We start from the raw sequence: 72,089 nt of genomic DNA on the forward strand, positions 1-72,089 counted from the left end.
CCTGTAGGGCCATTGTGATGGCTTTATCATGAATCCAGAAAAACATACCATGCCACCATAAGAGAACACATCCATATTGCCTGTACCACAATTTTAGCCAGCATAAATATATAAGAACATGTATTGTGTTGGCTTTTCCAAAATATCATCAAAATACGCCATGACACTGTAATACCACTCTGAGGGGGTCATTTTGGGTTTAGCTACAATTACCACCACTTTTACTACTCTGACAAATTAGAGCTCTGAGAAAATGGGTGCTATTTCCACTGACAGAAATACCTCCAGTGAAATTACAGCAGGAAATTGGTGGAATTAGCCCCAGTGGCAAAACCACTGTCAGAATTACAGCCATAATCCAAAGTGGTATTTCTGCCACAATACATGTGGAAATACTGCTGAAATATCACCAAAAATGGGCAGTAATTCCACCAAAAACACAGTGCTGTTACTTCCACCTGTTAGCATCTAGGTAAGGGAAATGAATACACAGGTGCCAATAATTGCCACCAAAAGGGTATTTAAGGCACACGCCTTCCCCAAACTCACCACCAAGCAACATGCAGCCACAATCAGACATGAAATACAGCATCCACAATCTGCTACTGTTAATTGAGCTCCTGCGGCATGCAGGGCTACATCAGGGAAGGATACAAGCACCAAAAGGGCAGAGAGGACCTGTGTTGTGGAGGCCACCGATACCACATTTCTGTCTGACTCTCTTGACACTGACTAACAAACAATTAGTCTCAGTGGATCTCTTGGTCCGTCACACCATTACAGATCTGCTGATCCGAATTGAGGCTGATGTTCAGAGCGCCATCACCATCAGAACTGCCATCCCACCTCTGCTCAAGTGGGTGTCCATCCTACACTTCTGTGCCACATTCCATCAAACTGTCAGGATGCTGCATGGCATGTCCCAGCCAACATTCTCCAAATGCTGGAGAAAGTGTTGGATGTCCATCAGCACATCTCCTTTTCCACCCCCAGGCCCAGGTGCATTGTGCAAAGTTACAGTTCTATGCCACCGCCCAATTCCCCAATGTCATAGCAGCATTGAACTAAACACATATGTGCCACTAGTGCCACTAGTGCACCCTAAGCAGTGGAGCCGGCATATCGGAATCGCAAACAGTATATTTCCATGAACATCCAGATGACAGGTGATGCAGATCTCACCACTAGCCACTCGTGCGCCCCATTTCCAGGTTCCACACATGATGGCATGGTCTTGAGGAACAGCACTCTCCCTTCAAGTATGAACACACACAAAAAATAGCGTACATGTGTTTTGAGTAAGTAGTCAATCTGACAATGTTTTGGCACAGAGGCACACATGGAGACAGGCATGAGGACAAAGGTGAGGAAACTACTGGTCCCATAATCCCTAGACAATGATTCATGAAATAGCCCATGGCTCATCACCCACCTGCGGCTGGCCACACACTTACCTGAGAATACTCTGTAGGTGATCCTGACATGCATGAAAGTAGGCACACGATTCCTGGCAACATTAAATGCCCCAGTCAAATCCAACAAGCCATTCCCAGTCAATGCACAGGAATAGGCCAGAAGAATTCCCTAGCCATATTGCCATAGTATCACCTTCAGGGGTGATGCTCAACAGACAGAAACACATGATCAATGATGCGAGACACACTGCACTCTCCTGCTTGTGCCCATTGAATGTCCCAGCCCCCCTAGTGAAGTGCATACACTAACACATATGAGCATAAAAAGGTCACCAGCACACTAGTAATTGTAATGAGCAATTTGAAAACCAACAGTCAAGTTCAACTCTGTCCTTTCCTGTTGTAGGTGACTCAGGATATCCATTGATACTGTGGTTGATGACACCTGTGAAGAACCCTGGGAGAAAGCCTATGAAGAGGCATGCACACAAGGGGACCAGAAAATGCATGGAGCGCACATTTGGACTGCAAAGAAAAGATTCAGATGCCTCCACCAGACAGGTGGGGCACTCGTGTAAAGGCCAGCAACAGTAAGAAAAATCATCATCACTTGCACAATGCTGCACAACATGTGCATACTGCAAAATATCCCTATAACTGCAGATGGGTATCGTACCCCCTAACTCAGATAATGCTTAAGTTGTGGGGGACAACAGTGCACCTCAAAATAGACCTGATGAAGTGAGAGATGGATGCACTGTCCGTCAGTACCTACTATTTCAGAATCCTGACATGTGCACCTGACACTGTGCTGTGACCTTTCACTGAATTCACATGTATCACTGTAATTAAATGATCACTGGATCCATTGCCTGTAGACCAAAGTGGTCAATTTTCCATGTCCACATCCTTATCCCCAACACCAATGCCCTCCCATCACTCTCATCCCCAACACCAAAATCCTCCGACCACCCACATCACCAAACACACTGACAGAGATATGTCAACGGCTACTATTGTCTGCGCTCGCCATGCCCTGGCGTCGGTGGCTGGAGAAAGTCAGTGTCCTCTATAATCTCTGTATCAGAGGGTTGGGGACAGAACTCTCAGTGGGCGTTGCAAAGATGGAGCTGCCAGTACCGCCCCCCCCCTGATGTGCTGCAGTGTGATGGTGATGGCGCTCAAGACTTTCTCATTGCTGGCAGACATGGTCTCTGTCAGATCCTGCACCCTCTACCAAACCAGGCCGATAGCAGCTGTGCCATCATCTATGTTCCTGCTCTGCCTATCTATGCCACTGGTCACCCACATTGATACGGCTTGCATGGCATCCCTCATGGCCTGCGAATGGCCCAGTTGTTCTTTGGCTATCCTCTCCATACGCTCCTGCTTCTGCTCCATCAGATTCATCGTCACCCATATTGTGGGATATAAGTGTGATCTGGGGCACCAGGGATGATGGATTGGGGTTCTGCTCGCTCCATAATGAATGTGCAACATGCACAGGTATGCCATTGCCATCAGTGCTGGCGTCTCCTCAGGATGCCATAGCAGAGCACAGTCACTGGATACAGGTGAGGGAGCGTTGGGGAAAGGGGACGGGATGGGAAGGGGAGAGGCGTCCTTCAGGTGAAGGCCCCTACTGACTTGGAATCGTGGCAGTGACAGGTGCAGGCTGTGTCGAGGTGGAGTTTGCAGTGGTTTCGCCATTCGTGCCACTCATGTGTATGGTGGGGAGGGGGGCGCTGGTGGTCTATGCCCCAGGTTCTCTTGATGGGACTGGGGTGGACACTGGCAGGGGAATAGCTCTGCATGACTTGCCTGCAGATTTACACCGAATTGCAGATGCGCGCCTTGAGTCCTTCGCTGTGTGCTCAGTGGATGTACTGGGCCCCTCATCTCCTTCAGGGCTGCCTTCAGTGTCGGTTGGGAGAGAGGGTGTGCGCTGATAATAGCAACCCAATCAGCGTTATAGCACAATGTTCTCCAAAATAAAAGAACATCCGATCACGAGTCTACAACAACAGGGCTTCATATCACTCAGCAGCAAAGTGTTGCCATCTTTTTTATCTAGCAATGCCCTGCTAATGGGAAGCAGTTTAATGTAATGGGAGCATCCGCGCTATCCCATTGTGGGCCGTTACTGAAGACACGTGCTCACCTTCACAGCTGTCACGAGCAGGAACGCAATGCATATGGCAAAAGGCACCTTAACAACGGCCTTGCAATTACTGCTGGAAAACATTCCTTTTCCCCAGCAGCGCCTTTCTTGAGGCATGTGTGGGCAGTCACGTGGCAGCGATGCAGCATTTCCAAATGAAAGGCTCCCGCTCTCCTCAAGGCACCTACCAAATCTGTGTCTGCTACCAGGAGAATTAAAGGGTGTAACACAGTAACACTTTTAAATACTCATTTATATCCCTGATGACTGAGCCTGACATGGGAAAAATGGGCTTGCTTTTATGTGAAATGTCCAATGTTCTTAACATCATGCATACCACAAGCTGGAAGTTTGTGACAAACACTAGCTTTTCCCAGGCGGCCTTACCACTCAATTTCCTATGTTATAGGAGTTTTATACAGCCCAGCAATCACCAGAAAAGTATCTCAGCGCTGTAGAAGTGATGAGCAGTCTGCTAACATAGTGAGCTAAGTCGGGTTAAAAAGAAACATGTTGTGGTTTTTTAGAAAGGCCAGAAGATTGGACTCTCTACAAAGGGCAGGAGGCAGAGTGTTCCAGATTTTGATTGTGTGGACTAGGACGGAGCAGACACCGAATTGTTCCTTCCTATATTTGGGAGTAGCTAGATGTCTATCCAGTTCTGATCTTGAGGATCGTTAAGATGTAAGGGAACACAGATTAAAAAAGAGGATTAGAGTTAGGATATTGAAAACCTTTACAAAACAAACACTTTAAAAAAATTATCTAATTCTTCACCAGGAACCATTGAAATAAGTGAAGAAGGAAGTGTTTGGGTTCCCTACATTCCCTGTTCCCTGCATTTCATTAGGAGCCTTGCTGCAGTGTGTTGCACTCCCTATAGCCTTGGAATCATACATTTTGGGAGACCTGAATAAATACATGTGTTACAATCCAAACAGGAAGAGACTGAAGAGTTCATTACGAGGACCTGGTGTGGGAATGATAGATAAGGAAGACATTTTTTATTTTCTTAATCATTGAGAAGCAAGATGTTGTGACCGCCGCCACTTCATTATTTAATGTTAACTTGCTATTTAGAAAAATAACTAGGTTCTGGACCTCTTGGGTTATGACACTGTCCAAAGATACTTGGCCAGCACAATGTGTATCTTAAAGTCCTAAAAACAAAGTATTGTAAAATAGGATATATTTAGACTTGCATTTTTTGTATTCAGTGAACTGTAGTTTTCCATTCAGAATGTGCAAATGAAACCCTAATTATAGACTTTTGAATTAACATGTTTCTATAAGGAAATACATATTGCCAGGTTGCTTAATTATGTGATTTTTCTATATTGCAAATAATCCCTTTACGACAGCATTATTGTAGTCCTTGAAATCCAAAACATAAATATTGGTATTCTCGTATAACTCGGAAAGTATTTGGTCATGTGTCTAAATTGCAGAGTTGGTTAAAATCCTGACTTCATCCTTCATCCATGGCTAATAAATTAACATCACTGTGAATTAACTGCAAGTCTTGGAGTCCATAGAATTGATTGATTAAGTTCACTGCAAGGGGGAAAAACCTTTATAATATAGCAGATGCAATGATTTGAGAGGAAAATGCTTGCACTCCTCTGTTTGTGGGCCCTGAGAACAACACCTACAATTGCATTAATGTTGCGCTTGCTGTCCTTTCCCTCTTACTGTCAAATTACGAAATTGCCCCTTAGGTGAATGCATGAAACTCTTTCATATGCCCTGTTATGTGATTTTATTTAGTCTTGCATCACACACCCTGTTCTGTTTTCACAGATTCTTTGAGCTTTATGATTTGTAAGAGGTGGGGTAGGAGACTAAGGTAGACGCGGGGGCCAAGGTTGCTCTGTTGCAATGTTGATGTGTGCAGATTTGAAAAGATAGGGTTTTCTGTACTGCATACATTTTAGATGTTTTGTGAGCTGTCGGGAGCAGTGGTTAATGGTGACCTAGGTTGCTAATGTAAATGGTTTGTGCAGGTGTCTGTGGTGCCGGTCAGAATGTTGATTAAGGAATGTGGAGAGTTGTGTAGGTCTATCTGTAGGGAGTTAGTGTGGTGTATATGGAAGTTTAGTGTCGACACGTGTCTTCAGGCGGCATACACAACATTGAGTAACCTGTGTTGTTTTGGTGCTGGAGTTTTGCAATGAGATGTGTTATCTCTTAGGGAGGGATGTAGATTGATTTTCAGATGGTTATTGTTACAATGCCTTGCCCAACAAACCAACCAATAATTGGGGACAGCCTTTGTTACTTTGGAAAAATCACAGCTGGTCACATTTATTTGTATATCCATGCAAAATATTCTTTCTCCAGCAATTGTGTCTTAATATTCCATATTACTTGATGTCAGGCTAAGTTATGCTATGTCAAGTGTCACTTTGTCAGTGCACACATTTAGGGCCCACAGGTTCTATTCAGTTACCCAGGACCTCCCTTCAGACTGTCCAGTGACACCTCAAAGGCACTCCAACTGTAGTGTTACTCATTCTTACATGGGATTATAGTAAAATGTAGATGGACATGGACCATACACTAGCAATTAACCAAACTGACATTTGAAGCGTTTGTCTAGCCCCACCCCTAAGTCTCAGTGCAGTTGCGTCCCTGGAAGAAGATATGGCAATCAATGCAGAGGTAGCCCTTTCCTCTCCAGCTCCCCTAAACTGTTACAGATAATTGTTTGATGTGCAGAAGTTATGAATAAGATGCATACCTTTGTCAAACAATGACTACAAGAAGATGGGTTTATCACAGAGGCTCCTTTGGAGGTGTATAAATCTTGAACTTACTAAGTTATATTGGACAGTAACTCTAAGGAGAGCTTAAGTTTTTCAATGTTAGGTATAAATAGTTAACCATACCTGGCAATAAGGCTCATAAAAAAAGAAAAGAGATCTCTTTGCATTCATATTTGTGTGAATGTGCTTAAATGAATCGCTGTGGGTGTGTGTCTTGGGCAAAGGAGCAGTTGTGGGCACTGTGACAAATCTAAGGCATTTGCCACTTCTCCCCAAGGAGGAGCTTATCCCGTTGAGGCTAGGGAGGTGAGCGTGCTCCGCAAGGCCCTCCCTAGGAGTATGGGCAAGTGGGACCTCACTGGGAGAGACTCCCCCTTAGAGGTCAAGGACTCCTGTTCCTGCGAGGAACTCACTAAGCCACACAACCGTGTAGAATACATGGGACAGGTTGCTACTAAGACTACTGTACCATGTATTTGTTTGGCTGAAGGTAATGCCGGAACCTACCATCATGAAGATGGAAATGAGACTATCTGTTTAAGAGAACATTCATATTTAACTGGGACGAGTGGAGGAATCTGGGGAGGCAGAGAGCATCCTACACCGGGGAAGCCCCCCTGACGTGAGTACGCCTGAAGGAGAGGGACCAGAGAACAGTTGTGGAGCCTGTGACTTTTGAAGAGTGGCTAAATGCCAGACTGAGACTTTGGAGGCCCAGTGTATCTGGCAACAGGAGAACCGTTGTGCTGCAGGAAAGCTGTGTCCTGCTTCAGGTGGAGGTGAGACCACATCTCTACCATAGTGGGTATGGCACCCAACCAAACACACTGAGACCACCCAAGAAGCCAAGCTGCCAAGCATTGAAGCCCACAGACGGCGTAAGGGAAGCCGAAAACGGGAAACCGATAATCACAAAGAACAAGAGAGTCATTGAAAACGCGAGCAGCTTCCCAACCACCTGCTCTGTACATGACAGAAGGACAGCCGAGGACAAGGGCAGTCGAGGACAAGGGCCCGATGAAGAGAAGGAAGGAGAAACCCAGTACTGGAGAAAAGTACCTGAGTAAATGCAAGAGCCTGCCCATCGGAAGATGAGAAGAGGAACTCGTCCCGGTACTCACAAGGATTTATCTATCTATACCTATGTAATTGTAACTGTATAAAGCTGAGAAGGAAGTGATTGAATAACCCTGACTGGGAAGACTGTGGGCCTCATTACACGATATGCGGTAAACCATGGTGCTATTAGCACCATGGTTGCCGCCAGTACCATACCGGTACCACCATGGAGGAAAGGGGAATTATCACCCCATTCCAAGGTTGGCGGGGCGGTAATTTCCCCTTTCTCCATGGCCCTTCCCCATTCCCATTATTGCCCCATAGGGCTCAATGGGAATGGAGAAGGAGCTAATTACGGTACCGCAATTAGCACCAAGGTCCCTTTGCGGGTCCCAACTTTAACGGCTGGTCTACACCAGCCGTTAAGGTCGGGTCCCGCAAAGGGACCTCGTAGTAAGGTGGTAAGGGTTTACCGGTACCGGTGCCCTTACCGGTACCGGTAAACCCTTACCACCTACCGTGTAATGAGGCCCTATGAAGTGTCCAAACCAGAACCTGATGATAAAGGGAAAATACTATTTGAGCAACAAGCTGCTAAGAGAAGAAACTGTGACATAAAGTCTTGTAAGAGGACAGACAAACTTGTCAAGTACAAAAAGTGGTGACAAAGATAGAATCCATAAGTGGAGAAATATAAAGTGGGCAGAAAGCACAGCCAAGCTGAGAGCGCCTGGATCAATAGACTGTGGGAGCTCTAAAACCTCCAACCAACAAGGGAGGAAGTAGCACGAGGAAGGCTGGCATGAATACTTCACTAAACAGAATATGAAACCCAAGAATGTGGTAGAGGAATTACAAGAACTAATGCAAGAGATAAGAAGAGACTATTCCTAAAGATCCTGGTACACAAATAGCAACAAGATTAAAGACTGTGATGCAAAGAGGCCATCGGAAAAGATTGGTACATCAGGAGAATCAAGCCAATCTCCTGGGATTGTTTAGGTTTAGTTTCTTAGTGGTAGGGTCAGTGTAGAATTAGATTTGGACGGAGAACTTTTTTTTCTTTGGGACTTCCTGACAACAGAATGAGCACCTTTAGTTCCGTTACATAGGTAGGGAACCCTTTAGAATAAGGAAAGGTAGGCCATTCTCTTATTTAAATAAAAGTAATATGGAAATGTCCTCAAAGAGTATGATTCCTTCTTCTGACCCACCACAGCACTGGGAGCAACATGATGCAGAACTGTGGTTAGCATGCAAATCTATTGAGCTAGAATGCACAATGTGATTTGGGCACCAGCAGCATGACAGGTGTGCGTCCCATATATATATATATTATTGAGACAGGCCGTTTTTGGACACTAGCAGCATGAACATGTGTTTTAAATGGGAATTCTTGCATGTATTGTTGAGAACCCCCTCATTACTTTCTTTGGACACAAAAAGCATGAAAGGGGGACAGACTTCATGACCTGGTTTGGGTAGAACCTGCTTGAGAGGGAGGCAAAGTTGGCATATATCATTGAATGAGGCCTCCTTCTTTGGGGACAGACAACATCAGCACATGTTACAAAATGTTCCTGTGTGGTGACGGTGACCTGGCATCTGTTGGAGTGTTTTATGTGTGCCCTGCAAAGCAGAGTGTAAATTCTATATTGATGCCCAATGTTTCTCAAATGTTTGTTTTGAAATGCATGATTTGAACTTATTATTTTTTAAAAAAATGTTTAATGGAAGCATCGGCCAAAACCTTACTGGAGTAGTTCAGGAGCACCTTCTTGATTTAATTCAGGGAAAACATTTGCAACCCTCAATTTTATAAACTCACCAGCTGCAGCTACTAAACTGTAATGGTATTGTCGAGTAGGTCATGGAAGTCCCTGAAGCTGGGTAGTTAGGTCTCACTACCTTCTTTGACCACAAATTGGCAGATCCTGATTTCACCCATAAAAAACCAGGACCTTTTCCATATTTTTTCACCCACTCCTGCCACGCTCGACAAGTATGGGAGGGAGTTGGGGAGCGGCTCCAGAGCACTAGGTTCTGCATTTGATGAATGAGCATTGTGGAATAGTGTGGTTCATAAGGCAGGCCACAAGAGGGGTGCATGGTTTCAAAAGAATGGCAGTGAGATCAGAGGTATGCACTGGTGTGCTGAAGTGAGTTGCAGGGAAGTGTGGTCTCAGAGCAAAGGAGAGGTTTTGATTTTATTTTATTTTATTTATATAGTGCACAAATTCAGCCGGAGGCAAAAGCAAGACACAAAACATAATTCAAAACCATTCCATTCTAAATAAAAACAAATATTGCCCGGACTAATTCTACCAATGGAGGTAGAAGAACAGTTCCCCAGAGTTTTACAGCGACTCAGGAACGAGGGTAGATTACTCTGTCCGCATCCAACTATGACACAGTCAACATTGTTATCTGTAGACCCCTCCTTTGTTTGTGCCCTGCGTAGGAATCGGAGATCCTGCATTCTGATACATCCTTAGTTCTTACTTGTGACCAGTGGAGAACCTTATTTCTTAAAGATTGTTTTGATTCCCAATCTACAGGTCTGTTACCACAAGTCAATATAAAATTGCTATGGTCCAGGATAGACTCCCTTTGGTTAGAGTCTTGAAACAGCGGTATACTCAACTTCTTGTTATAAATTACCTTCTCTGCTGATGTAGCCTTGATGTTCCTGCTATGAGTATAAGTATCCCTGGTTATTAAAAGTTTTGATTTACCAGTAGGCACTACTTTAACTAATACCTTTGACAGACCCTTTTTCACTGGGATCAACTGGGTATTATCGCTCCCGCCAGCCACCACCCCCACCCAATCAGGGTCTTCAAACTCTGTATTATCAGTTTTACAGACTATACTCCTCCTAGGCGGAAGACTCTGGACAATATTCTCATATGTTTGGCACTGATTGTCCATTTTGGTGGGGGGGGTACTTGTACCATAACATTATCAAAAGATTCAACCCATCGATCGGGTAAAGCCAGATCTATTTTGAGATTGGTTAAGGTCAGCAATAATCCCTTCCTTAATATATTGCCAACCAAACTTATTGCTTTCCCCATTAGCCAACATCTGGTTCAACCAGTGGCGTAACACAAAATGTGGGGGCCCCCTGCAAGTCATGCTGAGGGCCCCCCCAACTCGCGCCACACTCTGGGCCGGCCTAGATTATCACACTTGCGCAATACGCACAAACGTGCTGCTGAAGGGAAATGCAGCACACTGCACTAGGAGGAAGATATAAATATGTGTTTTAATATAATCCACAGCACACTTTCCGAGAAAAATTGGCTAAAAAGCCAGAGTGTTTGCAATTTTTTTGTAGGGTAACACTAATCCAATAGATGCAAGTCACCAACAGTGCACAGGAACATTAATGCTTTGCTATTAAAAATGCCATGCCATAATGAAACATGTCCAATCTAACAACACCTGACAAGGTTTCTAGACAAGTCCGATCTATGAAAGTGTCATCTAAACAGGTGCTCTCCTGATCCACCAGAACCATCAAAAACCATGTTGACACCTCGCTCCAGCCTTGACTGATTTTGGTAATCACTCTTTCGCCACTGGAATGTTCCCCTCTCCCGTTAAGCACTGCCTTAAGCACCCACTCCTCAAGAAGCCGTCTGCCGATCCTGCCTGCCCGGCAAACTATCACCCAATCTCCATCACCCCTTTCCTGGGTAAACTGATGAAAAAGCTAGCCATCTCCCAGCTTACTCTTCACACGGAATCTGTTGGTTGTCTCCATGATCATCAGTCTGGCTTCAGAGCTGCCGGAGGCATCGAAACTGCTGTCCTGAACACCTGTGAAGATCTTCTCTCTAACCTTGATTCCAGCATTCCTTCTGTCCTCATCCTCCTTGATCTTTCCTCTGCTTTCGACATGGTCAACCATGCCATTCTGATAATTCCTGATCCATCGACTCCATGAGAACCTGGGCATCACTGATCATGCCCTTGAGTGGCTGACCTCCTTCCTCTTGGACTGCCCCTCCCAGGTCCAACTTGTTCCCTTTCTCTCTACTCCATCCTCTCACTTTGGTTTTTCAACATCTACGTGGCCCCTTTGGCCCACCTGATCTCTACATTCTCCACTAACTTTCAGTGTTATGTGGATGACACTCTGCTTCCCTTCATACTCCCCTCAGACCTCTCTCCTCTCCTGCTCATTCCCGACTGTCTATCCGTGATTCAGGATTGGTGTGCCTCCAACAATCTCTGCCTTAATGTCAGTAAGATGGAAATCCTTCTCATTTGGACTCCTGCCCCTGCTTTCCCTCTCTCAATATGGCCTCCTGCCTTGGGCCCTCTTCCTTCGCCTTCCTGTGAGGCAAACAACCCTGGTGTCATCTTTGACTCCACTCTCTCTTTCTCTCCTCACATCTCGGACGTCACCAAGAAGTCCCACTACCAGCTCCTCCTCCTCAAAGGGACTCTTCCCTTTCTCACTTTACCCCAAAAGCTCACTGTCTCCAGAGCCCTGTTTCTCTGTAGGCTGGACTACTGCAACAGCCTCTTTCTCAATCTGCCTTCCTCTACTCTCCAGCCTCTGCAACTAATCCAGAACAGCATTGCAAGACTTATCCTTGGCCTCAAGCCCAGGGATCGTATCTCTCCAGCCCTGACATCTCTCCACTGTCTCCCAGTTGCTGTAGTTTCATGTTCAAGACTGTTTGCATTGTCCACAAGGCTTTCTGGGCCTGGGGTCCGCACTACATCCAACGCTCTCTTCCAAAATGTCGTTCCTTCTCGAGCCCTTCGCTCGGCTACCTACAACTCTATAAGGGTTAGATGCTTCTCCAGGCAGAGAGTGGGGGGTAAATCTCTCTCCTCTGCAGGTGCCTTCCTCTAGAATAGCCTCCCTGCCCCTCTCATACTTGAGCCGGACCACCTGAAGTTCCAGTCTTTCTTGATCAGTCACCCTTGCACTGCCTCTGGGTATACCATGCACTTAGGGGCTGTAACTGTAACCCTACAGTCCTGTGTCTCCTTGCACTACCCAGAGCCGCGCTGCCCTGACTGCACTTACTCAGAGCATTGCTGCACTGTTTTCCACTCCCCTCTCCCTTGCACTTCCCCCCTTTCCCTTTGCACTTCTCGTTCTTGCACTTGCACAATCTGAATGACGCAAGGCCTAGTAAGATCGTTTGTCTTGTCCTCCCTCTATCTTCCCTCCCTTGGCTTGTCGCACCTAGAAACACTTGTGTGCAGGCGCATTATAAATGACTTATATCATATGATCACAGATGCCCAGAAAAATATGCAATGGCACAGTAAGAAACGGCTAGACTGGCAGCACCAAATGGCAGTCTAGCCAGGTAATTCACTTAGCAGGACTGCTTTATCAGAAACACCCAGTTAAAAAAAAGTCATACCAAACTGAGGAATGACTAGACTGGCTGCACCAAAATGCCTCTCTAGCCACTAATACCACATATCAGGCCTGCTTAGCCTGGACATGGACAGCCATTATGATTTGTCGTACAATCCTGCCCCCGCACACATCCCCTCTCCCTCCCACCCCAACCTCCAAAATCAGCTCCTTGGCCCAGAATTACCTCCACGTCCCTCTTCCTTGCCCCAGAGCTTATGGTTGAGGCTCCTTGCCTCAATGGTAAGTACTGGGATGAGGAAGAGTGGAACTAGGAGTAACAAAGGTTACAGGTAGCTAAGTCAGGCATTACCTCCATGTACCTCTACCTCATCCCAGTATTTGTGTATGAGGCAGACTGCCTTATACACAAGTACTGTCTCATACACACTGGGGCGAGAAAGAATAGGGCTAGGAGTATGGACATGAACAGCTGATATGATTTGTCGTACAATCCTGTCACCCCCACACATCCCCTCTCCCTCCCACCCCAACCTCCAAAATCAGCTCCTTGGCCCGGAATTACCTCCACATCCCTCTTCCTTGCCCCAGAGCTTACGGTTGAGGCTCCTTGCCTCATTGGTAAGTACTGGGATGAGGAAGAGTGGAACTAGGAGTAATGAAGATTACAGGTAGATAAGTCAGGCATTACCTCCATGTACCTCCATGTACCTCTACCTCATCCCAGTACTTGTGTATGAGGCAGAGTGCCTTATACACAATACACACTGGGACGAGGAAGAATAGGGATAGGAGTAATGAAGATTACCAATAAGTAATCCATGCATTAAACACAAGTATTGGTGCAACACCATTGAGTTGACTGGGATTCAGCACTCCACCCCCCCCCCAGAAATGTTGGGCTATGTTGACTCGACCTGGCTGACCTTCAGAGCAGTTGCCAGGCAGAACAGATCACTGATGTTAAACGGCACCTGGATTTCAGTGTCAACAAGAACCCATCAATTACTAACATAAATCATTTCACTGTTAGTACCTGCATCCAAATGCAAGATTTTTTAGGCAATTGAAATCGTGGTGTGGGTTTAATACTTGCATGCCAGGGGAGTGATTGGAAGGGTAGAGAGGGAACAGGGGACCACTCATTCTCACAGCAGTCCATAAGTGGGTGCTTTCAACATTAAAGGAGTTAACTGCTTGTAACATTGAAGCTGCACTAGAATAGTCTCATTAAAATGCGCAATGAAATTAGATGCCCCAAGCAAATAAGTTTGCCCCTCCCACACCACCCATGAAGTTAGCGCCTCTCTCAACATTTGAAGGGTTAGCCCCAGAAATGTAGGTTTTTTTGCGCCCCTGAACATAAGCACACACACCATTCACCATATTCACACACCCAGCCATCCATACATTTAAGTGTGCATTCTTTCACCATACTGGCACACCCAGGCAGCCATCCATACATTTAAGTGTGCACCCTTTCACCATACAGGCACACCCAGGCAGCCACCCGTTCATTTACATGTGCACCCTATCACAATACAGGCACACACACCCAGGCACCCACCCATACATTTAAGTGTGCACCCTTTCACCATACACTCACACAGGCAGCCACCTATACATTTAAGTGTGCACCCTTTCAGCATACACTCACACACGCACATGTCAAAGGGTTGAGGGGAGCCCTAACACTTCAAAAAGAAAATGGGCCTCATTACAACTATGCTAAGTTTACCGGCACTGTTGTTTCCGGGCCGGCATATTACAACTCAGCGGGCGGTTGCCGTCCTGCCCAGCAGGTCAGACCTGCCGGGCAGAACGGCACCCACCCGCATAGTTTTCACGGAAGCACTGGCAACGTTATTAACAATGCCGGTGCTTCTGTGGTCCCCATTCCCAAGGGTCCGATATGACTTTATGGAAATAGGGACTTAGCATTTGCCGGTGCCTGATTTCCCAGACCACCGGGGTTGTAATCCCCCGGTGTTACCAGGAAGTCAGGCACCAGTAAATCATTACAGGTCCGGCAGCAACCTGCTGGTAGCACTGGCACGGTTACCGCCAACCTCGGAAATTATTTCCGTTAAAGATGGAACCATAACGGAAATAATTTATTTGTGAAGTCAGAGTGACTTCAAAAAGAAACTATTTCTTTTTGAAGTCATAGTGCTCCCACCACCCTATGACATGGAGGCCTCCAATCTAGGGCCTTCCATGCAATGGGGAGGATGCAGCCCTCTGCATTAAAAAAAGTTTCTTTTTGTAGTCAGTCTGCCTTCATAAAGAAATCATTTCTGTATAATAATAATAATAATAATTTCTTTATGAATGCAGAGTGAATTCAACAAGAATTTTTTTTTGTGAAAGAAAATACTTTTCTTTTTTTTCTACAAATGGGGGGCCCTCGCAGGACATGTGCTGGCGGAGCCCCCCACACCGCAGGGGATGCGGGGGCCCATGTTACGCCAGTGGGTTCAACCGAGAAGACTTTGCAATTGCTTCTGATATAACATTATCCATACTCTTAGTTATTGTGGCACTTTTTCCACTGTTACCCCTGAAGGGGTGCAGTCTGCCTGATAATCTTCAGCAATTAGATCCATTGCATTGTTCAGGCTAAAAGGATTCATTGTATACCCTAGCACATCAATTCCGGACATAGCTGTTGACGTTGCTTCATCTTCGAAACCTTGTTCTTTATCTTCCTGAAGATGCTGTCTTCTCCTTGAGCTCCTTAATAAATGCCAAGGATGAGTATGTTTGTTTGTTTGTTTGTTTGTTTATTTATTTGTATTGCGCACCAGACCCAGGGGTATCAGGGTGAATTGGATAAGACAGCTTACAGCTTAGTTACACATCAAATACACAGCCAATACACAGCAAATACAAATCATGTAAGTACAGATAAATCAATAATAGAAGGTGTAGCATGTACAACATATATAATGAGATATTATGGGGAGTCAGCAGGAGGCGATGCTGAGGGGAATCATACATCAAGAGGCAAACAGAATGGGCAACCTTCAAAAACAAACTGGAATCTATTTTTTACAGTGCAGAAGAGAAAAAATCTATTTACAGTACAGTAAACTGGACTAGGGCGTTACTTGTCATTGTCTTTGAACCAGCTAGTGAGGTTCAGTCAGAAATGTAAGTAGGTTTGAGCCACTCGCAATGAAGGGGGTAGTGTGTTCCAAAACTGGGCTGCCTTGACAGGGAAGCTGCATCCCCCAACTCTGGAGAGGTTAAATCTTGGGACTAGGAGGCAGTTGTTACTAGCTTTTCTAGCAGGTCTTGTTGAAGATTTTCTGGTGAATCTCTCTTTCAGATAGCAGGGCACAGCATTATTCAGACATTTATATGTAAGTGAGGCAGTTTTCAGCTGGATTTTGTCGTGGGTGGATAACCAGTTGTTTTGTCTTCTGGTCTCAGAGATATGTTCTCTCCTAGCTATTCCGAGTGCTGCTCTCATGGCATTGTCCTGGAGGGATTGAATGTTCTTAATAATGTGCTTATTAGTTCCTATGTACAAAGAGTTGCAGTAATCCAGTTTCGAGGGTATTACAACTGTTATTGGATAGGAAAGGTTTACCTTAGTATATGCAGTAGCAGATGCCATGGCATTGACCTGTTTGGTGAATGAGAGGGTAGAGTCCAGGTAGAAACGCAAAGTTTTTACTTCGTTAGCGTCAATAATAGGGTTAATGTCCATATTGAAAGTAGTATATTTGGGTCCCAATTTTTTAAGGGTTGAGGTAGTGCCCAGGATGATAAGCTCAGTCTTTTTGCATAGACTTGTATATTAGCCTGGCAATTAAGGGGTTAAAAGCACCATCAACAACCTAGTGTTGTTAGGAGTAACATGCCCAAACATCATGTGGTGTTCCACTAGGTACCGTTTCCCCGGGCTAGCTCTGGCCATCAGCTGAGATGGCTCTATAGAAGATTTCTGGCTGCTACTCTCAAATTGAGAGTTGATCTCCTTAGCAGAGCACACCCCAGTTCTAAGCATTAGGAGGGGAGAGAATAAACAGGAGAAGGACAGATAATACTGTCAGAGCCTGGGGCACACAAAGACAGAAACTCACACTCACCTGGCTCTGCAACTCACATGCCACTTATCCCCTCCAAGGACTAAAACATAAATCAGGTAAGGCACAACTACTCCTACCGCTTCAAGCAGTCAGGGGACATATATGCTGCCCTCCTCACCTCATGGACCACCAATAGCTCTGGGGGATCGCTGGCAGACAGGATGGTGAGTACCAATGAACGCTGCTCTGGGCTCCCAAAGACCACAGCTCAGGGCTCCCGCTGCAACTTCTTTACTACCCTGACGTAGATGACCCCCGGGCCTAAGCAGAGGAATTAAGTGGTGGGCTACCCCTCCAATGGCTGTTCCTCTTCAACAGAGCCCCCGCATAACACGAGTAAATCTCCTCTCCCCATCAGTCACATCGGACCCATGGGGTTAGAGAAACGGACCCAAAGGTGTCAAGCCAAACCATCAAATGGCCGCCTGCGACACCTTCTCTTTTGCACCAAGTTTTCCCAAGGTAATCACAGGGAGTTAAATGAGACGTTTATAAAACGTCTGTCTATGCATGGGCTATCCAATTCTTGAGATTCTTGATTTTGCCCCATTTTAGAATACAGAGAAGTAGCAAGTGAAATTAACCTTGTCAGAGAGCATTTCATTTTTCTCTGAACATCACTCATAATGCAGTCATGGAGATTACTGGAGATAAGTCGCCATGTTCGTGTTAAAGGTGAGGTTGGTTTAGGGCCCACTTATCAGATGTGCTGCTCCACGTCACTGTTCTCCAGGTTTCCATTTTAGTTGGCAGTGCACTATGGCCATGGCCGATGGACACCTGTTAAAACTACACTGACTGGGAGGTAGCCTACTTGTTTACATGGTACATCAAGGCTGAATTAAATACCCCTTTCCTTCGCTATTTAACAAAGAAAAAAGCGATGGTGAAACCAGAGGAGACAAACATTAAACATACTTTGTGCTTTTTAAAAATCTCATACTGAATGAAGGTGAGAATTATCTAATCTAATCTAACAATATAATAAAAGGCCAGATGTACGATTGTCTGATGTAGTAGCTTCGCCTGTTTCATCACTAGAAGGAGCTGTTGCCTTAGTATATAGAAAGACAATGCCAATTTGCATGACTTTGCCTGTTTTCACCGCTAGAGGGAGCTGTTGCCTAAGGATATATACTGGTCCTGCTGTGTCAATGAAAACCTGCACTTTGGCCCGTGTACACAAGCTCTTATACTAGTACAATATACTTTGATCAACATATCAAAAAGGAAAGCACCTTTTAAAGTTCAGGACAATTGGTGTGAGAGTGAATTGAAACGATGTACAGTAACTCAGTGTGGTTAATTAGATGTTCACACCCCTGCTGTCCTGGGGTGTCTGCCCAACACCGACTGGAAACATTTAAAATAACTGAGTGCAACAGTCACTTTGTAATTGGAGTTACGTTACTGTCAACAGCCTATGCAGACACAGTAACATACCTGTCCTGCAGGCTGTAAACCTCTGCATCGTGATGGGCTGGAAATGAATTCAAAGGGCAGTGGTCTCCTGAGCTGCTAAAAAAGTAGGGTGACCTGACAGACAGGGCCTTAAGTGGGCCAGGGCATAACCCCGGCAGTCACCAAAAAGGACTCCTGAGCCAAGTCCCTGTTGGGGCCCCCACCTATACTTAGGCCACACCTTCCTAACTTTAGTCCCTCCCTCGCCTATGAGGTGTGGGCAAATAATTGGCTCCCAAGCAGTGGGAGTCAAGCAGGAGAGCTGGGGTGCACTGGTATCATACCTTTTGTGTGCCCAGACTCTCCTTTTTTCCCTAAATGACGGGCTGCTAGCACCACTGAGAGGCTGCCTGAGGGGGGTCAGAGCCTATGATTAAGAACTAAAAAGAGAAGCAGGGTGCACCAAAGGTATGATACCAGTGCGCCCCTGCTCTCCTTTTGTTTCTTAATGAGAGGAGCCAACCCCCAGCAGGCAGCCCATTTAGCCAAAGAGCTGCACACGGTTAAAGGGATACCCATTTCTTAAACATATGCCAATCACCACTACTTCTATTCTTTGTGCCTCAACTCCTGTCAGTATCTGCTCTTTTAGGTCCCAAGCCCACCTCCTGTAGATTTGTTTGGGAATTCTCTATGAATGAATAAAATTCCATCTTTGAGAATGTGTCCACGACTACCAGGATGGTTGTAAATCCTCTTGACTCGTGTAGTTCCACCACAAAGAACACATAGATCCTTTTTCGTGCAGATGTTGGTAATGGGCAGAATTTACTTGAAGGTTCCCCTTTCACGCATTTTGCTCTGGCACACATTATGCAAGACATCATATCATTCACCACTTGCTGTTTCTTTCCTGGCAACCACAATGAATGTCTCTGCCTCACAAATTCCACATTTCTTCTAAGGTGTGGATGCCTGCCAATGGTTCATCATGACATTATGAAAACGTTAACCCCTTTGATTGCAGACCTAGGAGAAAAACTGCCTTTTCATGCATTAACACACCGTCAATGCATTTACTCGTTCCCGGCTCCCCCTGAAACAACTGGGGCACTGCTATCTGGTTGGTTTCCTCCTTCATGACCACAGCCAGCTATGTCTTCTCTTTGCTACTGCTAAGAACTTGGCACATTCCGGTTCACTATTTGTCTCTTGTGTACACTTGTGTACGAGCGCCATAGAAATAAAATATCAATCAATCAATCAATCTCTATTCGGCTTGCCATGTCCTGTTCCTTGCTTATATGTAATCTCAAAGTGGAATCTGAATAAGAAAGACATCCATCTTGTGTGCATATGGTTGTCATATATCAGACTGCTCAAAACCTCTACGGGTTTATGGTCCAGACTAACACAGGAGCCTGTGACACCTTCAAGTAATGTGAACAAGGTGCAAAAGGTCCCCTTGATGTCTACAAATCTCGATCATAGATGGAATTATTTTGTTCTGTGCTACTCAATGTTCATTGTAAAAATCCACGGGATGTAGATCCTCAAAATCCCAGTCTCTTTATGATAAGATGTCTCCAATAGCTGATGCTGAGGCATCTGTTTCCACAATGAATCTCTGCGGTATATCTGGGTGTCTCAAAATAGGAGCTGGGAGCGGTTTCCTTCTTGAAGACATTGACCTCGGCATTCTCGCTCTTACCGAGACATGGTCCAATGCCAGCTCAGTCATTGCTTTTCACTCCCTCCTTCCTGACGGCTTCAAGATCATCTCCATGCCTCAACCTCCCTGCCCTGGCCGGGGGTTGCCTTATTCTCCCTGAGTGGGGTCCTGCTTCCATCTTACCTGCCAGCTCTACTATTTCTTTGAAAGCCTGGTTTGCAATTTGGTCATCTCTACTATCTCCACCCTGACCATTGCCACCATTTCCTGGCTTCCAGGTGCTACCACCATGTTTCTTTCTGAATGGGCTGACTTCTGCTCTTCCTTACTCTTCTCCCCATCCAACCTACTCCTACTTCTACTGGGTGACTTCCACATCCAACTGGACTCCTTAGACTCTGCTTCCACTCTCTTCACTGACCTCTGTACCTCGCTTTCTCTCTCATTCTCCCTTCTGGCCCAACCCACTCAGCTGGACACACTCTGGATGCCCTCATACACTCTGACCTCTCTCCCCCCCACTAGTCACTCCTCTCTCCTGGTCTTATCATTCTCTCCTATCCTTCCACTTGAGTCCCATTGGCCCCTTGACTGCCTCCTAACCCTGGGAAGTTCCCCCAACCTTGTTCGCTAACATACGCCTAATGAAACGAGTATCTGCAGCTGCCTACGCTTCCACCTTCGTCTGCCCCACCTCTGACTCTACCTCCGACTCTGCCCTCAGCAAGCTCCACCTTTCCATCACCAAAACTCTCGACATTCTTGCTCCGGTCATGAGGATCTGCTTGAAACCTGCATCTAAGTGTAAAACCCGGAACGATACCGAACCTCTGGCCCTGAAACGTAAGTGCAGTGCAGCAGAGCGGAAGTGGCATCCTCAGGTTTATCCTCTGGCAAACTGGTCTGCCGCCTGCTCCAAAGTCAATACAGACACTCCATTCGTGTCAAGAAAAGATCCCACATTTAGGCACAGGTTTCCAGTGCATCTAATAACTCGGCTGAACTTTTCCAAATCTGCAGGGAACTAGCCAATCCCTCCTCAGTCTCCTCCTCCCGTTCTCCCTCCCAGAACCCATGACATCCTTACCACCCTTGCTGCCCACCCTCACAACCCTTCCCTTACCCCCTCACCCCAAACCCTCCCCCACTCCTCCTTTCTCATTCTCCTCCTTCAGCCCTGTCACACCTGAATAAGTTACCAGAGTTGTCCGCACCATGAAGACTTCCTCTAAGCAGGTTTCCCTTGCTCATCCAAGACAATCAAGGATAACATTGGCTCTGTTTCCCCTGCTCTTGCTGACTTCTGCAATCACTCTTCTGTCACAGGATCTCTCCCCTCCTCCCTTAAGCACTCCCTTGTGTGCCCACTTGTGTGCCTACTCTAGAAAAAACATTTATTAGATCCTACCTGCCCTGCCAACTACCACCCTATTTCCATCATCCACTTCCAAGGGAAACTGCTGGAGAAGTTGGTCTTGCCCCAACCCAACTCACACACTCAAATTGTTGGTGGTATCCATGACCATCAATCTTGATTCTGAGCATCCAGAGGCATGGAAAATGCTTTTTTGAACACCCGTGAAGAACTGCTCACATCTCTGGACTCCAAGTCCCCAGCTGCCCTTATCCATCTCAATCTTTCCTGCGCTTTTGACACATACAACCATTCCATCCTCATACAAAGGCTCCATGATACCCTTGGTATCTCAGAACAGGCACTGGACTGGCTGACATCCTTCCTTACTGACCTCTCGTCTCAAGTCATCCTGGGCACCATCTCCTCTCCTACCTCCCTCTCCAACTGTGGGGTCTCCCGGGGCTCTATGCTCTCCCCCTTTAACATCTACCTTGCTCTGCTTGTATGCCTCATCTCCTCCTTCTCTTCCAACTTCCAGTGTTACACAGATGACACACACCTATTTTACAAACTCTATGCCGACCTTCTTGCACCCTCTATCATCCCTGACTGCCTATCTGCCATCCAGTCCTGGTGCACTGCCAACAATCTCTGCATCGATGCCTGTAAAACTGGGATTCTTCCCATCAGGACCTCTACTCCCTCCTTCTTGCCTTCACTGTGGAAGTTCCTTTTGGGCTCTCCCACTGCACCCTATTCTGAAGCCAGAAACCTTGGAGTCATCTTCAACTCCTGTCTCTCGTTCTTCCCTCACACTCAGGACATTGACAAGAAGTCCCACTTTCAGCTCTTCCTTCTCAAAGCAATTCTCCATTTTCTCACTTTCCCCCAGATGCTCAATGTGACCCAAGCCCTGGTTCTCTCTAGGCTTGACTATTGAAATAGCCCTCTCCTGAATCTCTCTGACCCACTGAACTGATGCAGAATGGGGCAGCGGGACGTATCCTTGGCCTTAAGACCAGGAACCGCATCTCTCCTGCACTAAAGTCTTATCAGCCAAATAGACTAGAACAAACATATCCAACAGGTCCAGAAAAATATAATTAAAAAGATGTTGAAATATCCCTGGACAATTTCATAAGTCAAGGGACATCCCTAGATAGTCAAAATGCCCATAAAATGCATCTCAGTGAAGTTTCAGCAAAGTTTGGCAGTCTTTGCAGTAGGAGAAGGTGCTATGCAGTGCTGATTGTTTTACCCTGGGACATCAGTGTTCGCTTACCTGTACTGAACCGTGAGCCTTAAACACACCTGGCGGGCATGTAAATGCGCGCATCTCATCAATGTTTCAGCAAAGGTTGGCAGTCTTTGCAAGACTCAGCAAGACACAGCAAGATCCCATGCCTTGATGGACATCTGGTAAGTGGGAGAGTTTGCCTATTTATCACTGCTGGGCCATGTTGCTGCCTATGAGGTCGATTATATTTATAAAACCAAAGCAAAGCAAAATTGAAAAGGGGGGGCTTATGCCCTGCGCAGTAAGCAGACTATAGTCACTTTCAGCACTTTGTGTGTTGAAGAAACAACAGACTTTGTTTTAATACATCTTCTGTACAAAGTAATACTGCAAAGAGCACTCCCCCGAAGGAGAACATAAAGGGAAAATTACTGCTTTCTTTGGCCCCAATGGTAAACAAAACAGCGATACACAACTGTGACATACAATGATAGAAGGAAGTAATGCATCTGAAGTGTCTCCAAGCCATCTTCCTCACAGTCTCCCCCTGCTCCTGCTACCCTTACCCCTCCCTCCCCCCAAACTTCTCACCACATTGTCCCCTTTCTCTTCCAACCCACTCCCCTTCACCTCTCTCCTCCCACAGCAACCAATCCTCCATTCCACATTTCCACATTCCAGAACTACACCCAGATACCCTATCCCTCCTGCCAGATCCACACGAAGATGCCCCATCTCTCTCTCATGAGCCACACCCAGTTATCTGATTCCTCCCTCCAGGACCATACCCAGATACCCCATCCCTATTTCCAGATCCACAACCAGGTGCCCCCATCCTTACTTCCAGCCTGCTTCAACCCCCACAGGAGACAACACAGGCACGAGCATTAAGAGGCCCCAACCAACCCGCCGACCAGGCAGACTAGGAAGGAGGGCGTGGTGTTTATGTACACACCACCACAGTTAGCCCGCACAATTCGATTTATATATATCTATTGTTAAATGTGTAAATATTTATGTATTTCTTTTTTAAAACCAGAGCAATGCATTCCACATCCCCCACAAACCTCACCCGATGCCCAACACGAAGTCCCCTGAGCAAAGGCCCAACTTGCTGGGAAGGGACGGGAGCAGCGACTCCTTAAAGGGGGATTTTCAGTTGATGCTGTAGTTAGGAATGCCATTGGCAGAGGACAAAACAGAGGGGCCGGTGATGGTTCTGACTTTTCTAGGAATTGACCTGGTTTCATTTGCCATGACCTCATGCTTGCCAGATGACAAGGTGAGCAAGCTGTTACAGTTGTTGGAGAGGGAGATAGCGGCACATAAGATGATGCTGGTAGACATTTGTTGGGCATCTCAATTTTGCGTGTCGGGTTGTGTCGGGTTGTGGCTCTGGGTCGTAGTTTAGGCAGGAACATAGCACGTTCTATGATGGCAGCGAGGTACCCACATCACAGGGTGAGGGTCTCAGGGGCAATCAGAGAGGATTGTAGGGTATGGCTGAGATTTCTGGAGGAATCAAATGGTGTGTCTATGTGGCTGCAAGGGGACCAAGTGGCAAGGGAAGCTCAAGTTTTCTCTGATGTGGTGGGGAGCTGGATGCTTTGGTGTGTACTAAAGGGATAGATGGGGCCTCATTACGACCCTGGCGGTAAGTTACCGCCAGGGCCGTGACTTTACCGCCATGGTGCTAACTACGTTAACACCATGGCGGTAAGGGGATTTACCGCCCCATTCCGACCTTGGCGGGGCGGTAAATCCCCAATCCCCATTTACCCTTCCCCATTCCCATTTTTGCCCCATAGGGCATAATGGGAGTGGGGAAGGCGTTAATTACGCCACCGTAAATTACGGTGGCGTAATTAACACCAAGTTCCCTTACCGCCATGGTTTATTACACCCGCTAAAAGCAGGTGTAAAAACCGCCATGGCGGAAAGGGAACTCGTAATTGGCGGAAAGGGGTTGGCGCAGCTAACGCTGCCGCAAACCCCTTTCCGCCAGGGTCGTAATGAGGCCCATGGTGTGAGTAGAGGTAGCCTGAGAAATGGAAGAGATGGGGAGGAGCATAGCTTTCTTGGAGTTTTTCCCATTGCTAGTGGCGCTGGATTTGTGGGGTAGAGAGTTGCAGAATAACAAGGTGAATTTCAACATGGGCAATGAAGTGGTGGTCAACATTGTGAACAAGTAGTCAGCTAGGGACCAGAGGGTGGCCAGGCTAATGAGATTTCTGCTGCAGTGCCTGAAGTGGAATGTGGTGTTTAGCGCAATGTACAACCCAAGGAAGGACAACTGAATTGCTGATGTATTAACTCATTTTCAATGGCAGAGATTCCATGGGCTGGCACCGGAAGCAGAGGTGGAGGGGACTGTATCCCAGAGGAGCTGTGGCAGCTAAGAGATTGAGAACCATGCATTTAGTAGAGGGTTCACTGGCCCCAGCGTCACAGGCTGCATACAGGATCACATGGTTGAAGTTTTTGAAAGGGGGAACACGCAGTTGGAAGGGGATGGAGGATGAGGAGAACAGAAGGGAGGATGTGATCCAATTTATATTGAGCTGTGTGGGCAAGGGTTGGTCCAGAGCAACGTTAGTGGGGAAGCTGGCTGGCATTGCCTTTTATGGGAAGTGGTTTTGGGGCTTTCAGCCCAGCGGGGGGGGGGAATGGCAAGTAGGATGTTGGTAGAATTGGCAAGGGAAAAAGGAAAGGAGAAGGATGTGAGGAGGCAAGTGTCAGTGGCCCTGTTAAGGAAGTTATCCCAGGCTCTGGAGGCCGTATGGTGGTCACCTTGGGAAAGAGACATGTTTTCAACGTGTCTGATTTGGCTGTTTTTGTGGCATTTAAGGTGTCGGAGCTGGTACTGAAGGGATGAAGAAGGAGGTCTGTTGTGGAAGGACTTCTCTCTGTCAGAGGACAAAGTGGTTATAAAAATGTGTAAATCAAAGACGGATCATTTGGGTAAGGGTTTTTGGGTGCATTTGGAGAGAGGTATTAGGGAGTTGTGTCCAGTGAAGGTGGGAGCGCTGTGGAAGGAGAGATGTAGGCAAAGGGAGGGGTTGGTTTTTCAGCACAAAAACAGGGAAGGGGTGACACCTACTCAAGTTTTGGGGGTGATGAGGCCCGTGTTGGCGGTGGGTGAGAAAGCAAAGGATTTTGGTACTCATTCTTTTAGGATGGGATCAGCATCAGAAGGAAGCAGGCTGAGTCTATCTGAAGAGAAAGTGAAGAGCCTGGGGTGCTGGAAATCATTAAAGCACATAGGGAACATCAGAGATCTGGGAAAAGGGAGCTCTTAGGAAACAAAGGGCTGGGGTTTAGGGGGAGGGTCAGCAGAGAGGAGGCTAATTGTCTTTTTCTTTTTGAGATGTGGCACAGACGAGTTGTGAGTTGCCTCAGATCTGGATATGCGGACATTCCATAGTGAAATTGGCAGGGAAATATGTGGTAAGAAGGGTTTTCGGTACTCAGTTGGGGTGCAGCAAGTGGCGTTGTTGAGATGGTCTGGGGTTGGGGGCTCAGATGGGACCAACTGTTGCCTATGCTGGCAGGTATGGGAGAGCTTCATAGAATAACCACAGCTCTGGTTTTACATACGGGGGAGAACAACCTTGTTCCGGATATAGGTGTAGCATTGTTAAAGAAGGTGAAGAGCGACCTTAGTTGGTTGAGGGAGATATGGCCTGGGGTTATATTTGTTTGGACTGAGTTGATTCCAAGGAGGGCATGAAGCGGAGCTGCGAAAGAGGGGGTGGTCGAACAGATGAGGAAAAAGATGAACAGGGAGATGTTGAGGTTCTACAGGTCCTGTGGGGTGCAGACACTCACATACGCGGAGATCAAATATGACGATGGAGTTCATTTGTCACTTATGGGGAACCAGTACTTTTTGATTGAAGTAAGGTTGATAGTGGAGGGTATCATAAAAGGTTGGAGGTAGAAGAGAGTGGGGGGGGCAGAAAGAACATCTCAGGGGAGGGTAATTTTGGTGCCAGAAAATATGGCCAGGTGGAGGATGGTTGCGGAAGCAAAAATGGGTACTAGAGAGGCAAAGGAGGGGGGTGACGGTTTTTGCATGGACAGGTTACCCGGGGGTACAAAGAGGGGTAAGAGGTACTGCATAAGGAGGGGCATGGCCTTGGGGAGAGGATTGGGGGAGAAACCGTGAATGAAGGTTGAGAGGAATTGAGGGGTAGGGGAGGGAGAAGGGGGCAGGAAGTGATACATTGTTAATTGTTTAATTAATTAATTAATTGTTTTGGTGATTGTTAATTGATCTGTTAGTCTAAAAGGCCAGAGTGCCAGGTTAGCTGATTTTTTGTAAGATGTGGCCTGTCACATTAAAGCAACCTTTTCCACTTCAAGCAAGTCAGTGATTTTTGTGCAGTGAGCCCAAGGGTGACGCCCGGGGTGTACACGCAAGCCTTTCCCCTGGGGGGATTTTGGGTACTGCACAAGCCAACAAGCATTTTCTGCATGGTCAGGGAAAGCTACTAAGATTCCAAAGGGTAGATACTTGAGAAGATTAGGGTCCACCCGTGCTACATATACCTTTCCGTTTCGTCATGGGGAGTCAATTGATTGCCGTCGTGTTGAAGGCTTAATCAAATTGAGGGATGGTGAAGATAGAACCCCCCACAAGTGTCCAAAACACACATCTATCAACACTGTTTTGTTTGTTTAATACACAGTTCATTAAAGAAAAGATATGCAGGTCTGAGACGAAACACATGACCTTCGAAAGTTAGTTTAGATTGTCATGTGCCTGCCACTGTCACTTGGCCAGAAAAACATTTTGTAGTAGTGTGTGAATATTGTTAGTGGCCAGAGGAAAGGCATTGAGGTGACAAGTCCAGACCAATGTCTGTGTAATAAGAAAAGTGAATTCTTTGTTAAGTGTAATTATATGTTTTAATCTGATTTCTGAGTCACTTTTACTAACCCTGTCACCAATTTCTGTGAAAAATAACCCAGCTAGAGTGGGTATGAAACTGTTTTTTTGTGCTATTGAGTTTTTTAAATATTTCTTATATAATAAAAATATATAATTTTGTGCTTTAAATCACTGAGCGCAGTAATGTTTATGCAGGTACAACTTTTCTGAATGGAGTGTGACTGAGTGAGAATCATGATGATGGATGGCTGATCAGATTCACGAAAAACATATTAGTCTCCCAGAGGTGTGATTTTTTTCCACCTCAAGAGGTGCCATCCAATGGCAGAGAAGTATTCTTATCACTGTCAGTATGAACTGTGCCAACCAATCAGATTGTGTGGTAGTGATGTTAGTGTAATGATGACTATGGTTGAAGGGTTCGACCTTGTTGGGGTTGTAGATAATGTAATAGCCAATGGTAGACTCCAAAGTATAGGGATCTACAGGGGTCTTGATTAGCGTAGCCAATTATCATGCTAGAAAATGAAAAGTGTTATTTTTGATAACTATGCAAATTGTCTAGTTTCGCACCTAATGTGGGCTTTTTGAGTTTTGTGTATCAAGCATTCTTGGATTCAAATTTGGCTTCTTCTTGACAGCACGTTCTACATTTAGATGTAGATTAAGTGCTAGAATAACTGCTTTATTGCTTGGCATCACATATACAGCGTATGGGGACATGGCTTAGCCAAATGCACGACACGCTGAATTATTGGAGATTGCAGCAGTGAAGGATCTACTTGATTTCCGTTCTCCAACCAATATGCTTTCCAGTGAAATCCCTGCTGGCATGGTGGCACATGTACACCTGGATGTCTGGAACCACCTGAGTAACTTGTCTCTGATACTATTGTATACACCTCGACCAGCTTTTCAGAAGTGGCCATGACACAGTGGTAAGGGTACATGCAAAAGCTGTATTTATGTGGGATTCTTAAAACTTAAAGATTTTTTTTTTATCAATGGTGAATTTGCCCCACTGGATGAATTAGTGGATGAGGTGAATTTCGATTAAAGTTTCATGTTCAGATACGCACAGGTGAGTGACAAATAGCGTCAGGCTGCACATGCGTTCCCAAATGCCTGACATAGGATGTATTGTACACCAGCCAAGTGTGACACCTATGTAGACTTTGAGTTATCCCTATTTGGACACAAGAAATTTCGTCAAGTGGCTGACTATCTGATCAAATGCCCATTGCCTCATATTAGACACCAGTACTTAAGATTTAGATTAAATCTGTGGCCCACAAATGCTATATTGGCAAGGAGAGGCCTAGTTCCCAAAGATCAGAACTTTAGTTGTTTCTTTGAGATTATAACCCAGAAAGAAACACTACAGCATCTAATCGTGGAATGCCCTGCTTTGGTCTCTAAACGGTATGTTTTTTTAACAAATTTACTCAATATATATTGGGCCTCATTCCGAGTATGGCGGTAAGGGATAGCGGCCACCGTTAACGAGACCGGTGGCGGTAATCCCTTACCGCTATACTCCGAGTTCCCTTTGCGCCCTCGCCCTTAACGCCTGCTTTGAGCAGGTGTTAAAGTCGAGGGCGCAAAGGGGCCTCCAAGCCAATAACGGTGACCATAATGAACGGTCACCGTTATTTGCATCTTCCCCATTCCCATTGAGCCCTATGGGGGCTCATTTGGGAATGTGGAAGAGCCTTGGTGAATGGGGAACTACCGCCCCACCAACCTTGGAATGGGGCGGTAATTCCGCCATCCACCAAGGCGCTGCCGGTCCGGGTACGGCGTCAACCAAGGCGTTAATGGCGCCATTGGTTAGCGCCATACTCGGAATCGGGCCCATTGTCCCTTAACTGTGAATGAGATATGGCGAATTATTTTCACCTGCTCAAGACGTTCAGTTAAAATTGCAGTCGTGCAGTTTTTGGACACCATTCTTCCTCAAACATCCGATTAGGTTAAGAGGTCCACAATGATATATTCAAAAGATTGGTGTAAGGCTGTACTGAAAGATTAGGTGTGACGTGTATATATTTTGTTGATATTTTTATTTTATTTTACTTTTATTATCCTTCATGATTTGCAATGATATTTTAAAGTGTACGTTTGTATTTTTAAGTGTTGTTTATTCACGAACTTCATACTAAGAATTGCTGAAAAAGGGAATTGATTTCTAAAAATTAGATGTATACCTATGGTCAAATAGTTTTTGTCAATTTGAATAATTAATTTTAAAAATCACTTTGTTATTTTAGTAATGTATTAATGTATGTCATTTTTGTATTCATCTGTTTTTCTAAGAGATTTGAAAGGTTGATATACTCAGCCAACCAATTATATATATATATTTTTAAAAGATATATGATGTGCTGCTATTGATGCTCCATGGGTTAGTAATGAAATTAAGGACTGTGACAGCACTGGACAAAGAATTGCTGGATTCATGATTAAAATGTTATCTACAAGTCGTTGATGATGGCATTGGGTCTTTCCAACTCCTGACCAATGAACAGTGGGCTAAATGTTGTGTGCTAATGAAAGAGGTATTGACCAATGCTATGTTAGTGCTAATACAATTTACCTATTTAAATAGGGTGTATCTGAACACCAGAAGTTACAAAGAATTAGCACTGAGAAATTTGAGAATGTGTATTCTGTGCAATGCAACTGGGCACATTTAAACACCCAATTTGGCAGTGAGCCACAAAGACTGCTCATTGGAGGGAACTATGTCTATATATCTAAAAATATACAAGCTCAATTAGAAATCATTGTAATGTCTAGATATAGAGATGGTGTATGTATTTCTTACTCATTCAGGCAAACAAGGAGCTCAGGCACTGCACATAAATCACACAAGCAGATGACTGCCACCGCTGCATCCTCCTTTGGTTCCAGTCACACATGCTGTGTAGACATTATTGTAGTACATGTAAATATACTAAGTACTGTGATTAGCACTACTTAGCGCAGTTGAGTGTACTTGTCCCTTGCAATCTATATGGCATGCACCTAGTCAGGTCCAGGCAGTACCTTTCTCTGATCTTATGAGACGCTGGGGTACATGGCTTGGAGACTATGCCGCAAGTCTGCTAAGATCATAGATGATCATGGACCACCTATCCACCCTGGGAGGAAGACCACAACTCTCGGATCCCTTGTGAAGTGCAGTGCAGCTTGCCACTAGACAACCTGTCACCTGGCAACATCTTGCCACTCAGTCTGTTATGTAGTGTAAAGTAGTACTATATTGCACACTTCTTGGCACGTGGCTTTGGAACGAAATGGATATAGGATGGCATGGAAGGGACAGATAGTGGCGGTTGAGGGAGAGTTTGATGGGTGAAATTGAAGGTGTTCAAGGGTGCAGTTTGGAAGTACTAGTGCCCGTACGGTTCTGGATATGAAACTTTGGTTGCAATATTCTTTTTTTCCATTGGATCCACATATATTGCAGAAGTGCTTTCAGCAAGATGTGTGACATTTGATGATGTAGTGGACAGAGGACAATCTATCAAATATGCCCCACCAGGGTGGGAAATGTGAATATTGAGGGTAAAAAGGAGTGTGGGATCCCCTTTACTGAGAACGAACATGGGTCAAACACCCTGTTATATGGAATTTCTTCCACACAGGAGGGTCTAAAAACATTTTTAGCTCGCTGCACCCTTCACAGAAGAGAAATATTCATTTGCAAATTAGTCTCTGTGCCGCCCACAGAGGCAGTCCAACACCAAAATGATAGGCAATTCTCCTCTGAACAAGAGTGCCATCAGCAACCCCAGACACATGTTTCCGCCTTGTTGGGCCTTTCTAAGGCACAGTGAGCAAGGGGTCCACTCCTAGATTACCCTTGGTTACTTAGGATGAACCTCAGAGTGTGGGAGCCCCTCTCAAACGAACATGGGTCAAATAACCTGTTCTATGGAATGTCTTCCACTCAGGAGGGTATGCAACCATGTTTTAGATCCCTGCACCCTTCACAGAGGAGAAATTGCATATCAGTCTTTGTTTCACCCAAAGGGCAGTCCAGCACCGAAATGCTACAATATTGTGGGTGATTGTGCAATCAATGAAAATTGAGACCCTGTAATGAGTTTATTGGGATATGAGAGAGCAATTGTTCATTGTGTCAAATGATGGATGGTTGAACTACAGTAATTTACTGGATGATTTGGGGTGAATTGTCCATGGTCTTTTTGTTCTTGAAAAATGTTCAATAAAATGTATTGTCTTCGAAGTATCTCATGCATGGCCAATGACATACTGTGATGTTTTCTACATTTGCTAAGAGGAATTGCAGGGATTTAAACATAGGACTGCTCTCAAATGTGATACTAAACCTTTTGTTCATAACATTAGGCTGATGTTATGCATATTGAAAAATGAACTTGCACAAGAACTAAATATGCTGTTGAATGAATGATCAAATAAAATGGAGTGCTCAGAATGACTTGCCCCATTGTTTTACCAACTAAAACTTCCAGAAATGTGAGCATGTGTGATGACCTCTGAAACCTCAAAAATTATTTTGAGTGGATACCTTACCTATTCAGAACATCTAAGAGGTGTTAGTGTCCCTAGAGACATTTCACTATATCCTGTGTGTTAGCAATCATGTTGGCAGAACAGTTGTACCAGCTCACTTCATTAATCACAGCACATCACTCTCTTTTCTATTTCCAGGCCCTCATCTGACCGCTACTATGGTGTGCCTTTGTTGCATTGAAAACATACCCACAAGAGGTTGGGCTGCAGAAATATCCCTTTGAAAATATTTCCTGCTCCAGTTGCTGTCAGCATTGGGGGGCCCACAATGTTTGAGGAAATGTAGGATGCAGATGAAAACTGCATGGTGCAGTGGCCTAAGTTAACAAAAGAATATTGATGATCGGTGGATGTCTATGTCTATGTCTGTGAGCTTATAACGCGCCGTAAGCCCGCAGGCATCAGAGTATAGGGAGACCAGTAGTGTTAAATTCACGGATAGGGACTTTCGGGATTCGTGGTGTCCCGGCAGAACTGTGAAAATCATATGTGCTTTAAGGCTATTGGAATAAAAATGTTTTCCATGCTTTCCTGAAACTAAGATAGTCTCCTTCCTGTCTCAGGGCAGCAGGTAGCCCATTCCAATATTTTGCCACCTTGAAAGGAAAGGATCTCCCCTGTCCAGATGCCCATTTGGCCTCTGGTATGTTTAGAAGACCTATGTCTGCTGATCTTAGGCATCTTTGGGGCACGTACAGTGAGAATTGTTTTTTGAAATAGGACGCCACCTCTCCAAAGAGGCATCTATGGACTATCATCATCGCCTTGAACTTAACTCTCTCCTCTATTCTGAGCCAATGCAGTTCCTTTCTTCCTGCTGATATATGGTCTCTATATTTCATTTTCGTAATGATGCGAACTGCATCATTTTGCATCACTTGGCACCTTATTAACTCTTTCCTAGAGGCTCCCAATAGCAAGGCATTTCCATAATCTAAGCAAGACAACAAAATTGCTCTTGCGATGGTAGCTGTGTTGATCTCATTTATAAAGGGTCTGATGGCTCTTCGAAGACGCAGGTAGTACATAGTGTTTTTGTACAGATAATTAACCTGTGCTTCAGAGCCTACTGATGCTTCAACCATCATCCCCAGAGTTTTTACTTTGGGCACTACTGGTATGATGGCTTCTTTGATACGGTAGTCTTTGTATTGGGTGTCGAGTTTGAATCTGGCCTGACGTGATCCGAAAACCATTAGTTCGGTCTTGGTATTGTTTAGACACATCCAGTGTCTTTGCATCCAGATATCAATGATGTTATATATTTCCTCTATTTTCGCACTGTCGATGGCATAGTCTCCCGTCAGTTCAAAAATAAGCTGCGTATCATCAGCGTAATTGGTGAAGAATATGCCAATGTTTTCCAGCAGGTTACAGAGACTTCTCATATATAGGTTAAAACGTAATGGAGACAAGCTTGCTCCCTGAGGGACCCCGAACAAGATCGGGGTTGCTTCTTTTCAGAAGTATTTGCCCCAATGTATTCTCTCCTTCCTGTCCTTCAGGAAACATGCTAGCCATGCCAGTGATGTTGACGAGGACCCAGCTATTTGATCAAATGCTTATTGAAGTAACTGGTGGTCTACCAGGTCAAATGCCGCACTGAGATCCAGCAGCATAAGTAGCCTGGGTTTGGCTTTCTCTATCAGCTCCAGAATGTGAGTCTGTAAATCCAGCATGGCTGACTCTGTACTGTGGGCCACCCAAAAACCTGACTGCTGTTCATGTAATGCATCCGATGCTTCCACATGTTTTTGTAGCTGGTTTTGAGCTATTTTGTCTAGGATTTTCTAAATAAAATTAGAATTAATAATGGGGTGAAGATTGCTAGGATCTTTGGGGTCCAGACCTGCCTTCTTTACTAGAGGGGTTATCGTAACATTTTAATTGCTTTGGGAACTGATCCCTCAGTAAAAGAAGCATTAACTAACCTAGTTAGGATGGGTGCGAAAAGTCCTTTGTGGTCCAAAATGATCTTAGATGGAAGGATATTTTCGGCGCAAGAAGTTGGCTTCATTTTGGACATCACCAGGCATAGTTCTTCCTCAGTAACAGCTGAGAAATTGAAACCCTCTCTCTCTTTAAATATGAGGTTTTCTCCCCGGGGAGGGGCGGGGGGCGTTCTGTGCTAGTGGCAGCTCTGGCTGATATGATGTTATTCCTTACTTTTAAGATTTTAACGGAGAAGCCTTCTTGTACCCTGTCACAGTCTTCCTTGGATGTAGTATGTGGAGGTGAGAGCATCTTGGGTTTTTCCATGTCCTTAAGTATTTCAAAAAGTCTACTGGTGGAGGTAGGAGCTGCCTCTATTTCTTAGTTATAATAATTAGATTTTGCTTCTTTAACTGCCTTTCTGTACGCTTGGTCAGAGGGTTTCCAGTCCTCACTGTTTTCCTGGGTTTGATTCCTTCGCCATGTTCGTTCCTTGGCACGTTTTGCTTGTTTGAGTTTGTTAGTATGCTCATTGTACCATTTACATTTGTTATTGTTTTTTCTTACTAACTTACTTTTCAATGGAGCATACTTGTCTACCATCGCCTGCATATGTTTAGTGTATTTCAGTAACATATGTTCTCAGTCATCGTTGTCTGTAAAGGACTTGAGGATCTGCAGTAGGCATGATTTTAGTTGCTCCGACCCAATATCCTTAACATTTCTACTCCAAACGTTCACATGTGGGTTCTCTAGCTGTTTAGATGAGGGAGTTAGAAGTATCTTGAAAGTCACCAGACTGTGGTCAGACCAGATACAAGGCTCTGTCTTTACCTGTGCTGATTGTAAGTTATTTGTGCAGATCCAGTCCAACTGGTTATCCTGTGAGGTGGTGGGTTCATTATTTATTATTTGGAAGCCGAGGTTGTTCATGGAGCTTTCCAAACCATGGCCTCTTTATCTTCTGGGTTCCCTCGCCACCTGTTCATATCCCCTACTAGTAGTATGGATGAGTTATCTGAAACCAGTTTGCTTATTTTCAAAGATACATCATTATCAAAGTCAGAAGTTAAAGATGGTGGTCTGTATACCACAATGATGTTCAGACAGTCATTGGGTGTGTGAGTTAGCTTTAATTGGATGGTCTCGCACCTCATGCATTCAAAGTTAGCTTTGAAGAGGTGTAATGCTTCCTTGGCTATTACTGCCACTCCTCCGCCCAGTCCATGATCTCTATTTTTATTATATAATGTGTATCCCTCGGGTACTGCATTTATACCAACTGGGCAGATGGGGTCCTTTAGCCATGTTTCGGTAATGCGCATGAGGTCTAGGTCCCTGCCTGTAATAAGGTCATGGACGCTATGTGCATGTTTATTTAAAGAGCATGTATTCAACAGGCCCACTTTCAGGGTTAGTGTATCGCATTTCCATTTGTATCACATTTGCGGGCTGTTAACTGCCTCCCTGTCTGACTGTTTTGTGAGCCTCTCCTTTAATGCCTTGTTGCCTTTCACGTACAAATCTGCTAGGAGGCTGTTTGGCCACTGCAGATGGCTGCCAGCTTCCTGTTTACTCATTCCACCGTGCAAAATCGCCATCTCAACGTGCCTAATGGGAAAAGGATAGGTCTAATGTCAAGTAGAGCTGTAGTTTTCTCGGCTGATAACTAAAAGCTCCTCAGCATGTAAGAACGGTTAAAGTTAGTAAGGGAATTCAAAACTTGCTCACCTCTGGACCCTCCTTCCACCTCCTTGCACAGACTGCAGCAGACTGTGCCTGCCCGTGTGCGCCGGAGCGTGCACGCCGGGTTTCAATGGAAATGGGGTCTGCTGGGGATTTTAGTTTCTTGCCTGGCTGGACGTGTGCAGAGAAATTACTTCTCTGTTTTAAATCACGTCGATAGTTTGAGCTGGAAATTAGATGACTTGACTTCACAAACTTAGTAGGGTTCACCTGATAAGAACACAGACAATTTATAAATGCAAAACTACAATGGATAAAATTCAAAATACCTTAAAATGTCTAAAATACAGATTACAAAATGTAAATTTAAACAACTAGTTCCAGATAAGAAGGAAGACGTTGAGGATAGTGGTTTTGGTTCAATGTCAAGGGAGGATTTAGCATTGTTGAGGGAAGCAAGATGGAGAACTCTAAGATTAATTTGTCAGTTGAAGTTAAGAATTTGTGAATATAATTAGTTAATGTAGATCACCTTGTAAGAGTCTCACAAAGGTAGATCATGGCACAGGGCCAGTGGCCAGGGCCAGTGGTGTCAAGATAGAGAATTATCTTCAGCCCCTGTTGTGGTTCATCGTGAACCGTGGGTTGCAATTGCTATGGACATAATGGGAGCATTCCAGGTGCAGGATCTGAATGCCAGGTATATCTTGTTCCTAATTTAACATTAAAAGGAGGGAAATTATTCCTGTCGAAGAGCTCACCACTGCAATTGTTAAAACAATGCTTGGAGGGGATAATTTACAGGAAGAGTCTCTAGGAAAGCTAAGACTGACATTGATGTACAATTTTGCTCTGAGACTACCCATGATTTCTTGAAAACATGTGCAATTTAATATTGATGTAGACCATTTATATCATTCCTGTGCAGGTTGGTTGATTCAATTGGTGATAACAAATGAGTTGGTATATCTAGGGGTGTCAAAACTATTGACCAAGCTATGGTGCCCTAACCCTCAAAGGGAATGTACCATAAATGCTCCTAAAACCAAACTCACTTAGTGCAACCATGAGTGTGAATGTGGGATGTAGAAGAGTGTTGGATGTGTCAGTAAAAGAACAGGACTCGTGTAAGGATTGGTTTGTCAGAAAAGCCAAGATGGGAAAATAGTATTGGAAGGTAGGTGATAAAATGATTATGTTATGTTAAGTTAAAGGTACTTATATAGCGCAGCGTCACCAACGGAATTGGTCCCCAGGCACTCTGGCGGATCTGTAAACAGGAAGGAGGGTGGGTAGGATTAGTTGGGAGGAGGGGAGTAGGAAAGTGGGAGAGGTGGTGTGGTGTTGGCAGCTTCAGCTCGGTATACACTGAGTGCTGGGCTTTGGTGCAAGTATCGGATCGGACGAGGCATTGTGTGCTGTAGGTGCTTTCTATGTGTTGATACAGTGTGGTAAAGTGCGTGCGGATTGCTGGGAGAGAAATGGTTGTGTGAGTTTTGTGTGCGTTGAGTATGCAGAAAATTGAGGGTTTGGTTAGTGGGCTCTGTATCCTCGTTCAGGTACTTCTGGTTCCGTTTGAGCTGTATCCTTGTGTGTGGGGTTGTTGCTGGTTCCTTATGGGTCATCGCGCTTTGGTGGTGCTGTGCGTGTCCAGCAGTGTTATAGTGAGTCTTGTATGGGGTGGTGGGTGTGTCTGAACCTTTTCTTCGGGTGTGGAACTGGGTTGGTACTATCAATTCTCTTGTTATCTAATGTGACACTGGTCAGTTGAAGCTTTGAATGGTTCAGGGTCAAAATGCTGTTGATGAGGCATCCTAGTGCGTCCGTCTTGGTCAGCCTGTGGATTCCGTTGTTAGTTTCCTCCTCTCATGACTATCTTTCAGTTAGTTTCACTATATCCTGTGTGTTAGCGATATCATCTCATATCTGATCTGATATATGAAATCCTTGCACTTTATCAAAATAGAAATCTACTTTTGGAGCCCATAAATGTTGCTATTATGGATGGTGGGAGAGTATGACCAGTGGTGTGCATCGTCAAGATGAATGGAAATAAATTGGTCCCTTCATGACCCTACGTATAACCGGAGATTTCTTGCACCCACTCCAGAGAGACTTGATATTGGTATGTATATATTTTAGAAGTGTGTTTATAAGTTCTTACCTATAAAGTGTATAAAATACATACATTACTGTAACCTTGTAAGAACCTTCTTTTATTTGAACCGAAAATGTGTTACACTGTATTTCTGTTGCCCCATATGCCCTCTGGAGAAGGGTGCCTTGGCTGCTCGACAATAGCTCCCCAAGACGTGCTAAGGACACTTGGAAAGTACCAGGAACTGGGTTCGATCAGGGTCGTGATCAAACAGAAGCCTCAGAGGATTCCTCCTGATGCTAGGGGATCAGAATTGTGGAGTGGCACTAAGGAGGTCAGTAGCACAGGGGCCCTGAGCACAAGGGCTCGTGCCTACGTTTATCTATGCACTGTGCAGACTGCAGACATTTCACACATCATGGAAACTAAGATAACTCTCTGCAAACGTGGTGACCCTCAGGAATGCACATTTGCTGGGACTAGTTCTTGAAGATCACGGTATGTATCGGTATCTGGATGCTGTGGCTCCCAAGGTGAACCTGTCGGGTATTGCGCAAGTGCTGGGTGTGGTAGTGCTGGGGCTACTTCTAGAAGATTCTGTTAGGTCAGGAGAACGAGGTTGGTAGTGTCTATATATATTAGAAAATAAAATGAATGTGTTAGAAAATAGTTATTTTCAAAAATGCAATTTGAAAATGAATTTGCATGGCAAGTCACTAACTTAACCTTGCTTCAGTTAATATATTCGAATATCTTTTAGAAACTGACTAGTTATAACTCGTTATTTGGGAGATAAGTTCGTTCTCTTTTATCAGTACCAATTAAAACCCAAGAGTTTAAATCAAAGCAATTAAGAGGACATTATTAATGAATATGTTAATAATTCCCACTCTAAATCCCACATATCACTATAAAGGGCTGTGTTAGAAAAATGTGCATAATCAAACAGCTCATTAATGACTAAATGGTTCCTTGAGGTGCAGTAATACATTCAACTTTTTTCTCTGGGGGTGAGATTTAATATTCAAAGAAACTCAATCAAACCTTTCAAGGTCAAATCAGGCTTCATGCAAATTATGTGAACTAATAAACTCAGCACTAATAACAATTTAGGTGGCAAGTGAGTTTTTATGGCTGGCTAGGAGCTTGCAATTTGACATTTTTAACACTAATGTAAATTTATATTTCAAAGCAACTTTCTTCTCGAAAAGTGACTGAGGTACAAGTAGAGGTAAATGCATCGCAACGATAAAGGGTTTAACAATAATTAGGTAATGGGATAAAAGTATATAAGTGCGTTACCTTGATGACCATTAAGTGATGAATAAAGGAATGGTGTTGGTGTAGTGAGCGTCCATTTTGTAGTGCTCATACAGCAGGAAATGGGAGAACGGCCATTATGTCGTGAAATCTTTAGTGTCAGGTAGATGCCTTGGTTTTATGTTAGTCCACAATCAAGACTAAGCATATTGAAAACGTATGATGATGAGCAGTATATATGCATGTAAACAATCGTCCTGAAGACATTAATTAATAAGTGATACAGTGAAACATGCAAACAAGTGCTGGAATTAACGATACATTGGTTTTAAATGTAAAGTATTAGGACCAGAATCCTTTTCACAAAAATTAAGATTACAGTAATTAGGGCATATGTGGTTTTCTTCTGCTGGACTTTGTGTATATTGTGGGTAATTTGTGAAGTCTGTGCAATTGTTCTAAGAAGTACAGGTAATGCACGGAAATCCGGTCAGTTAGATTGTTTTCATAAGTTGGGTTAGGGCTCAGCCAAGGGTGACACCTTTTCCCCCCTTGAACTTCTGGGAGGCCACAGTTAACACACACCAGTGTACATTTTACTAAAGGTGCTAATTGCATCTTGGCTCCCCTCCATGCAAGTGTAATCATTTGCAAAACAAAGTGCAATAAAAAGTATCAGAACAGGTAAATTCACCTTTCTGGCTTGCTTTTGCAACCCGTCTTGCATATACACATGGCAGGCGACATTTACAATGGCTTCACATGAAATCCGCCAAAAACAGTGGATTCCCTGGGAATCCATTGGTTGTAAGCCAGCATGAAAACATCATGCTCGTGTAATTCCATGCAACATTTCAAAGTGGAGCAGGAATGCATGGCGGGAATTTATATCCCGTTCCAATCCCCTCCTCCCAATGGAATCAAAATCCCCTGCAGTGTGAAAGTAATGCATACACTGCCTGCCCCTTGGTATTACACCTTCCCCTCCTCCCAATGGAATCAAAATCCCCTGCAGTGTGAAAGTAATGCATACACTGCCTGCCCCTTGGTATTACACCTTCCCCTCCTCCCAATGGAATCAAAATCCCCTGCAGTGTGAAAGTAATGCATACACTGCCTGCCCCTTGGTATTACACCATACATTTACATTCCAGGGACTTAGAAAATGACCCCTCCGGGACCTCTTCCCTGTTCCAGGTTTATACATTGGAGCCCGCCTCTATTCCGAAATCCTCGCTACACCACATGGGCAGTGCTTAATTTATGAAACAAGTGCCACGGCACACATATGTTGTAGCACGCCAGTCTCACAATTGACAGGGCAGTTCTCTGCCCACTATTGCCAGCACCCATGGGTGCGCCCCTTGTGTCAATATAGGATGTTATAGCTGCAACTCCCACATGACCATTGGGGGCGATGGATACACTTACAACAGCCGATGTGTGATTTGTAGGGGGCAAGTGGAACACGTTCCCCACCCATCCACAGCCTGCTTTCCTCATATGGTAAACTGATGGACAAGCACAGGCCCAATTATTACTAAACCGAAGCACTTCACTGTCCAGCAATGCACAAGATCTTCTTAAACACTCTAAAACAGGCACTCCTCCTCAGCAGTGGCACCCACCGTTATTTCCTTCCAAATCAGTGTTATTTATGAATGATTATTTATGACTAGAGGCTAAACCAACTACTCAGCCCTCACATTTCTACAAAACAAGAGTGAACCCAATCATAAAAGTGAAACAGACACAGTTAAGAGACATACCACTATTTGATATAGTGAGGAAACGCGGACTAAGATTCCATTCATACGCCAACGACATGCAGATCTATGTGGAGACAGAAAACTTGTCCGAGGCATTTGAAAATATTTACCTGTGCATGCGAGACTATACATATTTTAATTAAATACACCATCTGTGATAATCACTAAATAGTACAAAAACAGAACAAAACCCACCCCTGTGGAAAGAACAGAGAATAAGCACAGGTAGAAAGCACACAGGATAATGCAACAGGGGGGACGCATTCATAAACCACAATGAGTTAAAAATTATATGTTCTGGTATGAAAAGGGATGAATGGTGACCTACCCAGTATGTAGGGCACAAATAAGGACCAACGGAGCAGTTCCAGTCAATAGAACTATTTGCTGCACTTGGCGGTTCGACAGCATCAAACCAGGTTTCTCGGTGCTGTGTCTGTGGTTCGAATCAGCCTTGAAACCGGTAGTCCTGCTGTTCCAGAACGGGATCAGGGGTGAAGCTGATCACCCCCAATGCAACCTGGGGATGGTTAGGGAGCGGAGCTTGCCTCTGCCTTGGACACTCATCTTCGCATCCGGCGGAGGGCTTTGGAAGGTCATCTCTCCCAACCGCGGTCCAATGAATTTTTCTTCAGGTTTTTGTGCAAGCGTGAATCAAAGAAGGCATGAGAAGCTCATTCTTTTAAAGGCAAATGTCCACAGGTGATTGGCGTAAAGTAAGCCTGCTTTAAGGGGGCCAATCCCTGAGCTCAAGCTATGCAGTCTTTGCCTTCTGACATCACACCCAATGTTATTTGTGCTAAAGGAGTTGAAGGTTACAGGAAGGAAGGATAGAAATACAGAGAAACACGATTGTGGAATCTTCCTCCCACTAAACTGAGCTCCATGTCTACACAAACTCTGCCCCCTTTCTCTTGGCAATGGCATCAATGGCCCTTTTGGTATGCAGCACCCTGGTTGAGGCTAGTCCTTTTGGAATGGGTGTGCCCTGTTTCCCAAAGCAGCTTCTGTGTGGGACGATGTCTTGGTGGAAAGAGTGGGTACCCGACATCTCAAGGGATCAAAAGAAGAGGCCCATCATTTCAGTCTCCTGTCCTGCAGCTGCAGCTGACCATAATACACAATCATTCCCATGGACTGGGTTCAAAGTACTGACGCATGTATGATATCAATCTGATGTAGCTGCCCATATCTCTGTGAATTACTATCCACCATACCCTAAACACTGGTATGCCTTTATATTTAAAGATTAAAACTGCCACCAGAATAGTAATCCTCATATCTATGTGGTTTTGGAGGGGAAGACTTTAAATGCAGCCTCTTTGCTGAGGTGACTTGGCTGTCACAGCAGCTGTCAGATGGGAACATGCAACCCCTAGCCCTGGTCTGTGCATCTGTAGAGCAGTGGCTTCAGATGAGGATACTGATCCAGGAGGTCACAGGCGTGCACTATGCCTTTGGCATGGAGCTCGTGAAAAGGGAGATCTGGTTAACAGATCACACTTTCTGAGATGGAATTACTTGAATAATTGTATTAATTAGTACACATTGGCAGTTCCTCACAGTGCTACAGTAGAGAGTGCCGTGAAACAGGTTAACCCCCAGTATTGAGATATGACATGATATGGCATTTATAACACTCCGGTACACAAATGTTTCTAGGCGCTGACTAATCGTGGATTTGGAACTTCATGGTGGAGTTTTCCCTGTTTTTGAGGGCCATAGTTTGAGCAATTCGACCATCCACATGGTGGGTGTGTGCTCACCTGGGCAGTTTTGAAATTTTATATGACATTGAATGATGGTAGATCAACCTCTGGAAAATGTGTCGGGCTAATCCGCACATGTTTTCCTATGCTCAACACACAACATACACATAGACCTGTGTACTCTGGGTGGTCACAGCCTACAGGCACCGTCCCCCCTGTCATATTTAGTTGGGATATGACAGCCAAGAGTACATCAAGGTGGAGGGCAAAACCTTCCTCCTGCCATGGCCATCCTAATTAACTAACAAAGGCTCCATGGATCTGTCCTATCCTTTGTTGGCTCTGCAGATGGTGGCAGCAATTAACACAGTTAACATACTAATAGAGAATACTTAAATGGCCCTTGTGGGGCCTGGTTGCAGGACTAAAAAAAGAGACAGGAAAACCCCAGAAAACCTTGATATACATCTCTGTCAACCTGAAGCCAGTGAAGGCAAGCGTCCCCAAACAGCACGATCCTCCCCGCAATGAGAGACAATGAAGGACTCTCCCAAAATGGGAATAAGGCCAAGACAGAGTGCGGGTGAGCGTAAATGGGAGTTTATCAATCAGAATAGGGCATGCAAAGAACTCTGCAAACTCCGAGAGCGCTCTGTCTGACAATAGCAAAGACAGGCGTATATATTTACAAAAAACGTCATAAGAACCTACACACTATAGGGGGCACAAGTTCAATGGGATTGGGTGGCGACGACTAACTATAGGTGCTGCTGCGATGTGGTTGGCTTTGGCTGGAAGACGTCACTGGTCAGCCTCGTGGGTTGGGCTGGGCCTGGCAGGTCGGCTGAGTTCATCCGGACGGTGGTGTTGTGCCATTGTGGCCAGTGTCAGAGATGAATGTCTTTTCCTGACTTGGTTGCCCTATGCCATGCACACCGCAGTCATTCAGCCATTTCAATATTATTTTCTTCAGTAAATCTTCAAATAGGTTATACTACAGGTTAATGCAACACAGGAGGAATGTACCTTGTGAGGGGTCTGGGGGTAATACGTCAGGACATGGTTACCAGTGTCCTGTTGACCGGGGCCATAGGTCGAGGGGCTAAGCTTCAGGGCCTGGGACGGGCGGTACAGGTCTTCCTGCCTTGTTAGAAGTTGTTATGGATGTTTCGCTGTGTGTTGTCAAAGTGTTGGGTGTCCTGATTGCACAGGGCCATAAGTCTGAGATGGTCCGGTGGGTTGTGGGGTTTACGAGGGGGCGCGTGTGTTCAGGCAGAGGTTTACTGCTGGGCTGTAAATAATGCAGGTGGCGGGCCGCGGCCTTGGGTGCTACAGAGGGCATTACAAATCTTTGAAGCGGCTCCAGTCTGGTTGGGGGAGGTAAAGCAGTGCGGCGCGGCCTCTGTTCTCATGCCTTGGCAGCCTTCGCAGGGTGGGAGGGGGAATGGCCTTGCACGTATTTCACAAAGGTATCTCCCTCGTGTGTTGCCGATTTTAGGTAAAGACATCACAAACATTTGAACACTCTATAATACTTATTCAAATCAATACAAAACATGCATTTAAACTTTGCTGGATGTGTCTCGATTATACCCAGTCTGAGCACCTTATTCATACATTATGTTTTAACAACTACAGTATTTAGTTATATGCATATATATTTGCAGTAAGTGAGGTAGAATTAGGATTGGTGAAGTACATAGAAAGTAACCCGCCACTGTTCGTGACGGTGGTGGCACATGTGGGGCCTAGACATGCACACATGACAAGCGCCTTCTCGTGCATCCTTCACATAAGCCCTCTGTATGGTTACATTCGTCTTCTCGTGTCCTCTAGCAGCATTAGTTCAGTTATGGCGCAAGCCCATAGAGTGTAAGTTTCCCAGTGATACACGTAACAAATAGATCCCTGGTGTGTTCCTTTGTTATCAGCACCCAACTGCAATGGTGTGGGCTCGCCATCGCTTATATCATGGAAGCATGCTTTCTTATGTTTATACATTTTACAGGCTTTTGTAATATAAGGGATTTTGTGGAAGAAAGCATACTTTGCGAGTGGTCTTGACATTAATATATAAAGACGGTTTGCCATCTGATGACCATTTTACTGTTCTTTTCATTTCCCTGGCCTGCTGGCCGGGTCATGCTGGGAGCGATGATACACTGCGGGAGGTGAACTGATAAAATGTTAGTGTATTACGCTAGCTCATGTCCGTCTTGTTCGTGGGAACGTGCTCGCAGCGGATCTGCCAGGGTGCTGCGGCGACAGGGATGACTGAGACTCTCCAAGGGTGGGGGCCGTGCTACAGTGCGCTGAGCTCTCACCATCTTTACCAGACAAAATGGTTTCTGGGCCTAGCTAAATTTTAATACATGTGGGCAATCAATACGTGTGGGCAATCAATACGTGTGGGCAATGTCTCCAGCGGGTGAACCCTCCATCACCTGGGCCCGGGTGGCATGAGGGGATGCCCAATGAGCCATAGCCCTCACCTGGGGAGAAAACACAGGCGAGGGGGGTCTCCTGGACCAGTCCTCCCCTACATTTCCCCCCTTTCGTTACTTAAGTAATGAATTCTTTAAATCTTCTATCCTCCTACATTCTGCTTCGTCCATCACTGCCTCATCCCATGCGGGAGTTCCTTTGATGGGCATCCATGCTCTGCACACCCCCCTTAAGCTCTCACCTCTCCTGGCGTATTCATCTGGAGTACACGTTAGATATATACATCCACCATCTCCTTCCAAATCTACCCAAACTTCCTCGTACCATTCTAGTATACGGGGCTCTTTGATGGTGGTGTGCAACAACTTATCTACAATATCCTTATCGTGGTACATAGGCACCAGTTGGTACCTGGGTGTGTTATCTATCCCTGTTTGTACTTGTGCTTCTTGCATCGTTTTTATTGTACCGTGTGAGTTGCCCACTGTCACCATCATCATTGCACCATTTGGTACTGCGTTAGGACAAACTCGAAGACCCACCTCGCACAGGCAACAAATTAAAAGGAGGAACACCACAGCTGGCATCAAAAATTTCACAGTTATTCCAAGCCATGAGGGGACCCAGGAGAAGATGTTATCGAACCATGTACTGTCTTCTGCTCCACCTTCCATTTTCATTTTTTCTCCTAGGTTGTGGACTGCTTCGATCACATGGGACAGGGAGCCGTTCTCTGCATCTTCAGAGGGTACGAAAGTGCAGCAGGCACTTCCTATTTTTCGGCAAACACCGCCGTCCATCGCCGTCAACAGGTCCAGGACATACCTGTTTTGCATGGTCATCAGTCGTAAAGCTCTTAGTTCCACTTTTATTATGTTGAACCCTTCTTCAGTGTCGTTTGCCAGTTGAATCAATTCCCAGCGGGTTATCTAGAGCCATTTTGCGTTTGCCCTTGCTTGGACACTTGAGACGAGCGAGGCAAAAAATGTTTCTGCTGAGCTGAATAATCGATATTTGTCTGGGATCTGAGCCAGTAGTTCTGATGATGCCTTTGATATGTAATTTGATGCTCGTCTGTTACGGGTCAGCACCTCTCCCTTGCTTCCGGAAGACAGGACATACATTTTTGACTCTGCAGTTGGTTGAGCCACGGTCTGTTGCATGCGTCCCTGTGTCAGTTTGCTCCCATCGATGTGGCTTTCTGGTATCACCATTAGGGCTGAGTGCAGAGTGGCCATTGAGCAGCTGCCACTCCATGACGGGGGGAGGTTTAGGTATGCCTGGTTGCCGCATACCCAGTACGTGTCCATAAGGGCCGCAGTCCCTTTTCTTATATCTGGGATGGTGAGGGTCTTGTTACAGCTCTTGTTTGTTCCCATGGAGGTCCTCCCTTCTCCTTTAAAACACAGTTCATAGTCCATTTCGCTCTGTAGTTTGAAAGGTTTTTCGATGGCGGTTACCCAAGTTAGTTTTGAAATGTGTTCTTTCCATACTGGTGTACATGTTTCTTCTATCCACTGCAATTTCTCCGGTGCCACACCTCTCAGTGCTTCCGCTTTGCACACTACTTCTTCATCCTTCCGCTTGTTATCAGAAAAAAGTGTCCCTTCAATTACAAAAAATGGTTCTTTCAGACATACCACCCCTGCCGTTTTTGGGTAGCACGTTTTCTCGTTCTGCAGCATTTGAAAAGTCACTTCATGTGCCTGGAAGGTGTTCTTAATCCTGCATAACGTGAGATGAAGGAGACATTGGGCATCTATAATTGGCAACTCTTTGGGTAACAATACTTTGGGTGTACCTGATGCGTGAGGGATGAGGGAGCAGACATAACAACTCTCGTTTGTTGTTTGTTTAGCTGTGGCACTCATATCTGCATACCACTTATTTGTTTGGTGGGGATGTCGTGGGTCTTCCATCTTATCTAGACCTAGCCCATAGTACTCATCATACTTCCTCCTCCCTGCTTCCCTCTTCCGTCTGTTGTTCTTGTTCCTCATGTACTTCCCAACTCCCTGGGTAAGGGACAAACTAGACCCCCCTTTCTCATTCCCGCCCCCCTTGGCCCATGCATCATATAATATTTCGTGTATTGCTAGTAGCTTTTCCTCTTCCTTCCTGACGTTATCTGGCAGGTTGTTGTTTAGTATGGGGGCAGGCTGGCTGGTGGGGGTATTATACAACCATGATATGGCAGACGGGTTTCGGTCATTTAAACTGTGGGCATTGTAATTAGATACCCCTGGTGGAGACACTGTGTTGTTCTGCATTCCACCTTGTGGCTTTTTTCTTTGTAAGATGACAGCACTGGATGGTGTGGTATGATACCCCCATACAAGTTTAGTTCCGTCCCATATCAAAAAATCACCTTCCCTTGTATTGGCCCTTGTAGTTGTATTGGGCCCAGTAGTGCTGTTAATCCCTCCCCCCTCGTTCATCTCGATAGAGATGAACGCTACAAACCAATATGTAACCAGGCCAAACATTAGCATAAAAAACAATGTGATGCATACAGATAATCCACACTCATACGAATATCTGCATCTCTCATGTACTAATTCTCTCATTCTACTAATTCTATCCGTTGCAGGCTGCCCGTTAGATGCCATGGAAGCTCCTGTTTGAGATATAAAAGTGCATTAAGTGCATGCATGTAAACATTTTGCTAGCACCATCAGTGCCAATATATATTTGACGGGGATGGGAAGCGGGTGGGGATGCGGGGAGGGGTATTCACAGACAAGGGTGTATACAGGCCATAATTTGGTCATTCCATTAATTATATACAACTCAACAAGATAAAAGAGAGAACACATTTTTTTTTTTTTTTAAGTATCCTTATCAGTTATTCTCCCATTCAAGTCCAGTACCAACACACACACACAAGTTCATATTCAGACATTCTGCTCAGTTGCATCGTTTGCTGTTGTCTGTGCCTCCTCATCTACCTCCTCTTGTACAGTGCTATATGCCTTCCGTACATCGGTCAAGTGCACCCAGTACCTCAAGCCCTTCACCTTCACTGCCGTGGGCGTGCAAAATATTACCTCGTATGGGCCATGGAATCGTGGTGCATTCCACCGACGCACAAAGCTTCTGACATAAATTGAGTCGCCTGGCATCAGCTGTAGCTGTTGCTCTGGCTCCGTGACAGATCCTGTTACGTTTCCCTCTTCTCTAGTGAAGGGTGGGGAGAGTTGCTTTGATATCACGCGCGCTGCCCTTGTCAATTTCCTTAAATAGTCTGTGAACTCATCTCCCAATATTGCGGCGCTTCTGTGAGCATCTGAGTGTTCGCGCAGTGGAGAGTGTGCTGTGTTCATTCGTCTCCCAGTCACGATCTCGTGCGGGGACAAATGGTGGTCTTTGCTTGGCTGATTTCTCAATTCAAATAGCGCAAGGGGTAGACAGTAAATCCAATTCTTCTTCAATGAAAAGCATAGTTTTGATAACCTGCCCTTTAATAGTCTGTTCATCTTTTCCACTACGCCATTACTTTGAGGATGATAAATCGAACACAATTTATGTTTTATTCCCAATAATGTAGTTACTTCCTTGAAAAGCTCATTCACAAAATGAGTGCCGTTGTCTGAGCGAATCACGTCACAAATTCCCCAGCGCGGGAACACTTCCCTTACTAGGAACTTGGCGGCGCTTTTGGCATCAGGTCGCGCACAGGGTCCTGCTTCCACCCACCTTGAAAATGGGCACACAACCACGATCATGTACCGCGCGCCTTTACACCTTTCCCCCATGTCTGCGTAATCTATATGCAGTTCTCTGAATGGGCCAATGGGTTTAGGAATTGTTCCCCGGAGAGTACGTAATGTCATTCCTGAATTGTATATTTGGCATGTTGTACATTCCATTGCCAATCGAGACACATGCTCCTGGAGACAGGGCACGAACCATTCTTCCTGTATTTCTGCTGCGATGTGCTGTTTGGTGTTATGTGCAGGGAAGTGTAGCTGTTGAAATGCAATTTCTAGTAACTGTATTGGCATTACCACTTTCCCTGAGTTATTTTGCTGCCACAGCAGGTCTGTTCCCGACTTGCTGCACCCCCGGTTTGTCCACATCAATTTTTCCTCTGCACTAGCTCCTTCCTGCAATTCTAGTATTTGTGATATGGGCATCATGTTGTATCCTTCTGGGGGCTCTTCGTCTCTCTTGTGCTTAAGCATGTACTCACCTGTGTCATATTTCTGAAAATAGGAAGCCTCCTTGGCGGCAGCGTCCGCTGCCGCGTTCCCCAAAGACACAACATCTGTGTTGGATGTATGTGCTTGGCACTTTACTATTGCTACTGCAGTAGGGTTTTGTAGGGCCTCAATTAGCTCTTTCAACAATTCTGCATGCTGTACTGGTGTTCCGTCTGCCCGTCTAAATCCCCTACGCCCCCATCTTGCTAGACCTCCATGTACTGTCGTCGTCATGTAAGCTGAGTCTGTGTATATTGTCACTGCACAGCCCTTTGCTGCATGTAGTGCTTCTATGAGCGCAATCAGTTCTGCTGCCTGTGCGGAGTAATGTGATGGGAGGCGGTATTGTACTAGTGTTTCATACTCACCGTCTTCTAACCTCACTACTGCCATGCCAACGTGTTTTTCTCCCGTGTCCACGTCAATTGATGCAGACCCATCCACAAAGTACACTTCCCCCTCGCTTAGAGCGTTCTCACACACCACTGTGTCCTCCCCTCTTTCTCCTATGTAAGTTGCGCAATCGTGGTTCTGCATGTCCTCTAGTGTGCACGCTTCTGTAATGAATGTGGCGGGGTTCACTGTCTTGCATCTCACTATATGGATGTTGGCGCTGGACAATATAATCTCGTAGGCTGTCGCCCGCTGTGTGGTCAGTGTGCTTTTTGATCTCTCAAGTATTGCAAATAATGAATGTTCCACAAACAATGTCACAGGGCAACCCATTACTATTGTAGCACTTTTCTCAATCGCGAACGCGGCTGCAGCGAGTGATTGCTCGCACGCGAAATGGCCCTGCATCACAGCATCTAAAGTACCACTATAGTAAGCCAATGGCTTGTGTCCTAAGGACGTTTTTTGTGTCAGTACTGCTGTCATCAGTGTTTCCTTGCAGTGTGAGAATAGGTAAAATTCGCGTCCATAATCGGGGTTTGCTAATACTGGAGCGCTTGAAATTAGCTCCTTCAATGATTGAAATGATTCGCTCATTTCTTCTGACCATTGTATTTTTTCATTCTCCTGTTGTGCTTCCTTGAGTGCTTGTAGGAGGGGCCTCGTGTATGCTGCATAATCTAATATCCATGCTCGGCAATAGTTGCACATCCCCAAGAATTTCTGCATATCTTTCACTGTTGTGGGTTCTCCTACTGATCTTATTGCTTCTACCCTGTCGGGAATTATTCTTTTTCCATCCTTTGATATGAGCTGTCCCAGGTATAAGACCTCAGTCAGGCAGTACTGTAGCTTCTCCTTGTCTACCTTGTATCCCTTGTTGGCCAGTAAAGTCAGGAGCGTTGTTGAATCTTTTCTACATGTTGCTTCGTCTTGTGCACACACTAATAGATCGTCTACATACTGAATAATCATACTCTCAACTGATAGGTTTCCCAAGTCTTCATGCAATATGCGGTTGAATATGCTCGGGCTCTCACAGTATCCCTGTGGTAGTCTGCAGTGTTCATATCTCTTACCCCCCAGTGTGAAGGCTGTAAGGTATCTACTCTCTTCAGCCAGGGGTATTGAGAAAAATGCGTTTTTCAAGTCTACTACTGTGAAATGTGATGCCACTTTCGGGATGCTGCATAGTATCGATGCAGGGTTCGGGACTAGAGGGAACTCCTTCTGAATTACATCATTGAGGGGGCGTAAGTCCTGTATCATCCTCCAAAACCCTCCTTTCGCTTTTTTGATTGGATAAATACATGTGTTACATGGGGAGTTTGAAGGCACTATTATCCCTTGTGCTAGTAGTGCATTTATTGTTTCTTTTATCCCTTCTTCAGCTTCACGGGACAATGGATACTGTTTAACTCGGGGTAAAATTGCTCCTTGCTTTAGTTTTATTACCACAGGTTGTACTCCGTGCAACAGCCCTACATCATGGGGGCCTGTTGTCCATAAATTGTTTGGTACGAGCCTCATGTCGTCATCAAAAAATGACGGTGGTGCTCCTACCACTGTCATCAATTGGACGGGGGTCTCCCTGGCTTGGATTAAAATGTCACAGGGCATCGCTATTTCCATTACTATCTCGCCATCCCCTTCTGTGTCTGAAAAGAGATCCTCATCTGTTACCTCTCGTAGGGCGATGTTGGCGTTTGTACACAGCACTGTGCGCCACTCACATCCTTCCCTGTCCACTCCAATCACAGCGATCCTTTTCGCTGATACCTGTACAGCGTGCAAGTCCAATGATACCACTGATCCTGGTGCTGCGTTGGGACACACTATGGGGCGGAAGAGGAACTCCGCTGGAATCCTCCAGTCCATGCTTCTTAGCTCTGGAATTATGAGGGCCAAAGTCTTTAGCCCTTCAATGAACATTTCCTCATTTTGTGGCAGCCCTCGTATTTCCTGTGTGGTTGTGTAGGCTTGCACTACCAGCATCGCACGCAAGGGGCATATCCCGGGTGTAGAACACACTATTCCTCTCTCGGTAAATGATATGGTCATGTTAAGTTTACTCAGGAGGTCCCTCCCTAATAAATTTATTGGTGAGTTTTCATAGTACAGTAAGGGTGCCTTTACAGTTTTACCCCCCACTGTTACATCCAATGCTTCTGTGTAAGGAACTTCAATTACAGCCCCAGAGAACCCCTGCGTCTCTAACTTCCTGTTAGATAACGGGAACCGGCCCTCTCTGACACATGATTTCTCCGCTCCCGAATCAACCATGAATATGAACTGCTTGTCTCCTATCTGCGCCCCTACCAATGGTTCCTCTGCTGCATTGTAGGTGGTGGATAGAACTGGACACGCAAGTGTTCTCTGTGGGCTGTCCTATGCGGGGTGTCTCATTGCCCCCCCTCATTAAAGACACTTCCTGAAACCACTGACATGCCGTTGTAAGGTGCTGGCGCGGGGGCCCCGTTTGCTGTTGTCGCGAAAGGGTTACCTGGCGTGTATTGCACACTGTCATTGTTTTGTGGGTGGTTCTGTGTTCTGTACTGGGGTCCCTGTTGCTGGCCAGCATTACCCTGGCATGGGTTTCTTAGTTGCTGTTGTCCCATCGGAAGGCCATATGGGCTTCCCGGGTGGGGATGGCCATATTGTTCTACCTCTTGGAACCCGTTGTTGGGTCTGCTTCTGCACTCTCTAGAGTAATGCCCCCATCGCCCGCAGTTCCAGCAACTTCCTTGTGCACCTCTAGGACCCTGCCATCCATTTCCTCCCATTCCCCCGTACCCCGGTCCACCTCCTCTTCGGCCCCTGTACCCACCTCGTCCCCCTCGAGGGGTCCACTCTTGCCACTGCGGACCTCCGCCTTGCTCCTGCTCATTCCACTGCCGCTGTCCTGTTCCCGCCCAATTAGTTGCCACCCTTCCTTGTAGTGCTATCAGCCCCTCCTCCTCATCATCTCCCTCCCTGCTGTGTGGGAGCGCGGCTACTGCTGCTGCAACCTTCACCAACTTTGTCTGTACTAACTTCGCCTCGTCTGCCAATCTTTTCTGCGCCACCTCCTTCTCCCTCTCCTTGATTCGTTTACAATGGTGTACTATCATGCTCTGAATTTCTGGCCATCCCTTTGCTTCAATACCTGCTAGCTTGTCGAGCGCCTTCTGCACTTCCTTTGGGAGCCCTCTTTTTATAATGAAGTAAAATAAAGATGTCGATTGATAACAGGGTGTGCCCGTTTCTGCTCTCCACATCTCTTGGACCCGAAAAATGTAATCCATAGCCTCCTCCCCGTCATTCATTGTACACTGCATCACTGACTGTAAGTCTCGCGTATCTGGGAATGTTTCGCGTAAGGCATCCCACACCCTGGCACGCACTGTGTTAAAGGAGGCCCCATCATGGCGGTCACAGTCTAACGTTACTCCCGGGAAACCGGCTTTTACCCATACTCTTTCAGCCTGATCGCCCACTGCTGATACGAGCAGACTTTTCACATCTCTTATAGCAAGGGGTACCCCAGCAGTATGTTTCTCAAAGGCGTATATCCACTTACTTGCCCCTCCTGATAACGGGGGCAATAGCTTTAATACATTGGCTTTATCCATCTGTGCCCATGGGATATAGTTAGGCCTCCCTCCTCCCCTGTGTATCAACGGGAGCTGTAGCCTTCCTTTCGTCGTTGCATCCGGACCCGTTTTGGCTGCTGAGGTTCCCAGTGATGCCATTTTCCCCACTCTGTTCCTTAATTGCCAAGTCCACTCATCATCCAGTGTTCTCATCGAACACGTACCATCCCCCCCTTCGCTTCCCCCTCCCATTGCCATGCTCAACCTGTCGCTTTCTTCTAACTCGTCCCTTATGTCACATAGTAATTCCTCTCTGTCCCCCATAGGCCTTTCTTCATTGTCAGTATCTTCCTCTCGCGTCCCTATTTCAATTATTCGTGTCGGTTCTTCTTCAATTCTGAACAGTATCTCACCTTTTTTCCACCCCTCTTCAGGTTTTCTATTCTCACCTGGCGCTCTAGACGTGCGCCCTGATCTAGTCGCGGTAAGTGCTGTTTGTCCGCACATGTCTTTTATCCTCGAGAGCTCATCTTTTGCTATTGAGAGTCTTGACTGTAAATCATCTGTGAGCTTCTCTATGTCCACCCTTTGTGTACTCGCCTGGCCTCGCTCTCTCGTACTTTCATATGGTGGGGGTGCCGTGGGCCGGTGAGGTGTAGTAGTTGTCGGGGGAGGCACATATGTGGGGTCACTGTATCCTTCTGCGGGTACAGGCTTGTTTAATATCGGGTACAAACTTATTACCTCTACTGGTGGCGCTACACCTGACACTTCTTTGACATCTTTCTGTATCAGTAGTGGATTGTCTGTGGTGGATGGGAGATCAGGATTTAATGCTGGTGTTTTAGGCAGTGGTATCTCTTCAAATAACCTCCAAAGATCTAATATTTCCCTCCTATTTTGCAACTGCTTCCCCTTGTACTTCAAATAAATGCATGTGGTCACCATATCCAGAACACTTTTATCAAATGACCCTCCCTCTGGCCATATCTGGGGTAACCCCTCTCCTTTCAGCTCAGTTATCCATTGGTCGTGATATTTCTTAATCCGTTCTGCGTACCCTGGGAGATTCTTACAAATATGTGATAAGGGTGTTTCAGCCCCCATCTCTGTGCCCTCCTAGTGCTTGTGTGTCTCTGTGTGTCTGCAACTACAATGTAAATGTAATATCAATATTATTTTTTGTATTCTACTTCACATTCAATGTTAGGCTCGTTTGGGCTCTCCCCCCCTTGACTGCACAATACAAAACTGACTGTACACAGTTTCTACTCTGTTCTCTTTGGGGGGCACATACAAGAGCAACCCATCATTTATTTTGACAATATCAACCCGGAAATCAAAAGGTACCCACTCACTTCACTATATCAACGTTGTCTTCAAAAATTTTTTATCCGGTCACACTTACCATGACCATTTAACTATTATACATTTATAGCCGTTTTACACATTCGCAACATCAAATTGTCTTCTGACACATACGAGGTGCACACACCTCTTGGTACCACTCAATTCACCATTCAAGCTGCCCTCCCTTTCCTCCCTAGCCGGCTGTCCCTGTCCGTCTTATTTGAATATATGGATGCGCATATATATATATATGTTAGCCTGCTCTCCCCCCTTCTAGTAGGACTCTTTTTCTCTTACTTTTCCCCTAAGTTTGTGTTAATCTCACTTTTTATTCTCCCCCTACCCGAAAAGAAAAGAAAGAAGTAATAGCGGTCACTAATATGTTCTCAGTGCCCCCTTTTGCTGAACACTTTTATTTTATATTCCACTTCTTCATATATTCCCAGTACTAGTCAAGATAGCACTATGCGGCGCCGCCTTCCACCCCCTTTCGGAGCTAGGTTCCCGTCACTTTTATCTCTTATTCACCTCGTAATCCTAATGGCCATATGCAAAGAAAAAGCAAGGAAAATTTAAGATGATCCTTAGTAGATCTGCGTACCCCCTCTTCGTTACCTGTCCTACACTTCTCTCCCCGCTCCCCTTACAATCGCTCGCACTCAGTACTCACGTGCCCGTCTTGAACCGATAGTCTCCGAAACTGGGTCCGTCCAGGCAGTGTCACCGTCAGCTCAACAGTCAGCCCCGGCTCCGGCGAGCGGTACTCAAAGGGGATTTTTCAACCGGGATCCGTACCCTCTCTCTATTGAGTGCGCACTTCTTAGTGTACCGATCGCCGTTGGCGGGCAGCCTCCCGGAGCCGGCTCACCGTGCGTATCCCTTTTCGACCGGAGATTCTCGTGCCAAAAGGGGACGGTAATGTTAGGTTGGGAAATAATAATAATAATAAAAATCACGCTTTCGGGGTCACCACTGAAGGCAAGCGCCCCCAAACAGCACGATCCTCCCCGCAATGAGAGACAATGAAGGACTCTCCCAAAATGGGAATAAGGCCAAGACAGAGTGCGGGTGAGCGTAAATGGGAGTTTATCAATCAGAATAGGGCATGCAAAGAACTCTGCAAACTCTGAGAGCGCTCTGTCTGACAATAGCAAAGACAGGCGTATATATTTACAAAAAACGTCATAAGAACCTACACACTATAGGGGGCACAAGTTCAATGGGATTGGGTGGCGACGACTAACTATAGGTGCTGCTGCGATGTGGTTGGCTTTGGCTGGAAGACGTCACTGGTCAGCCTCGTGGGTTGGGCTGGGCCTGGCAGGTCGGCTGAGTTCATCCGGACGGTGTTGTTGTGCCATTGTGGCCAGTGTCAGAGATGAATGTCTTTTCCTGACTTGGTTGCCCTATGCCATGCACACCGCAGTCATTCAGCCATTTCAATATTATTTTCTTCAGTAAATCTTCAAATAGGTTATACTACAGGTTAATGCAACACAGGAGGAATGTACCTTGTGAGGGGTCTGGGGGTAATACGTCAGGACATGGTTACCAGTGTCCTGTTGACCGGGGCCATAGGTCGAAGGGCTAAGCTTCAGGGCCTGGGACGGGCGGTACAGGTCTTCCTGCCTTGTTAGAAGTTGTTATGGATGTTTCGCTGTGTGTTGTCAAAGTGTTGGGTGTCCTGATTGCACAGGGCCATAAGTCTGAGATGGTCCGGTGGGTTGTGGGGTTTACGAGGGGGCGTGTGTGTTCAGGCAGAGGTTTACTGCTGGGCTGTAAATAATGCAGGTGGCGGGCCGCGGCCTTGGGTGCTACAGAGGGGATTACAAATCTTTGAAGCGGCTCCAGTCTGGTTGGGGGAGGTAAAGCAGTGCGGCGCGGCCTCTGTTCTCATGCCTTGGCAGCCTTCGCAGGGTGGGAGGGGGAATGGCCTTGCACGTATTTCACAAAGGTATCTCCCTCGTGTGTTGCCGATTTTAGGTAAAGACATCACAAACATTTGAACACTCTATAATACTTATTCAAATCAATACAAAACATGCATTTAAACTTTGCTGGATGTGTCTCGATTATACCCAGTCTGAGCACCTTATTCATACATTATGTTTTAACAACTACAGTATTTAGTTATATGCATATATATTTGCAGTAAGTGAGGTAGAATTAGGATTGGTGAAGTACATAGAAAGTAACCCGCCACTGTTCGTGACGGTGGTGGCACATGTGGGGCCTAGACATGCACACATGACAAGCGCCTTCTCGTGCATCCTTCACATAAGCCCTCTGTATGGTTACATTCGTCTTCTCGTGTCCTCTAGCAGCATTAGTTCAGTTATGGCGCAAGCCCATAGAGTGTAAGTTTCCCAGTGATACACGTAACAAATAGATCCCTGGTGCGTTCCTTTGTTATCAGCACCCAACTGCAATGGTGTGGGCTCGCCATCGCTTATATCATGGAAGCATGCTTTCTTATGTTTATACATTTTACAGGCTTTTTGTAATATAAGGGATTTTGTGAAAGAAAGCATACTTTGCGAGTGGTCTTGACATTAATATATAAAGACTGTTTGCCATCTGATGACCATTTTACTGTTCTTTTCATTTCCCTGGCCTGCTGGCCGGGTCATGCTGGGAGCGATGATACACTGCGGGAGGTGAACTGATACAATGTTAGTGTATTACGCTAGCTCATGTCCGTCTTGTTCGTGGGAACGTGCTCGCAGTGGATCTGCCAGGGTGCTGCGGCGACAGGGATGACTGAGACTCTCCAAGGGTGGGGGCCGCGCTACAGTGCGCTGAGCTCACACCATCTTTACCAGACAAAATGGTTTCTGGGCCTAGCTAAATTTTAATACATGTGGGCAATCAATACGTGTGGGCAATCAATATGTGTGGGCAATGTCTCCAGCGGGTGAACCCTCCATCACCTGGGCCCGGGTGGCATGAGGGGACGCCCAATGAGCCATAGCCCTCACCTGGGGAGAAAACACAGGCGAGGGGGGTCTCCTGGACCAGTCCTCCCCTACACCAGCTACAGCCTCTTAGCAGCAAGGGCAATGAACAATCATGTCTGGGACAGCTGTTTACGGAGGGGGACACAATTCAGAAGGTACGAGTATGTGGATTGGTGGCGACAGAATGTCTGTTCTCACCACAGCTTCAAGGGAGACCTGTCGCTTTAATCAGGAACCAATGAGAGCTCAATTAAACCGAGAAACCCTTTGATCCACAACAGATAGGAAGATGGGTGGGACTTAGTATTACATGTTTTTACCCCTTTACTTTTTCTGCTGCAAAGCACTCTGGTTGTGACCTCAGGCATACAGAAGATTGTTGGTGGGTTCCCAGGATTGGTTCATTAAGGTAGGCTTGACCTACACCAATCACCATGACCCATTTGGCTCTAAAGCGCCTTGAAAACGACTAGAACACTGTCGAGCACCAAGAACTTCTACAAGCACAAGGTACATTGTGGTTCTTTCCCTCTGGCCCTTCTCTGAAGGCCCGTAGTGACATTTTATGACCCATTGCTCCCTTTGTGCTAAAACCAAGTATCCTTGAACTACTGTGATTAACTACTTTACCAATTACCCTCCTGTCAGTATGCAGAGTGAATCCCTTATCCTTCTTTGAAACTGTCTGTCTTCTGCATTCCAATACAGGGTGGGTTGTATTTTGTAGTGTGCTAGAACTGTCTGTTGTGATAATAATAAAGTAGATATTTTTATACAACCTTGACTGGACAGTTCCTTTTATCATTAGGTAATAAGTGAATTTTCGCTGTGTTGCAGCTAACCAACGATCCACAACCTTGCAGAGATAAGCCTGCCGCTCCATCCATGTTACCAAAATTAGAAAAGGAGGTTTGTAATTTGCTTGTGTGGGGCTGATTTAGAAACCGATGTTCATCCCTGGATCACTGGTGCCCCTGAAGTTGATTTGTCACAAAGAGTACCTATGTTTTGGGGTAACCCTATGTTTTGGGGTTAGATTAGAAGAGAACATCTACTGGGATGGAATAAAGGAGGATGTGTCAAGTGCCCTGTGAAGCAGAAGGCTTTCAAAGCTTCTCGTGAGCACTGAGATTCACAGCGAACAATAACCGAGAGAAATAAAGTACAAGTTAAAAGCACACCTGACTAACGGGCCAGTCTGTCTGCTGTCAGCTCACGCCCACCCTTTCTGCAGACAGCGAATCGACTGTACCAATATAAGGTGATAAAGGACAAATTACAGTTGCTAGATGAGACTTGTCACACGCTGGGCATCAGAAACCAGCACTTCTGTAAAGAATGTCACACTGAGATTCCAACAGGCCTGTCGGCAATTTCCAGAGGCAATTACACAGCAAACGCTTCCCAGGGCAAACCAGGGCAAGCACATGAGAGCACTGCATCTCAATCAGTTACAAGAACATGTCCCAAGGGTAGCAGGCCTTACATTTATAAACGACAAAGAACATTTATTTCAGTCTCACAACCTTAAGCTATGCATGATTTCACGTAAACAAGGAGGGCGAACAAGCACATGGTCAAGCGCTGTCTTGTTGGTAGATCAAATAATTAAGATTTTTAGGCCTAGCCCGAGGGCTGTACCATGAGTTATGGCCCTGAAGACCTAGTCAAATGCCTGAGCAGAGCAAGTGCATTTAACAAGGACTTTGTGGCCCATAACTCCTGGTACGGTCCGAAGGCATGGCCTATAAATCAATTATCACCCATTAGGGTGAAGTGGGGTGTTTAAAAACCATTTAAAAAAGAAATCAGACGCGACTTGTTCCTGGGATCTGGATAATTCTCAGTAACCATGAAGAGCTCATGAGGAGGGAGGGGCCGGGCTAAGATTGAAGCCAGGCCTTACAGCCCAGCAAGTTCAGTGAGTGGTGGTGGTTGTGGTGTGTGACCCTCCCAAGTGGGTTGCCCCTTTAAGGGGATTGTGTCCCTCCCCTGTGTATTGCCCTTTTAACATGGGCCATGACTCTGTCATGGCCCAAGCTAATAAAAGGAGCCTCTGCAGACACCAGAATGGCTTCAGACTCCCGAAGAGGAACGACTGAGTCCACTTCTCATTTATGTAGGCCTGCAGGCCTACACGTGTTATCACAGGCCTGCATGCCCTGATGCTGTGGGACCCGCATGCCATACAGTGGCAGAGGTCAACATGGTCATGGGCATGGATTGTTGTGCCCCCACTCCGGATGGTGCTGGTGTCCCATAGCACCATGGGGCCTGCTGGATGCCCAGAGCAGGCCCCAACCCTCCTGAGGCACTGGGCCTCTAGATAGTGCTGATGGCCGTTGCACTATGGGGGCCTTCTGGATGTCCACAGTTCCCCCCCTGTAACATTGGCGATGAGGACGGAACCCAGAGGGTCTCCCTATCAATGTTGGTTCATGAGTTCCTTTTGTTTTATTTTGTTTGGTTGTTCTCTCTTCTCTTCCTTTTGAAGGAAGAGGGGAAGGAGCTGTCCCTGCTAGTGGAGAGAAAGAGCAGCATGCGGCATCTATCGTCGCAAATGGAGGAGAGGAGCTGGCCCTGTTGCGGGAGGAGGAGCAAAAACAAAGGACAATGCAGGAGCCCTGTCAGCAAGTCTTCCCCGGCCGCGGCCCTCTGACCAGGGAGCTCGTGAGGCCGGGGTGGAAGTTTAGCCCGCAGCCGACACCCCACGGCATCCACAACATAAGAAGTGCTCCAGTGGAGCAAATGAGGTGAAAGAACACCCACCCCCGCCCCACCAGAAGCAGCAGTGGCTACGCGGGTTGTTCGCGCCTGGGTGCACGCCATCCAAGAAAAAAAAGAAGGTTTGGGGGTAGTGCCTGTTCCCCCAGAGGAGGTGGAGAGTCCTCAGTGGCTAGCCGGCGGACCTCGCCCCAGTCGCGGCCCTCTGCGGTGAGGATGCTCGTGCAGCCGGAGAGAGGGGCAGCCATATGGTAGAGCCAGCAAGCAGCGTTGCCGGCGCGGGTTTCAGCACCATAGTATGCGGCATCCGCCACTGAAGAAGAGAGGTGAGGGTACCCACATTCCCCACAAACTATGGGGAGGGCCTGATTGCCCCCACAGCAATCAAATTAAGCAGCCGTAAGGAAAACTTAGCGGGGAGATCCCCATTGGACACCCCCACCTTCTTTGGTCATTGTAATAGACACCAGAATAGGTAGACACAGACAACTTTTTTGTAAGATTTTGGAAAGTACACGGTCGCAGTTTATTAGGAGCAAGACAATAACTTGGGACGGTCCCAGCCACATAATAATTACAGTCAGGTTACAGGTGAACCATGTCATCCTATTTGCCACCGGCAAAAACTGACAAACTTCTGGTTACTACCAGCTAAGACTGGTTACTACCAGCAGGACACTCGTGGGCACTGACCAGGAGGTTGTTGGCCGAGAGCCCTAAGGAAGAGACGTCAGTGCTCATCAAGGGATCGGCTCGAGCCTGGCCAATCCCGAGCCGCTGCCGCCGAAGCTGCAGCGTGAAGTCCCTCACAGGCTAGGACCGCCCCGATACTCCGCCTGCAACAAAAGGAAGAAAATTAGCAACACATCACGCAACCCAATATAATAATTTTTTTACAAATCAATTTCAAGTTCTAAATGGACTACTATTGTTTGTGATGCGAACGCTTCACCCTCTATCTACAACTTCTTTTATGTGTAAATAAAAATCGCACCGCACAGCTCTGTGCTAAACTCACATGTCTTCAGAGCAAATCCCTCTCGCACTCCGTCCTTCACTCGCAAAAAACTGGTGTGGGTGGGTGGGTGATCACTGACGGTAGGAGCTGCTTGCTCAAAGAGACTGAGCACCAGCAGCTCCCGCCCTTTTAAGTGTCCCCGAGCGACTAGACCGGAAGCCAGTCCCCCGGGGACGCCTCCTCCGCCCCCAAGAAGGGGAGGAAGAGTAGAGACTAGACCAACCCCGGAAGGGGGGTGGCCAGAGGGGACAGCCGCTATGTAGGCTGTCCCTCTAACTCCCCCTACGGGGGCTGGTCAGCCTCTTAGCGGGGAGATCCCCATTGGACACCCCCACCTTCTTTGGTCATTGTAATAGACACCAGAATAAGTAGACACAGACAATTGTTTTGTAAGATTTTGGAAAGTACACAGTCGCAGTTTATTAGGAGCATGACAATAACTTGGGACGGTCCCAGCCACATAATAATTACAGTCAGGTTACAGGTGAACCATGTCATCCTATTTGCCACCGGCAAAAACTGACAAACTTCTGGTTACTACCAGCTAAGACTGGTTACTACCAGCAGGACACTCATGGGCACTGACCAGGAGGTTGTTGGCCTAGAGCCCTAAGGAAGAGACGTCAGTGCCCATCAAGGGATCGGCTCGAGCCTGGCCAATCCCAAAGCCGCTGCCCACTGGTTACCACCCACCCACTGCAGCAGCCTGTGCAGCGTGTTCCTGGGTCTAAGGCTGTGAAGGCCATCCCCCGCCAAAAAACACACGCTCCCGGCATACAGTCATGCCTACAACCCTTGCAGGCGTGGCCCGGCGGACATTGTTTCAGGAAAAACCCCTTTCTCCTACTCAACCATGTGGCACGTGCAAACTAAATTCATGGCCCATGTATACACCCCCGCTCCCACATCTTCCAACATGCAGCCCTCAACTGATGGTGTGGCGCAGCGGCCATCACTCCAGAAAGCGTTGTCCGTAATACCCCAATGAGGCACAGTGATCTCCAACGAACATGCTGCAATCTTACCGTACCATGTGCAGCGAATCGCAAATGCGTGGCGAAAACAGGTGTACCGTGCCTTACTGTGAGAAGGCGAACGATGCCCTCACAATTAAAAACATGGCACAGCGGCCGTCGACATTTACGTACAAATCAAACCGTGATTCCGCACCAAACAACTTGCGGAGGCGTGGCACGGCAGCCATAACATTCAACACATTGTCATCTTACAAACCACACACAGCGGCCTTTGGCAATACAGAGAGAAATACGCAATCCAGAGAGAAAACGAGAAAAACCCCAAACGCATGCAGAAGCGTGGCACGGCGGCCAAAACATTTCAACATTGCCATCTTTACAAAACAACACGGCGGCCGTTTGCAATCCCGAGAGAAACCACTGGTCCAAAGATGCATAGTAAAGAAAATGGTCCGCTCAAGCAGACACAGCGGTCCGCAAGCAGACCCCCCAAAAGCCCCCCCCTACCAGATACTTACCACTCCTCGCACTCTGACGATGTTCGTGATACGCACAGGCTCGGCTGATCACTGACGGTGGGAGCTGCTTGCTCAAAGAGACTGAGCACCAGCAGCTCCCACCCTTATAAGCGTCCGCGAGCAACTAGACCGGAAGCCAGTCCCCCGGGGACGCCTCCTCCGCCCCCAAGAAGGGGAGGAAGAGTAGAGTCTAGACCAACCCCGGAAGGGGGATGGCCAGAGGAGACAGCCCGCTATGTAGGCTGTCCCTCTAATGCCCCCTACGGGGGCCGGTCAGCTTCTTAGCCGGCTGCAGGAAGGGGACAGCCACAAGAACAATGGACATCCCGCTTCCAGGAAGCATTGCGCTGCCCACAAGGGGAACAGGGAAGAGGTGAGTGCTCCCTGGCCCCCCGACTAGCAGTGTGCTCTCGACACCTGTGTGTGTCGGGAGGGTGAGAGAGAGATGTCCCAGGCCGGGTGGTGAAATGAAGGACAGAGGCTGCCTGCCCGCCAGCAATGGTGTGGGCAACACTCTGCTCTGCCAGCAGCCTCAGCTGTTGCAAGACCGGGCCGCTGGCGGTGATATTTATGGCTCCACATCGGAGAAAAACAGACGCGGGCCAATTCAGCGGTGAAGTGACATGCTCCATGCTCAGAGGTTTGTCAAGGAGAAAAAAGGAGAGGTGCACATTGGCGCATGTTGAGCACCAGTGTATGGGACCCCCACAAAGGTCAGGGCTGCCGGCGGTAAAATCACAGCAGCTCCATGTCGGAGCGAAAGTGAAAGGTGTTCCGGGGTCAGGGCAAGGAAATAGAAGGTCTCAGGCCTGGCAGTGAATATAATGCCCACATCCACAAGTAAAGCGGGCAACACCCTGCTGGGTCGGCATCTCCAGCTGTATCAGGACACGCGGGCCACCAGCGGTGAAACTCAAGACTTAACTGCCCAGGACAAATCCCACACGGGCCGCCCTGCGGTGAAAAGAGATAACGCTCCACGATGAGCACGGTGAAAAAAAAGGAGTGGATGTGACAGCCCCGCAAGAGCGGTCCCAGGGCAATGGCAGGGAAATATGATCAGCTACCTTTGCAAAGACAGAGGTAGCCTGGTTAGCTGATCCCAGTTGGTTCAGCTGTCTGTACTCCCGCAGTGTCCTAGGCCGCTGGGACTGGTGACATGCACCCTATCACGCATTAAGGAGCAGGAGAGGAGGAAGTCATTGCCATAATTTGTCGTTCCTACTATCCAGATCTGCCCAGGGCCATTGGCAGAGCAACGTCTGCAACTGTTGCACCAGCTGCGGAGTATGGATCCATCCTAAATGACTTCATGATGTTTTGTTTTGCCCTCACTGTACACTCTGCCAACTCAAACTTAAAGTGCAGTTGGAGCGCGTAGGTTCTTGGCAATGAGAGATTGCCCGTTCTGCAGAACAAATTCATCAATTAAGGCTCTTGCTGAGTAGAAAAGGGATTGAGGAAATTGCTGAGCAAGGGGTACTCTGGTGTCGGGGCTGAGATCACAGGAGCCCTGGCAATAACCGGGTCCACCCAGTGGTGAGAACAGTGTGCAGAGGCTGCCCACCTTCACCAGCAGCACAGGCCGCACTCTGCTGGTTGCCCCGGCTCCAGCATGGCTGGGCCAATGTGATGGTGAAGAATAAAGCACTGCATGTCGGCGTAATGGAACAAAAAAAAGACAAAGACAGGCAGGCAAACCCCTGCAGGATTCCCGGGCATCCCAAAGCACCCACATCAAGGACAGAGAGGGACAAGAAATACAGCAACCTGCAACTCAGGGGGAAGCGCTTACGTGTCAGCGCTAGTGATGAGTAACGAAAGGCCCCTCTGCACCACTGATGATCCGGGGGCCCAAATGGTGATGGACTAGAACGTGCTCCATGTGGGAGCCAGATGGACAGTAAAATGGTCCAGGCCAGCAAACATTCCCCCCGCAATAATGAGAGGTAGTGTGGCTAACATGTAAGGTGCAGTCTATGGGGAGTGCCTGTGCACCCTCCAACACTAGCCGGGTGTTACCAACAGCCCCTGCCTTTGGGGAGAACAATGGTGCACCCTGCTGCGATGGGCAGCATCCTGCCCACACTCCTGCCTGGGTGGAAGAGTTAGGCAAGTGGCCTCATCGCCCTGTCACTATTGTGAGCACTGCCGGGCCCGCCATCTAAGGGACCAGGCCGATGCGGCCCTGAGTGCGACACTTGCCAGCCACAAACTGGGATACCATCTGCCGGGGTTGCTGCTTCGTCAACAGCTGTGACTCCTGCGGCGTGGGGAGGACACGAAGTGGCCCAGAAACCCTGTCACACCCTGTCATCTGTGTCCGGCCAATGCAGACTTCAAGCCCACCACCCAGAAGAAGTGCTAGGAACAAAAGAGGGTTGCAGCTCGGTACGAGTGATTGTGCGCCCTCCTATCCCATGACAGTGAAGAGACACTTCTGCTTTGGGGGCCATTGCCAAGGAAGAGGGGAGTGAGTAATATTCTGCCACCCCTGCCCAAGGGATTCCTCTCCACATCATCTGGCGTAGTCTAGACGCCCTGCTACCCGTGTCTTGCTGACTGCCCCAACATCAAGGGACTGAGCCGATGCAGCCCCTGGTGCCCCCGGGTGCAACTTTACCAGCCTTTGAACTGTAACCTCAACGGACCTGGACCCGTGGGAATGACTATCATGAACGGACACTGGAACAAAGTGAGCTGGTCTCCTGCAATCCTGCAAGCGCTCGTAGAGGACGGCCTGCATGGAAAGTATGTGTTTAAAATAGTCCCAGTTAAATGTTTGTGGAGCTGTATTCCTGTAAGTTTGATGGCATGTTGTAAATGGTGCCCGCATCTAGCAATGGCGTCAATCAGTGGTAGAAGCTCCACTGACCCCAGGGTAATAAAGGGTCTTAAAGTATGCGGTCAAACGGTCAACATTACCACCGGCAGTTCGACAACCGCCACTGTCACCCGTGGGTTATGTGTTGATATGTGTTGTATGTCTATAACTATGTGAGCCCATGTGTGTAGCAGTGGCATATCCTATTTGTTATTGGTCCTACGATTCTGAAGTAGCCTAAGTAATGTTGTTCTGTAATGGGGGGGGGGGAGATCGTTTATGTTTTAGTAACATTTGTTTGTTTGTTATGGAAAAGGAGGAGTGTGGTGTGTGACCATCCCAAGTGTGCTGTCCCTTTAAGGGGAATGTGTCTCTCCCCTGTGTGTTGCCCTTTTAACATGGGCCATGACGGTGTCATGGATGGCCCAAGCTAATAAAAGTAGCCTGTGCTGCAACGTGCACCAAAACGGCCGAAGAGGAACGACTGAGTCCGTGTCTCATTTATGTAGGCCTGCAGGCATACACCTGGAAGCACAGGCCTGAATGCCCCGATGCCGGGGGTCCCTCGTGCCAGTACGGTGGCAGAGGTTCACATGGTAATGGGCATGGCCTGCTGTGCCACCAATCCTGATGATGCTGATGTCCAATAGCACCATGGGGCCTGCTGGATGTCCAGAGCAGGCCCCAACCCCCCCTAAGGCCCTGGGCCTCTAGATAGGGCTGATGTCCGTAGCACTATGGGGGCCTGCTGCATGTCCACAGTGGACCCCCTGTAACAGTGGTGGAGAAGCCTCTATGTGGCAGATGCAGACATGCGAAGATTTGGTATGGTGGGCAACGCCATCCACCCCCACCTTAAGGTGAGGAGGAACGGGTGGGGAACAGGGTTTTCACTGTGCCAGGCTTATGTCTGTTAGGTGTGGTGGGATGTGAAGCAGGGGTCGCAGCATGGTGCTCCACATGGTGAGAGGGTAGCGCCCAGCGGAGAGCCCTGGGCTACCAGCATGGTACTCCTGCCCATCTCAGGAGCTGACAGCTCTGCCGGCGGCAGAGACTGAGGGTGTAAGGTGGCTCCCTCTGTCATTGGCCAATTTCTGGGCCAGTTATTGAATTTCCCAGCAATACAGGCTTGTATAGGCTAGAAATTGGCCAATCAGGGAGTGCCACATCACTCAACCGGGGTTATATTGTGGCATTAGAGCCTGGGGAGGTTGTAACAGCACCATAATATGTAAAAGAAAGTTACAAAAGCAAAAAACAATCCTCCGCCCCACCATCACTACGACAGAGCATGTAAAGCTTTTGTGACCTGCTGACATTATGTGACAGATGTCAATATCAAAGAGCCCACGCCCGACCTCATGGTTGTTGCTGACATCCACAGACGAGCAAGCATGAGCCGGAAATGGGCCGGCAAAGGTGCGACAACATTTCTTGTCAGCCCCAGCAATAAGGTAAAACAGGAAAATGGCCCAGCTTGTCTTTAACTATAGACTACATCAGCACGCGAAGGCCAGCATACACCAGCATGCACTTTGAAATGTTGTTCCACATTCAGTGTGGGAAGAGCATACCGGAGCAGGTTCAAGCGGGTTCCGCGGGTTCCGGCTTCCGGGTTCCAGCTTTGCTGCTGTTATACACCCGAATATTCAGTAAAGAATAGCACTGACACAGCGGGCACCTGGGAATGAAGACTATGCCCCACAGGTGTATCTTCCCTTTTTAAAGTTTGCGTGATGATGCCCTCTGCGTCATCACCTTTAATGAACACATGCCACTCCACGGAAGTAGCATCGACGTGTAACATCCCTTTCCAAAATATGAAACAAACCTAACACCCAACATTTTCTTTATTTACTAATCACACAGTACATGCTCATAACATGTGGCGGGCATCCTTGTGGTAAAGTGGCATGGATATCCTCTCTCTCTGTTGGCTTCCTTGGTCAGGCCCCATCCTCCATGGTTAAGGAGGATCGGATTGGACCCTAAAGGTCTCCTCCATGAATCAGCCCCAGTAATTGTCTACATCTTTCCACAGTGGATTTTTGCTCCTCGAGCTTTGTGTCTGGATCTCCTGGACAAGCTGGAGCTTCTGGTGACCTGCAGTCTACCATCACTGGTGTGGCCATTAATGCATTTGTTTTGGTAGTTGGCCATTGGTTGATTATCAATGGTAATTGCATGGTTCAAACAGGAGTTGTAGCTTTACATGCCTTTTCGATACGTGCCGTATGTCCTGCTGCTATATGGGATTCGTTCATTTGTATCCTATGTTAATTTCCCGGCTGACTTTTTTTCCGAAGTTCTTTCCGACGTCGAAATACCCATCGACTGCAGAAAAGAATCATTCGCAAAATAAACACGATACTGTCTCCTCATGGTGTGTCCATTGTTTCCCTGTACTTATCCTGCCCATACCATATCTGGGTCCACAACAGGGGCTACATTGAGGAGTGCCCCAGGATCATAGATTGTACTTTTCATCCCCAGAAAAGTTCAGCCTGGGCAACACCTTTAGACGAATGGAACATCATGTGATATGCCCTCAAAGATGAACACCCCCTGTTCATCTGCAATGTGCAAAAATTGTATTCAGAGTCCTCAGGTCATCTTTGGCCCTCGGGGTGTGACATGTTTGTGCTCGATTGCAATAGACCGTAAGAATTCTCACCACTCTGAAAGGGCAGCCCATTGTCAGAGTGTAGAGGCAGACGAAGGCCACATGCTTAGAAGATTCTATACTATATAGTTACAATAATTGATACATTTGTGGATGAAAAGTGCCCCACTTCAGCGTACTGAGAAAAGCCGCCAAATGCAAGAAGTAAATGCTGATCTTTCAAAAACATGGTCGAAGTCCACATTAATGACATGCCATGGTTCCACACTTGTCAGGGAGCAGCAAGTCGGATACTACTTGCCCTTATTCACACTGACATGACATCAACGACACCACCCAATGTGATCCTCCATTCTCTGGAGGATAGCTCAGGGGCGACCTGCTCGCCTTGGAAGCAAGAAGACACGGAGCAACACAGGTTCGATCCCCAGGTCCGCGCTTAGAAACCTCTGGGTATTAAGTGTGTTATAAATAATCAATCATATCATATCATATCATATCAACCTTTCAAGCCCCAGGAACCATAACATCTCCCTGAGGCAAGCCTTAGTATTGAATGCTCCATGCTGTCTTCTATGTGTTAACGCAATATCTGATCCATCAGGTTAGCTAGCATGACAATTTTGGATCCTTCATGGGACAACCTCTCCTAAAACATAGATAATTCTGACCCAGAGCTTTAGGAGTCATCTTTGCTTCATCCGTTTTGTGCACGTGTATGGGAAGAATGTATTTCCAGCTGTTCACCTCCACCAGTCATATGAATAGTTGCAGATTTGTCCTCCCCATACTCAGTCTGATGCCATTCAATGTCATCCATACAGTTACCGCTACCTGGATGATAAGGCAAAAATGCTCCTCAACCCAGAATTCTTTCACATTTCCACTGCCCAAGGACCCCACAGGGTGCCGTGAAAGCTATTGCACCAGATTGTCAGCCCGTGTCTTGTAGTATAGAGTCACACCATAGTATTGTAATTGGAGAAGCCACTATTCAATCCTTACCGGTGGGCAATGGGAAATTCCTGACCGGTCAGCAAGGGAATGTACCAATACATGATGGGCAGAAGTGGTTTGTGGAGAATAATCATTGTCACTGGGTGCCCAGATACATATAGGTGAAAGTTCTTGCAGGCCCATAACTTCGCCAATACCTTCTCTATTTTGAGGTAATGCAGTTCCATCCCAGTCAGCACTCTGCCTGCATATGCTATATGTCAGCAGTTATTTTCCTCATCTACATCTACCAACACAGCCCACAGTCCTGTAGTATCAGCATCCACCATTAACTCATGTGGCCTAGTGGGGTGAAAAAATTGCATCATGTTCTGAGATGCCACACTATGCTTCAGACTTATGACTGCACCCTGTTCCTTGTTTCACCACACCCACAGGGAATCGTTCTTTGCAAAGTGATGCAGGTACTATGTGAGCATCGCCAGATATGGGATAGATCTCACAGAAGTTCACCATGCTGAGGAAGCTCTGTACCACTGGTGCTCAAATCACATTCGTAGTTGCACAATCTGCTCAATTATTGCGATCAGAAGTCTTCTTATAACTGTGCCGTTCATTGGGTCATGAAGAAACGTGAGAATATTAACATCTCTCCTAACAAGGGTAGGGCATGAGGGGAATATAAATACAAACACTTCAACTACAAACCTATGTGTGTCACTATCGGCTGGTGTCATATGTTATTTTTAAAACAGATATGCTGCTAAAAATTAATCTGGGTATTGAGTTCTCTTCAAATTTCTATTAATGAATTGGTGTTTGATCATGGTGCCAATATGACTTAGCTTTTTTTCAAAGAATCTCTAAAAGTATGTTTAAGCTCTGCAATTCTCTGCAAGTCCATGCACTTCCTGCTAAATTTCTAAGGAGTGTCCAATGAATTCCAGTCCATAAAGAAAAATGATTCAATTACACACTGGTTTATCGTCCTTCCTCCTGGTCAACGATCAGGTATGCATACGCAGCAATTCTTTTTCTTTTCTTGCTTCCCAGTCAGCAGGTACGAGAGGGATGGTCTCACCTTTGTAGAGCTGGACGTTTCCCAAATGTAACCAGGTTCTTCTTCCAGCCACTCTAACAGCAGTAGGAGAAACTTACTCTACTTCGAAGGGTCCATGAAATATTGGCTCATGCCATCTACGTGTGACATTTTTAATAAGCACTTGATCTCCAACATACAACTTTGGTGGTGGAAATAATTCACTTGGATTGGTTACCTCCTCTTCCGTGTTCCTCAACCCCTCCCTCCGATGCTTGACTTGATCTGAAATGAAAGAAACACTGATAGTCATACATGTCAAATAATCATATTTTTCAACACCTAGAGTCTGCGCTACACTCTAGGCATCACTCCTGACTCTAGATGGAGGTGTAAGAGGCATCCTCATGTGGCGCCCTGTTACTGATATATGGGGCATAACATGACAATCTGAACTTGGCTGATATCGAAGGTCATACAAGGCTAGGGGTAGGCAATATAGCCATCCCTTTTTCAAAGTTAATCTGATCTTTGCTATCCTTTCCATTAGGAGGCAGTTGAGCCTATCACATATCCCATTTGCTTGTGGGTGGCAAGAAGAGGAAAATGTATGCTTTATGCTCAATAAAAGTCCTATTTGTTCAGATAGCTCATTGACAACGTGTGAAAGTGTGGCCCATTATCAGACCTTAATACTTCACACACACCCCATCTTGGAAATACTTCATGCACTAGGAACTTTGCTGTGCAGGTGACATCAGGGTGTGTACAAGGACCGGCTATGATCCATTAAGAAAAGGACACAACACCACTAACATATACCTATAACCGTTACATGTCTGCAGCATATTGACTTAGTCAATATGCAAATGCTGAAACGGGCCATTTAGACGGTGTATTACTCCTCTGATTGTTCTTAGTGTATGCCCAGCTGTGAATTTCTGACACACGATACAATTCACAATGAACTGTGCAACATGTTCCAATAAATTGGGAACAAACCTCTGCAATGGTGGCAGCAGGACTTTCTTGGTTTACATGCATGGGGTAATGCAGCTGCTCAAATGCGACTTTTAGTAAAGCTGCTGGCATCACTGGTTTTCCAGTGCTTCCCTGTCTCCATAGTGCATCTGTGGGGGTTAATGAATACCCTCTTTGTCTCCATAGCTCCTACTCTTCTTGCGGGGCTCTACCCTTTATCTCTATTAGTTGCATAATTGTCAGCATATTAAACCCCTCTCGTACTAAAATGCTTCTATATCTTCTATATAATACTCCTTTAACATTTTCAGTTTCGACTTGAAATTTCTAAAGAATATGCAACCCTTTTGGTTTCTAAGTCTGCGGCTTTGTTTCCGCGAGGGATAAAGTCTGTTTGTTTAGCATGCACTGCATATTTTATGACTGCTATGGCTAAATGGGGTTGTAGTTCCTTAATGAGCCTGTCCAATAAAGACGCAAGTTGCACTGGAGTGCTGTCTGCACAGAGATAACCACTCCTTTACCAATATGACAGCCCTGCGTGTACGGTTGACGTCAGATAGGTGGAGTCACTGTACACCTTAGTTCCTGACCTTCATGTTTCTCGAGTGCAAAAATAAGCATGACATGACTAATTCTGCTGCCTGTGCTGAAAAATGGGATGGTAGTCTTGCACTCGTCACTACCTCAAATTCACCATTTAATCTGTGTCTTACAACTTCAGATCCTGAGTGCCTTTCCCCACTAGTCTGGTCAATTTTTGACAAACCATCAATAAAGAGAATCTCCCCTCCCGCTAAAGCATTTTCTTTCACACATTGTATGTCATCATAAAATTCAACATAATGAGTGCAATCATGTACATGATTCACTATTTTACACCTCACAATTTTAATCGCTGGATTAGAATTATCACTTCGTATGCAGAAGCTCTTTGTGTCATCAATGTACCTTTAGGTTTCTCTAAAATGGCAAATAAGGTGTGCTCCATGTATAGCGCCATTGCACAGCCCATGGAAATACTTGTAGACTTCTTAATCGCAAATGCAGCAAGATTGTTCATATGGAAAATGTGATGACT

Source organism: Ambystoma mexicanum, chromosome 1p (assembly GCF_040938575.1).
Source record: "Ambystoma mexicanum isolate Mex_15411 chromosome 1p, UKY_AmexF1_1, whole genome shotgun sequence".
In the NCBI taxonomy this organism is placed as follows: domain Eukaryota; kingdom Metazoa; phylum Chordata; class Amphibia; order Caudata; family Ambystomatidae; genus Ambystoma; species Ambystoma mexicanum.